Below are 72,089 nucleotides of genomic sequence, written 5' to 3'. Positions count from 1 at the left end.
ATTATTTTCAGGTTAATATATAGCTAAGTTTTTAGATACTTCTTCAGCAAAATCATTCTTTTTGTATGATTTATTCTAATTTAACTTTTTTTTTTTCCAGATTTTAGGTAAATTCAGTCATTCGCACTACACTGTATTAGTGCACAAAAAAAGCTGCTTTATATAAACTATCTGAATGCAATAGCATAATATAATTTTGACAATGTAATAATAAACAAAATATGTATGTTCTGTTTTGTCTTAAATAACGTGACATTTTTTATATTAATGATATCATTATTTAACTATTTAAAATATTTATAGAAGCTTTTACATTTAATTTTCTAATTTTATACTTATCCGTATTTTAAAATGCACTAATCGAGTGTAATGCAAGTAACCAAATTCGCTATTAGAAAGATTCTTACCAGCTCCATGTGTAGCAGGAACGTTACAATATGTATTCTCTGTTTTAGGATTCCACTGAATGTTGCTGTATATAATTTCTTTCTCCATTTCGTATGGAACATACTCATAAGTGGAGCCTACTGGCGGTTCTATGTTACTGTATACTGCGTTTCTGGTTGCCCTGCTCGCACGATCTTCCGCCACAGGTACCTGAGGTGCCGGCATGTTCCCTATATTAGAGTAATAATTCTTTTCGTCGTATCTGTACTTCGGTTCAAACTTCTCCTCTGGCTGACGAGTGTATAAATTGTCATTGTTCTGATAAATCTTTGACGCTTCCTTGCCATTCGCAGGTGTCATCTGTGAAAAGTCATTCTTTATATCCAGTGGGACGTACGGCGAGGGTGCGTTCATGTATAAATTTGAGGTCTTGTCGCTGGATGTATTATTAAGGACTGTGCTGTATGATGGCACAGGAGGAGTCTTTATGGTATAACTTTGCGGTATCTAAAACAGATAGGTAATTAATTAGGATTTTCGTGGATGGCTTCGTTGATTGAATATACAGGATCTCGTTACCATTTTTGCATCCGTATTTGGGGATGCATGCAAATAGGGAAACATTCTTATTAGTATATATGACAAGTAGAGACAGGTATGATTTATATTTGGGAGATTAGAATTCACCTGAGGTTGAGATTTTTTCGGCTTCGGCGGTACCGCAGGTCCGACCTTCTTGCCAGGCTTGACAGCACCCTTGGCCGCCTCATCGCCGATCTGCAAGCTTGAGATCTGCTGCTCTAAATTGCCCAGGTTCGCCATCCTTCTCTTTTTTTAGTGTCTCGGTCGAAGGGAAATGAACTTCCTATCAGAGATAGGTGTCTTTGTTTAACCTACAGAATAAACAAGAACATCTATTGTATAGGCCGCGGCCTAAGTGCACGGTGTAAACGTAGCCAATATAGCATAAAGAATTTAACATAAATAAAACATTTATACTTTGATTTAAATTCTTAAACTTCTGCGACGAGACAGGTTAAATTAATTTGAGATCTAGGGATCAATTCTATATCTTGAAACGAGGTATCTTGATAATTAAGTGAATGTGCTAAAATGTTCATAATTTTATTAGTTAACACCTATATTTGCTCACTTTTTAAATTTTCATCTTGTTTCAAGATATAGAATCGACTTTCGTCTGTATTAATTCGGTTTCTCCACGTCACTTTTATTGTCGATCTTACCTGACTGAGCCACCAGTCTCAGGAGGTTCGAACACGAACTGCAGTATGACTGGTGCGAGATGGCCTGTAAAAATTAAAAGGGAGTCATTCGGACTCGCGATCGAACTACAGCTTTGACTTTGACAGCAGGAACAGTCGCGTAATGGCAACGACCCTTGTACGAGTACTTCGAGCACGAAAGTACGCACTTTCTACACTCAAGAGAGAGAAAGAGAGAGGGGAAGGGAGAAAGAGAGAGAGAGGAGTATCCAGTCCAATGGTCTGTCGGGCTATCCTAGTCTAGAGAAAGAGGAGTAGGGAAGGTATGAAAGAGAAAAACCAGATGACACATGAGACTCTCGTGATTCATGAGACGTCGAAGGCTGTTATTGTCGCTTCAATTACACTTATCCTTTATCGAGGACAAACATATGATTCTACTGAAGGATATATATATATATACACGTACCTAGTTGATTCGTCGTCCTCGTCAATGATTCTCTGCATGGATCAGAAGAATAATCCTTTTTTTTCTTCAGACCCACCTTTCTCAGTGCATGAACGCGACTCACTGGGCCCCCCTTATCGGCGCGTGACGGAAGTCGCGTGTTATCTTTGTACCACACCCTCGGTGACCTGGGAGTCAGCTCGATAGATTCCGTCTCACAAGCAAAATGAATGCGCCGTCAATGATGGTTTCCTAGATTTCCATGACTTTCTTGAACTTTTTCGCGAAGTTCTTTCCCCGAGTATACATATATATGAGCCGTCCGGATGTTCACGAGTACCGCACAGAGTACCACGGAGGATGACAGCGGATACGCGCGATGACTATGTGCAGTATCTGCCTCCCGCGCCGGTGAGAGTTTGGACCAGTTGATCGGGCGGAGTAGGAGAGAGTGCGTGAGGTGGATGACGCATTCACGAGCATTGTCGTCGGGATTTTAAAGAGCAGGAACTAACAGGAATCAACTTCACGGTCCCTTGCAGCGTCAAGGTAACGACGACTAATATCCGCTCGAGATATAGTCTTATTATCTTCAACTTTATCTGCAACGTTGAGGTTGTCAGAAGTTATCTGCTGCTGAACAGATATATATAATATAATATTTATGATGATTACTAATAAATAAATCATTCATACACGTGTAGAACTTTTGACTTTTATAAATCTTCACTTATTCCGTTTAAAACTTACAAAAGAAAAAAATTTATGTACACACGTTTATATCTTCAATTTTAGTCATGTTTTTTATGTGAATTTATATTACTTCTTTTTATCTTTTTACTACGTTATTAAAGAATAATTTTTAATTTTTGACTCTTAATTTGTCTTTTTAGTTTCTTTTTATGTAAAAGAAAAAAACTTCAGAAGAACTTCCTAGATTAATATAGGTTTATCAGCTATATATGAAATATATAATCATTTGACACAACTCAAAAAACAAAGTTTTCTAGAAAATGAGTTTGAATGTTTTGAATCATTATATAAAATTTCGTAATATTAATTTTGAAAACCAATTTTGATGTAATAATTAATTATAGAAAAATATAAAATATATGTATTTTTTAAAGTATATATATTTTCTCTTTTTGTCTTTATGTTTTCATTTTTTTTTTTTTTCCAAATAACTAAACAAGTGACAATTTATTTTCAGTTCTTGTATATATAGCAAATGAGTAATATAATATGGAAATACTTTAAAGTCTAATTTCTATAATGTTACTCTTTATTGCTTCCTATTTCTTGCGTTTTTTTACAGCTTTTTGTCTCTTGCCTCTTTGCTTCTTATCTTGAGCTTCCTTTTCTAAGATAAAAGTTGACTATCTTCGAAAGAAACGAGAAATACTCGAAGCAATACGTGCGAAACAAGATTGTTGATAAAATGGTTGCAAATAAGAAAAAAGGGAAGAGACAAAAAGCGAAAAACAAATAACAAAAGTGTTAAGCTTATATGTCAGAAAAGTTATTTCAAGATACAATATATAATACAATGATAATTATTTTCCGTCAGTTGATATATTCCGAGTTTCATTCGAGATTTCCTTGTTTCCGGAATTACCGAGATGAATCACGATTTTTTATTATTGTTACAATGTCGTAAAGTCAAAAATTAAACATTAATCACACATGTAGATTTGCCCAGCAAATTAATGAGAACCAATAAAAATTAATGTAAATTATCAGAAATGAAAGAAGATTCTTTTATCATAAACGTCTTTATAAGAATGATTTCGATTTTAATTAATGTAATTCGCAATTATCTTGTCAAGTAACATCTATATTATTTTATTAAGCTGTCAACACAAAGAGAATTAATTTATTGTTTAACACAGAAGGATTAGAGAAATTATGAATAATAAATTACATATGAGTATCAAGTTTAAGTCAACTTGTTTTAATACAATTCTGATACCGGAGTTCAATTATTTTTACTAAACAGTTACAGCTGTTACTTTAAAACCGATTATTTAAATAGTTGTTTGATTAAACAATTACTAACAATACAGTGTAATAGTTTTGATCGATAAACAATTCTTAACAAGTAATGTTTTTTGTATATTTTTTTATATTTTTTAAAAAATTCTATTATTTTCTAATTTTTATAAATTAATATTATAAACATATTATTAAAAAATATTTAAATTTCTGATGTATTTGCATATTATTATATATACATATGATACAAATTTGCGTTATTCATAAAAAATTGCAATTTGAATATACATCAGAAATTTAAATATTCTTTTATAATATATTTTTAATTATCTGACAATTATAATAGCTCTTTAATCGAACAATTATAATGGTTAAACGTTTTATATCTAAACAGTGTCTTCAAAAAGCAAGTTACAAACGATTAGATAAGCATTGATTAAGTTGATTAAGATCTGAAACGTTATTATTGCTCTTGTAAAATTGTTAATTAACGAAAATAACCATTTCATCCGTTAATCATTATCCAAATTTGATATAACAGTATTACTGCACTTATAATTCTTAACGATTACTATTAGTAACAGATAACAAAATAACGATCATCATTATTAATTTGATGATCAATTAATTAGTTAATTAGAATTTCATCAAAGTATTATTCTAAAAGATCATTGTACTAATAAAAATTCTCATAAATTAACGTAAGTTCCATAGCCCTTAAATTCTCTCGCGCATTCTTTTAGAAAATTAGTGATAGCTAATTTGTAAAATTTACATAAAATCGACGTACTCTTTGTATATTTATCATTTGCTTCTTTCTGTCAGCCGCTTTTGCTGGTATTACACTTAAAAACTAACGATCATTATATAAGAGCTATGCTTACGCTTTAATTGCGGTCATTTGCATTTTGTATTTTATCTTTTCGCGAAAAACAACTAACAGAGTAAAAATAACAAGTTGTCGCGTATTATTATCGCGCATTACTGTTTTGTATATTATCGTATTACCTGTTGTGCTTGATGCTTAAACTTGATGAATGTAATAGTGTAATTTCTCTTGACTTTTTACACAAAAACAAAGAAGTAGACTAATAAAGCATACGCAACTGCATGCATACGTGTTATTATCACACCACTTAATTACTTTATCGCGATTAAAAGCTTCTATCACTTCATATAATACTTCGAAAAATCCACTCTTCTATTAATTGTGTAATATTTTCTTATCTTTAAAAATTTGTTCTTTTATAATAATTGTGTAATATTTTCCTATATATCTCTATGTGTGTGTGACAGGATAGGTAATCTAATTGAAAATATCTTCGTTATATTTTTTTTTAACTATACGTGATAACATATCTCAGCATTTTTATGAACTATTTTAGTTTTGGTGTCCAGCAGCAAAATAGACTAGAAAAATGAATTTATACTCATCTTCGCAGTATCTAATCGTGGAATACTAAAATATCGGTATAGATATCAAGTTACGTGGCAATTGTCAGGCAAAACATTATGTCTTCACGCTATCGAATAAAATGCACATTTTTCAACCGAACATCGCTCTTCGGAGAAGAACATCTCGATTTTTTTTCTTACTTCATATTTGCATTTTTTAATGAATATTTAAAAATAGTTCTTTTACTACTAATTGCTAGTAAAATTCCTAGGCAAAATGCGTTTCTAAAAGATATTGCAAAGTCTTTTCAGCTCATAAAGTATAAAAATAAAACAATAAATAAATAATTCTGATTATTAATAATCAATATACATGTGTTATGTTATGATAACGATCATATTCACAGAGTTCAAAATGTTTAATTAAATATTATACTTAATTATTTAGTTTATCTCTTTTAATTCAGTATAGATGAATTTATAGTGGAACACTCTTCATATACATATACTTTCTTAACTTTAGTTGTTATCGATATCGATACAAGAGTGAATTTTCTTTTTGTAAATCTTATAATTCTAAAAATCATGCCATAATTGCGATATTAATCTGATTTCTTTTGCAACTGCTTTATTACATATTCGTTTGGCATTATGTATTATGTATCACACTAGTACAATTCAACCGCTGACTGCATTTGTATATCGAATGTGGAATTTGCAATATACGATGCAGAATAATAATGCGTGCTACTTATATGCGCGAGAAGGACGTTTTGTAAAATAAAGAGAGCTAGATATGCGAAAGTGGATAAAAGGATGCGCGTGTTCCGCGCAATTTGATACGACACGTCGCGACATCGCCGATAAACTCGGGGATCTCCCAGGATCGTGTCACGGTCTCTTTTCGTGAACCAAGGCACGCGTGCAGACTTCTAGGCATTAGCAGAATGTTTGCCTTTTATAATGACTGATGTCACCCGCTGATGACGCGGTTCAAAGAACTTGGACCTCTCCTGTCGTAGACGAAGACTTTTCTGAATTGCACACTGCAGCGTAGTCAGAGTCATTAGAAGAACATTTGTTCAATCAGTTAGACAATGTTTTAAGAATATATTTTTATAAAATATTTAATTTTATAACATTTTTAATATAAGATCAATAATATTAAATAAATATTAAAAATATATTTTTGAAATGTTAATCTGTACTGATTGGGTAGCAATTGTACATATAGCTAGGACCGTATTCTCAAATTTTTCATGAATTATAAGGTCCTTCTTTTTTTTAGCTGAATTAATTCTTGCACGATGTATCTTTTCTGTTTTTCTTTTAACGTTGAAGAGAAAGAAAAAAGAAAAGATGATCTGTGTAAGGAATTCTATTTAAAAAATTAGCACTCTCACATGTTCCTTAGAGCGGAAATATAAAAAAGTGAAGATTTTTATTATTTCAAGTTATAATGAAGAAATTATTGATTTTTTACATTTTCATCCTTGGAAAGATGGATAGGAAGTTGCATTAAAAGCCGTTGTTTTTTCTTTTGTATCCTTTTGCATTTATTCCAATAACAAAATATATGAATACTTCAATCAAAGTATTTTCCCTCGGAAGCTATGACTTTTTGCCACTTTTCTGGCAGAAATTGAATTCCGCGACGAAAGAATGATCTGTCTTTTGAGTCAATCCATTCAGCAACTCAATTTTCGACTTCGCTATAATTACATGTAATTATAAAAGTGTGTATCTTCCAGAGCGTGTTGTATCGATCGAAACAGATGATAATCACTTGGTGCCAAATCCGGAGAATACGCTGGATGCGGGAGAAACCTCCCATTCGAGATCAGTGTTTATTTTACGGCTATAGCAACAACTATAGCCGGTATACACGACACCTTCCATGTCCCACCAAATACAGAGCATTGCTTTGTAACCGTAGATTTTGCTTTGGAGTCGATATTGATGGTTGGTCAGGATCAACCCATAATTTTTTGCGTTTCGGATTGTTGAAAAAGATCCATTTTTCATTACCGGTCACGATACACCACAAGAAATTCTTCTTGTTATGCTTTGCAAGCAAAGAAATTGAAATGTTTAAACATTGGCAATGGCATTTTTGGTCAATTCATGTGGCAGCCACTTTCCTTCTTTCTGAATCTTTCCAATAGCTTATAAACATCGTGAAATAGTTGCTTTATCGACTTCGAGTTATTCAGACAATTCTGTGAATGTTTGAGTTGAATTTTCTTCTAATAGAGCTTGCAGTTGTTCATCTTAGAACTTTTTTAGCTGACCTGTTCGTTGTTTGTCGTGAACAATCACCACTTTTAAATCGGCGAAACCAGTCTCTACATATTGTTTCCGATGGAGCAGATTCACTATAAGTTTATACGAGCATACGATTAGTTTCAGCTGTACTTTTTTTCAAAATAGTGTAGAAATACACGTCGGAAAAACAACTTATCATATAGGTCTGTTTTCTGTGGCTGTTTTCTAGTGTACACTTTTAGAATTTAAAGTGAGATAGGTATATGTTTGATATTTGTAGAAAGCGAGAAAGAGAGTTCTAGTTCAGTCTATAGTGCAGGAATAGAAAACAGACCACATGTTCCATTTTAATTCAGTCATAGAAAAGCACATGTGTAAACAAGAATGACGTCTGTTGACTGAATTTTAGTGGAAAATGTTCATACTTCAAAATGACATAAGTAAAGCGAAGAGCACAGACTGTAGCATACGCAGAAACGTGAACAGGGGCTTTTAATGCAACTCCCTAATATATGTTATGTGATTCGTACTTAGATTATTATAAAAAAATATTTGTATTATTGTGTATATATATACATTATTTAAGTAAAATTTTAATTAAAGAGAAACAGTGCTTTTAAATAAATTAATATACTATCTTTATTATTTTAAACTCGAGAGAAATATATGTAAGTGGCTGTGCACTAGAAAGGCAGCATGCCTACTGCAATCATGGATTTTGTCTAATTGTCTAACGTTTTAAAAAGAGAATAATTGATCGATATTCAATACAAAAAATTATAACTTTGGAAAAGTCATAAGTTAAAATTGATATATACTTTACAACATTACTGTAATTAAAGTAAACGTTAAAAATTAATAAATAAGATAAAAATTATTAATTTTTTAACTATTAAAAAATAAAAAATTATCAACTTGCTAACCTTTTTACTTTTATAACTAACTGTTAATTAACCAATTACTATTTCGAAAATCTAATTAACATAGTCAACGATTGTAGTTCAACTAAAATAGAATTGTACGTGTTTGCTATAACAAATTTTTTAATATTTAATTCCTTAGGAGACTCCAAGTTCGATCTGATCTTTTATCCCATATGTGTTTACAAAAATTAATTTATCCAGATACTATATCTACTTTTTGATAAGATTGCTGTTGTTTAAATTAATCCGTTGAAGTTACTCTTCAAAGTCACGCTTTTGATTTCAACCAAGTTCCAGTTAACTTATTAGTTAAATTCAGTTAAATTCGCGAAAAACTTAATTGTGCTTTTTTATTACTGCACTGAACTGCACTAGAATTTTCCTTTTGTCAAATATCAAACATGCTTATTTCACTTTAGGTATAAGAAGTATGCATTATTACAAAGAAATTTAATCATAAAAAACATGTTTGTCAGTAAATAACACAAATTTTTTATCAATAATCTTGACGCACTTCGGAATTTTGCTTTACTACGTCCCTGGCAGTCCCCCACTCCAAGACCAAGAGCTCCAAGCTCCAACCTGCCACATTACGCGGCCAAGTTTGTAGCGTTCGACCGATTCGTTGCGCTGCTTCACTACTGCAGTCAACAGCTGTGAGCTGGATAGTGAAGTGACTGATTGGTGATTTTTCGCGGTACGCGTTTGATCGATCATCGATGACATCGATCCGGACGTGATCTTTGGCTGCCCAATCTCGTTGACTCGCGTGTTCCATTTTTCCAAAGTGAGTCAAAATACTCCGAAGAGAAATACTTTATTTTGTCCCAGGTCACCGACTTTCGGCACGACGATTCACGATCCAGAGATCTACTACAGATTTACCAGTTCCACCTGTGTTTTTTCTTTGTTTGTTGTAACGAAGGAGAGCTAGCCCCCCGGTGCTCCATTAAAATAGTTTCGTACGTCGCCGACGATTATCTAACATTTTCTCTTTTTTCTTCTTTCAGATATGTATGTTTTATCAGGATCATAGTCTTCCTTCGCTCGATTTCATCACTCCGATATCTAACTTTATGTTCTGCGTATAGAAAGTTCTGCTTTATAAGTGTCTTCTTTTTTAGTGTTTTATTAGTACACTATGCACAGTAGTTACGACGTGAAATCTAGTGACGATGTCACCACAGTACCGCATCAGCGTATGCAGGAGTCAGAGGCTGGAAAGCCCAACGAGAACACTTCGCTGTCTCCCAGCCACGATCAAACCTATTTCGCCGATGAAAGAGTGCAAGTACCAGAAACAGGACATGTAAGTCGATCCTTGTATCCTCTGTGTGCTATTCAGTAAGGTAGTAAGAAGGTGAAAAAGTATATGTACAATATAAAAGAGTGAGACGATAAGAATAACACAATTACACGATAGTAAAAGTATGAGTGTGGGACAGTAAAAATGTGCTAGTCACAAGCACTTAAAAACTTACTGTTAAAAAAATGTTAATTTTAACTTAAAGACATAGAAGTATAGTGGACTTTCTGAAATGTAGAAATGTTAAAATTACTATTTTTATGTAAATTTTAACATAATTTTATTTAATAACATTTTTATGTTAATTTTAACATTTTGTATCAGAAAGTCTACTATATGTCTTTAAATTAAAATTAACATTTTATTTACTAATGTAGTAAGATGATATATTATTTAAATTAGTAAATTTACATTAGTAAATAATATATCATCTTACTAGTGTATTTACTGTAGTTTATTATATCATCTTGTTAGTCAATCTTAGCAATTTGATATTGTTCTTGTTTTTAGCACCATAACTTTTAGCAAATTCGTTGGATGCACTTAGTGTACATTGAAACAATCGTATAAAAATTAATATAAACATGTATGTTTAATATAATATGCTAGATAGGCAACGCGATCTTTTTACTCCAGGGACAGCGAATTCCGGTACTTAACGAGTGTCGAGACGGTTCGGGCATAACAATGTAAAAACGGAATAAATCACGAAATTTTCGCGAAATTAGTATGTTTAACCGATTTCGTTAATAAACGATGAATAAAGAACAAAAAGGACAATATCAAGTTTCTAAATGCTTGACTAGCACATTCTCACCTCACATTCATACTTTTAAGCCTGATAAGGCACACAATTAAATAGTAGAGACAATATAGGAACAGGGAATTAAAAAAAATTGATTTCAACTTATCAAAAACAGTGTATGCCAGGTTTTTATAGTCTGAAATCTGTTTTATATATATATATATATCTATATTACTTATACTTTTCAATTGTACATTAGTCATTTTTATTATCCTATACTCTTTCCATCTTATGTTCTTATCGTTTCACTCCTATCGTGTATTTACTGTCTCACATTCTTACACTTTATTATGCTGTTGGATAAAATATGTATGTATTTTATAATTCAAAGTATTTGTATTTTACTTTTACTAGATTAGATTAGTGTATGGCAGTTTTAATATGCATCAATGTGCAGTAATGCGTTCAAAATTAATCTCTCAAGGACTGTAATTCTTATTTGCAGACAGGTTTTAGTTTTAGAAAACTATGGGCTTTCACGGGACCTGGGTTTTTAATGTCCATAGCTTATTTGGATCCTGGCAACATAGAATCGGATCTACAATCCGGAGTGGTAGCAAGATACAAGGTACACCTGCTGGAATGAAAACAAATGTTACTGCAATCAGTTTTATTAATTTTACTATTATATTAATTTTCGATTATCTTTTTTTTTGGTAATGATAATCCTTGTTGATGTCTTTGCTTTCAGTTATTATGGGTACTATTAAGCGCTACTATCTTAGGTCTCGTTATGCAAAGACTCAGTGCGCGCCTCGGCGTAGTAACCGGTTTACATCTGGCAGAGATGTGTTTCAGACAATACAAAAAAGTACCTAGACTTATTTTATGGTTAATGATTGAAATAGCAATTATTGGTAGTGATATGCAAGAGGTAATAGGAACGGCTATTGCCCTTTACCTCTTATCTAATACAGCGTAAGTGCTTGATACGATTGTTAAATATTTATTTATACACGTAAGCTAACGCATACAAAACATTCTTCGGAATATCTGGAACATTCAAAATCAGACATTGAATCTCTACTTGAGAAAATAATTCTAACTAAATACAAAATATCTGGGGAATAAAAAATGATATATAAAAATACTTTATATACTATAGAAGAACATATTATAATCCGCGTAATATACGTATGTATATTTACAGATTATGTTTACTTAAGTTGCAAATATTATTAAACAGTTTATTTTCATGTATTTATGTTATTTTTCTTTGATTATCTTTATTTCTTTCTTTTTCTGTTACTATGAATTAATTTATAATCAATTAATGCATATAAATATACAGAAGATTTGTGATAAGAAAAGTTGCATTTCAGGATTCCTATATGGGGTGGTGTTCTTATCACAGTAATTGATACATTCACATTTTTATTTTTGGATAAATATGGATTGAGAAAATTGGAATTTTTCTTCGGTTTTCTCATCTCGATCATGGCAATTACCTTTGGTTACGAGGTAGACTTATTTCAAAATATCTCGATTGTAGTTCTCATGTAAATCCCACATTATGTTACAATGGCTTTCGTTTCAGTACGTAGTTGCCGCACCTTCTCAAATAGATGTTATAAGAGGTATGTTTGTTCCATGGTACAATGGAATGAATTACGATAACAAAGTATTGCTCCAAGCTGTAGGAATCGTCGGCGCAGTCATTATGCCGCATAATTTGTACCTTCACAGTGCCTTAGTCAAAGTAAGAATAATAAACACATGCGCGACTGATTCCTTAACGTACATGGTATTAAGATTTCTAAGATAAACTTCAAGAGATGATAAATTTCTCAAAAAGAATAAATTCCTTTATTATTTTGAAATGAAAGAATTTTTATTAAAGAATCTGTGTCCTCCCCGACACATTTTTAAGGAGCTGCGCGTCCTTCGGATTAGTTGTGAGATACACAATTAATCACGCGGTAACATTTTTACAGCGTTTTGCTTTTTTTATCGTCAAAAAAATTTTGCAAAAAGAAAATCAAAGAACATGAACTAATATTGTTAGTTGTCACGCGTGACTGGACGCCTAGCTCCTTAAAAATGCGTCATTAAAAATGTCAGAGGACACAGGTTTTTTAACAAAGATTTTTTGAGATCTACTATCTCCCGAACTTATCCTAAAAATCCGGAAACCCTTTTTGTATATAAATGTAAACATAATGTTATTTATTTGTTTAGTCTAGAGATATTGATAGAAGACAGCCTGCAAAGATCAAAGATGCTAACATGTATTACTTCATTGAAGCATGCATTGCACTATTTGTTTCATTTCTAATCAACGTGTTTGTCGTGGCTGTATTTGCTCATGGTCTCTATAATAAAACGAATAACGATGTTGTAAGTACAATTATTGAAACTAATTGTGATTTCAAATGAAAAAATAGTTGAATTATTTTTCTGTTTTATGTTACAGTATAAAGTTTGCGAAGCAAATAATTATACACTCGGTACAAAGACTTTTCAGGTAAGCGTTTTTAAGTTTTTTATATTGATTCTTTTCACAGCAGAAACTACTGTTTCTCAGCCAATTCTTTAATAAAAGAAAAAAAGAAGGTTTTAAGTATATTCTTTTCTCTAAACTACAGCAAAACAATGCGACGTTTGAAGCTGATCTTTACAAAGGAGGAATCTTTCTCGGTTGCTCCTTCGGCGCAGTTGCAATGTACATATGGGCTGTTGGTATTTTAGCCGCCGGTCAATCATCTACTATGACGGGTACTTATGCTGGTCAATTTGCAATGGAAGGATTTTTGAATCTGCAGTGGGCACGATGGAAGCGAGTCCTGTTTACTCGAACAATCGCCATAGTTCCTACGTTTTTGGTAGCATTTTTGGCTGACATGAACAATTTGAGTGGCATGAACGACATTTTAAATGCTACAATGAGTTTACAATTACCATTTGCCACTTTACCAACAATTGCTTTCACAAGCAGTGCTCAAATTATGGGTGAATTTCGAAATGGAATGTACGTAGCTTTGTGTTTTAATTTTCAATGTTTTTAATATATTGAAAGTTGTCTTTCTTCTTTACGTCTGTATTGTATTTATATTGCAGACTGAATAAAATCGTGGCAACTGCTTTGTCAGTTCTAGTAATAACGATAAATATATATTTTGTGATACAAACTGTTCAAGAAGACCTACCTCATCATTGGGCCATATATTTAGCTATGTGTATATATGCGATTTTGTATCTTATTTTTTGCGCTTATTTAGCCATACACATGGCTGTGAGCATGGGTGCAACTTCCCTCGGTAATAACTGGGTATGTACATTTTTTCTTGTTTGTATATTGCGCACGTGTGCTATTTATATTTGGACATTAAATTACTATAATTTTTCTTTTCAATATTTTAATACTTATTAATACATCTCATTTTTTATAAAATGCAATCGTTAAGTTATTATTCCATTTATTAATTTTTTATTTTAGTTGGTTACTAAATATATCGGCACGCCCGTAAGTCCAACACTTGGTATATCAAATCCTGCAGTTTATGCCAGGTAAGAATTTTAGCTATATAATTTATCGCATTTGTGACTAAATCCAATATACGTATATATAATTTCGCCGAACATTAATCACTTGTCTATCTTTATGGCAAAATGTTTTAACATAAAATAATTAGAACTGTAATTTTGCATGTAGTATTACATGCAAAATATTTGATATAACCGAGATTAATTTTGTATGTAAAAGTATTGTGATTTTGTACGAGGGCAAATCAATAAATACCCGTGTTTGAAGACAGGCAGCTTGCTAATGTAAGTTAACACATTACCATCGTGTACTACAATCTGTCAAATGATGCCATACAAAATTTCAGGGTTGATTTATGTGATGGTTTGATTTGACAAGTTTGATTTGAGATTATTCTATTAGAAGAAGAAGAAGATAAGTTTGATAGTTTTTTTTTAGTGTTTTTTGATACAATGGAAAAAGAGCAATATCGATCCATGATTCGCTTTTTATTTTTGGATGGAAAAACATGCTTAGAAATAAAAACGAAGTTGGATGCTGTCTACGGGAACTCTTCACCATTTATGAAAACCATCAGATATTGGTTCAATGAATTCAAACGTGATTGTTCATCCGTTTTTGATGAGGAACACCCAGACCGCCCGGTAGTTATTGTTACTGAGGAAATCATTAAAAAGGTCCACGATATGATTGCGGCTGATCGCCGAACAAAAATGTGTAAAGTAGCAGAGGCTGTCGTACGAAATGGCATTCAATATTTTGTATGGTAACTTAGGAATAAAAAAGCCCAATGGGTACCCCGCAATTGCTTACGGTGGACAATAAGCGAATGTAGCTATCAATTTTGGGAGCAGTGTTGAAGTTATTGAAGCGCAATCCGCAGGAGTTTTTGCGTCGAGTAGTAATCATTGATGAAATATGGATTCGTCACTATAACATCGGAGATCAAGGAACAGTCAACACAGTGGACTTCATCTGATAAACGTGCTCCGAAGAAAAGCCAAAATGGTCCCATCGGCTGGAAAGGTGATGGCCACTGTTTTTTGGAATACGCAAGGCGTGACCTTTATCGATTAATTATTTGGAGAAGGGAAAGATTATCACGGGACAGTATTATGCTGATTTATTGGGCCGATTCGATGTTGAATTGAAAAAAAAAACAACCCCATTTGGCGAAAAAAAGTGTTGTTTCACGACAATGCCCTGGCTCACTCCGCAGCCGTCACAGCCAAATTGATCGAATTACGCTATAAATTGCTGCCGTATCCATCGTACTCTCCGGATTTGGCCCCATACGACTTCTTCCTGTTTCGCAACTTTCGAAACTTTCTATTTTCGAAAAAAAATGGCTCAGTAGAAAGAGATTCACGTCGAACGAGGAGATCATCGCCGAAATAGAGGCCTATATCACAGAGTTCGACATTCGTATTTTTCGGAGAGGTTAAAAAAAATAGCAGAGCGTTGGGAAAAATTATATCCTCCTAAAAGGAGATTACATTGAAAAAAAATTTTGTGAAAAACTTGCGTCTTCATTATTAACACGGATTTCAATGATTTGCTCTCGTATATACCTCTTTTGTGCGCTGTATGCTTTCATGTGAATTGTATAAATAAAATTATAATGAGACTCATTATAATAATGAGACTCAATAAATAAAAACAATAGAAATTAAATAGGCTACGAATCTAAGCTGGATGTGAAATGCTATTTAATATAAATAAAATGTAAAATACAAAAATTAGAAACGTTTCTACCCTTATCGGGCCATCTCAGTGTAAACACTGTAAATAACATTTAAACATATAAAGTACAGTTACATATAAGAACTAGATTTTTTTGACAACTAATATAGAGAAATAGGTCAATAAGCCACACACACACACACACACACACACACACACACACACACACACACACACACACACACACACACACACACACACACACACACACACACACACACACACACACACACACACACACACACACAATAAATTAAATTAAAAATTAAAAACTTTTTAAATTAAAGATTTTAATAAATTCTTTTGCACATAAAGTTAAAAATAAAAAGTTTGATAGAATCTTTTAATTAAAATTGCGCTAGAAAGGTAAATTTTAATTAAGATTCTATCAAACTTTTTATTTTTAATTTTATGTACAAATAACATTAAAAAGAGCGAAGTAAGAGTCAAATTACAATTAAAAACCTAAATTTCTTTGATAATTTATTCTAATATATTGCGAAGAATTTCACGTAATTTTGTTGTGTCGTCCCGGCCCCCACTAATGGACTCGTCAGTAAGACATCATAGTGGGAGCCTGCCTCAGACGTCTGAAGGAATCTTAGATCGAGGTTCTATATGAAAGAGAGGATTTCGCGTATCTCGAATACATGCGAGAATTGGCGCGAGTCTCTTCCTTGGACCTCTGATGGCCGAGTTACCACAATATTAAATAGCATATCTCACATTCTAGCTTAGACTCGTAATCTATTTAATTTATATTGTGTACAAATAAAAATTTTTTATGTAGCTTGAAATGTATTTTGTAAAATGTGACTTTATGTGAATAAAATGAATTTTTGTATCGTGACGTCCGCGTTAAATTTGTTATGAAAATGAGATCGTATACTAAGCGCAAACAACAGATACATGAAATATCTCTCTCAACTTGCTTTTAATTAAAATAGAAGTGCTTAAAGTTTGAAAGATAAATGCATTTATGGACTGCTTGAATATATTGTTCATTTCTTATAACAACGATACATCTTAAAAAATAATGTTTTTCAGAAAAGAAGTTGAAATACGTTGAATCATTATTATTTTGTAATAACAATTTTAAGATACAATTTTAGTGTAATAACAGAAAAATTAAAAATATAATTTTTGTATCGTGTCGTTGTTGTAACAGATGATCATATGTTTTTCTGAGATTTACAATTGGAGAAAAAAATATGGTGAATGGAGAAATGATTGAAAATGCAAATTTACTTCAAGATGTTAGAGTAATACAATTTTGTGTGCTAAATTAAGATAAATGGCTGCTAAAGATGAATAAATCGATTCGTGACTCATAATTTCTGCATTTCATTTGTCTAAAGATAATTGACTTCCTGTTATCTACTAATAATAGAATGCGTTTGAATACTCACACGCGTCTAATTAGACAAATTATGACTCGGTATGTCAAGTGCTTTTACTATAAGGTATTTTTATCACATTTTTCGAGACTTCTATTATACAGTACGTTTTATATATTGACTATTATTCTAATTAATCATAAAAAATAATAAGAAGGCTCAATATGTATAAAACAATATAAAAATATAAATAAGGGCGTAGAGCCAAATTAATTTAACGAATTATTTTAATTCATATATTAATACAAATTCAAACGTTTCGACTCCGATCGGGTCATTTTCAATGATACAATTATTTTACTTAAAATTAAATTAACATTATATTTATACAATCTTCATATTGTTGAAATTCATGGATTCAGTGCATTAAATTTGAACATTCATATTTATATGTGTTTTATCTTTGATCCTGATAAAAAGTATAAATTTACATATGGACAGATCACAAATTTTTATTTTATTTTTGACAAGGTATATATGACTTTTATATTTGTATTAGATTTTAATATTTTTGACAGGGTTAATAAGACATTTAGTATTTGAATTTTTAAACAATGTTAATTTTTATACTTTTTATCAGGATCAAAGATAAAACACATACAAATATGAATGTTCAAATTTAATGCACTGAATCCATGAATTTCAACACTATGGAGATTGTAAAAATATAATGTTAATTTAATTTTAAGTAAAATAATTGTATTATTGAAAATGACCCGATCGGAGTCGAAACGTCTGAATTTGTATTAATATATGAATTAAAATAATTCGTTAAATTAATTTGGCTCTACGCCCTATTTATATTTTTATATTGTTATATACTAATTAATCATGTTTATTAATTATTTGTATTAAAATATTAATTCTAATCAATGCATGTGCTTTAAAATTTTAAGCATACAATATTAATATTTTTATTTTTACGTTACACTATGTGTACTCGTAGAGACTCGTTTTGTAACAATAATTTAAGCTGAACCTTTAAGAGTTCTTGAATATAAGCTTATTTACTTTTTAATTAATTTATTGATTTAATCTGTGATTATTATATATATATATATATAATTTAGTATATATATATATATATATTTGTATGTCGAATTTGTATAAATGATCTTTAAGTAGAGAGAACTATATATACAAATATTTTAAAAAATATCATAAGCTACTTTTGTACATGCTTATGATACAGAGTTCTATTCATTCATAGTTTTCACAATACGTCGGAAACCTCGTTAAACACTTAGTTGGAGTAATGCAATTGAATGTATGAGACAATACGATGAGACAATGTATTACACAAACACATGAAAACAATGTTGCATTGGAAAGGTGCTTATATCATCTCTCGTGATGTCAGCATAAAGCCCTATGGTATGTGTATGATTACTGAAAGATATATTTTTATAATAAATGTAATAGTGCTTTTACCATAAAGTTTGCTTCGTCATCGTTATTATATGATATGTATCGTTGATGCTCCCATCCTTCCACTACTGTCAGTCCTTTTTGTTTCTTCATTTGTTTCTTGTTTCTAAAAATAAATTTATGTATGACGAGCACAATTAACCAAAACTATTTTTATTGCATGCATATTTCTAACAAACAAAAGTCTAAAAATGAATTTATACAAGGCTGACGTTTCGTAACAAAGGTAAGAATGTACGCCGAAATTCATGCTGTTGCCGCGATTTGATTTATTGTTTGATATCTATTTTAAGATGCGGGCAATATCTTGAAATATGTTAAATATTAAATATATTACAGAACAAATCCAGCGTTTACTATTCAAGAAAACGGTAGTTTTTCATCTATATCAGAATGATAATATCTTAACAAGAATATCAACATGGAATATGTAGTAAACAGTTATATGCTACGAGGATGACGAAGACAAGTCTGTTTATAATTGCACAATTAAATAAGAGGTAATGTTTAGTTCTTGATGCATCGCACTCATTCCATCGTTAAAGTTGTTAATATTGCAATTTTAACATTGCAATTCGTTAACATTGTAATTTTTTCATTATATGATAGAATAATTAAAATTAATTAATTTATATTGATAGAAGACAAATATACTTTGTTCAACAAGAAATTTACCAGCCTTTGCATATAAAAGCAATATAAAGTGTGCAAAGTGGACATGTTAAGATTATTTTATCCAGCATATAAAGAAGGATTGAAATGGATTAAAATAGATTCAGATTTTCAGAAATACGGATTCATGAATATTAAAATGAATCCTTTTCAAATGCATTCCTGAATGCATTTTTATTCATTTATAGGAATTGCACAGAGCATATATGTATACCTTTCAATCTAAAAATAACGTTAGCTTTTTCAGTGCATCGTGAATATTGTTCAAAATTTTGAATAGGAAACGCAGTTTTTCAATCCAATTACATCCAGTTGAATCTAATCGAATCCAATTGAGAATAAAAAAGTTTTCGCTGCTTAAAATATGTATTTGAATAGACAAAATGTCCAATCCATTTTAATCCATTCTCATTTGCTGGAGTTTTCTAAGCCTGGACTTTTTTTACGTGTACAGGATATACGTAAAAATCCCCACTTTATTCGTTTTATCACCTCCTATGCGTAAAGGATGGTAAATCTCTTAAATAAAGTATATATGTATATTGACAATATTACGTATTTGGTAAACAATATATTGTAACCAAATATTTAATAACTTAATAAGTATTTTATATGTACAATATCTTTAAAAAAATGTTGTAATATGTATTTACATTTGCTTTGTAAATTATATATATATACATATATTAAAATTATGTTATATTGAAATAAAATGCAATTTTGTAACAATTTTAACTTTCATGCATAATTATCTAGTTGTACATAATATACAAAAGAATGTAGATACTATTTCGAATGGAGAATTAATTTTTATTAATTTGCATATAAAATAAAATATCCGCAATTTTTTCAAAAGCAACAAATATGATAAAAATTTTCCGTCGTTACATATCACACTGTTGTTTTAAGTATCACAAAAATATTCTTAATGAGATACGCACGTTACATATTTTCACTTATTCATAAGTACTAAATAAGTCGAGACGCGCAGTAGGTTATTTATGACATTGTCATTAAACTAAATTGTAAGATGGCCAATTTTAAAAGAGGAATATGTTTCGTGTATTTTAACTTTTAGCCCGCAATTGTATAAATCACAATTCATAAAATTCCAATTAGCATTATACATATATCAAAATTAGAAAAAGGTATATTTTTACAAACATACTACGTCATAATTTGTACGATCACTGACAATGAGAGATGACTAAATTTCTGTAAATAAAATTTGTTTTCGGGCAGTGTTTTGCATTAGCTATTTCTCTTTTAAAAATTATTATGTCATATTGTACGAAGCTCACAAAAAGTTTAACCTCGATACATCATGACTAGACAATCACTGCAATATCACATGTAACAAACAATTGTAACAGTAGTTTAGTTGTGTAGCTATTCTATGAAGTAAAAGTTCTTGTTTCTCATAAAATTTTGTCGCAAAATTTACTTATTCTATATTTAGCAATATGCCGAATTAATTACATTGAACATTTATTATCCAAGATATATGCTTATTTTCAAGTTTGATAATTTAAGGCGTTATTATAAATAGCAATACGTATATTTTATAAAAGTATTTGATTACTTGTCTCTTTAAAATAAGGTAGTCTCATAAAATAAAATTTTATAAAATTTTTTGATATTGATTTGTCTATTCGAATTTACTGTTTCTTAAAATAGAGTGACATATATTATAAATTGTTATTATCACGATGATTGTGGACTTTGATCTTGCTCAATTTCAAATAAATTAGATCTAAGAATCAGCAAACCAAAATTTCTGAATGCTGTGATTTTTACGTAGATACATTTTTGAAAATCTTTTCTTGAAAATAAGCTAAAATTTAAAATATTATGCTTATAATATAGGCAATAATATATCATAATATAAATAATATAATAAATTGTACATATCAAATAATACGTATTTGTATGTAATATATAGATATATATATACATATATATATATATGATTGACAAGGAAATACAGTTCCTATTTAAAACAGTAAAAGTATCCTCACGAAAAGTAAAAAAAAATTAATCATCAAATGATGTCATTTATTATAAGAGCTTTTTTTGAATAAAACCGAATAAAACATACGGATAAAAATTATTTACAATTTAAGCAATCAAATATGTATGTCAAATATGATTTGTCTAAAATTTTAAAATTGTAAAAAAAACGCTTAATTTTATTATGGGCATTAATAACCAACGATTAACCTATTTTTAATACCATATCAATTATGCTAGTCAAATATCCGTTACATGGCATCGTTATAGCCATTGTATGCTAAGCGAAAATAATACTGTCTGTGTTCTCTTTTATATCGCCAATATATAAAGACGATTATTATTAGGACCAATAAAACTAGCATTAATATGGACGATGATAAAATTGCTGAAACAAATAAAAAATGCTAATTGAAATTTGTGATGAGCAATCTAAATAATTACATGTAAAATATCATTAAATAACATTGCATATACAGGGTATCTCACAAATATCGCATTTTTTAAAGAAAGTATTTTTGAAATAATTTTATAAAAAAAATCTTAATAGAAAAATATATAAGTCGTACAAAATATAAGTCCTATAAGATTATATAAGATTTAGTATTTAAATATTGTCGTATAAAATGTTTTTACGTAAAACACAATGTTATAACAGACACAAAATTATTAATTAATTTCACGTAAAAAGTAATTTATCGATATTGCCACAAAAATGTTTACCATATGAGACAAATGAACATAGTTGCGAATTTATTTTGACAGCTGATATATATCGTATAATATCTTGTTATTGATATTTTATAAAATTGATATTTTACTATTCCGATATTAATTATGCATATTAATTATACACATGTGTGTATAATTAAAAATGTACAAATCGATTTCAGAAACAGAAACAACTTTCTGAAAAACATTGCATGTTAAGGGAGTCCTCGTGGTATTTTCATCACTAGTCATGTCTAAGCGCGCGAAATATCAGCTCTGTGATTAGCGAAATTTAATTGCGATTAATTTAAAAACTATTATAGCTTCGATATTTTTATATTAAGATTCTCGTCATCAAATTATCTCAAAATATGTCCTTAAAAAAAATACGGTAGTGTGAGACACCTGTATATGTAAATATATACACATTAGAAAAAATTTAGATAAATATTATTGCGATATGTCAAATCCGATAATTACCAATGATATCGCTAGAACTTATCTCATTTCGACCTATTTGACATTCTCTTTTCCAATCCTCAGGTACAACGTCTTTCGTCAAATTAATAAATTCATTTAAAGGGCATAACGTATCACAGCCCGGTAATGTCATAAGTATTGGTTCCTCCGTTGTATTTTTATAAGAAACCTAATGGATAAAGAAAGGATAAATATTAAAATAAAAAAAATTGAATAAAATATTTTGCATATGAATTAAATAAAATACTTTACTGTCACAAAATATTGATTTTTTGAATTTATCCTTAATTCGATAAGAACCGTAGCAGCGTAAGGTGGAAGATGCGGCTCGAATACATTCAAAGTCATAAGTATATTGCCTATAGTCTCATCATGAGCACTGTACATCCATATCTTTCTATCAGGTTGTAAGGTATGTTGTGCTTTCTTGACCATGTGATCTATCATTTCTCCAAGCAGTGGACCTAACGTTTTAAAATTGAATCGACTATATAATTGAAAATATTTAAGCATCTTTGAAAGTGTACAAAATAATATATTAAGATATCAATAAAAATATTACATACAAAAAAATTAACATTAAAATATATAAATATAAATATAATTATTAATAAATGATCGATATTAATTATACCTGCTTTTAATCTTTTAAGTATCTTGTTGTAAACCTCTATCATGAAACTAAATGTAGCAAGAGGTTTCATCTTCTCTGGAAACACCGATTTCGTCCACTGCGGTAGAGTTTTGTTATACAATGTCTGTAACAATAAACCAAAGCTTTATCATGTTTCTCCAAGCCAATGAGGAAGTTATGATATATAATAGCATATACAATTAATAATATAGAACATCTCGACATACTTCAATATATAAATTATCGTATAGATGTTCAACTGCTCTAATAGAAGTTATGTTATCCCCGCTGTGCTCAGTTAAGTAAGCAAAGAGCTTCGCGTTTGCCTTTTTTATGTGTTCTATTTCCGGTGACGTTAAGAGCTTCTCCAACTCGTATTGGTATCGCGGGCAATATTTGCTCGCTTTCAACACGTAGTCTTCCAATGCCGGTATGGTGTGTACAGGGATCGGTATCCAATAGATGTTGTTATCCCATATTTCAGTCCTCACTGGTGGATAAAGACCTGCGAGATTCGCCTCGGCTGACATCAGGGTACGATCTACATCCGTACTTTGAATGTAAATATCATATGGTGTGTACATATCGCTTAAAAATCCGGAGTATCGTTTCCTTAACCAACGTCCGAGAAGTAGGTGTTGATGTTTCCCTATCTATATTTTCCAAATGTTAAACATTAGTAAACTTAACGTACAAGCTTTAAGAAATCAATATACAGTAAGAAAAGTAATTCTTAAAATTGATTTAATATGTACTAATATTTTTATATCAATAACGTTTTTTTCTCGTGTCTGCATATGTATAATCTGTTTAAAACTTGTATAATCTATTTTCATCGATTTCTTCATACAGAATGCCAACCTGGTCATTTGACAGAACAATTTACAGTATTGTAATTTAAATACTTCAGATATGTTTATGTATGATAAGATAAGATAATCAAGAACATGCAAAGAAACGTATCTATTGGAAGAAAAATATATTCTCGATGCATATAATTGTTTACATTTATTAATTATAATTATCTTACATTTGTCAATTGTCCAAATGGAACTGGCCATAACGATTCATTCTTATAAGGATCGTTTGCATGAGGTGCAATAGGAGTCCTATCTCCATGCCTGTATAACTGCAAGCAAAAATGAGTTCCATTATGTTCCCACAATAAGTTTATGAGTCATCAGACGTCAAGACAAAAAATAAAAACGTCTCTAAAATTTTGCATAGGTATTTTACAAACGACGTAAAAATTCAAGACATATAATATATATTGAAATAATAACGATATAAAGCAATATTGATATAAAACAATATTAAGTAAAAATTAACCGAGAAATATTGAACACAATAAGCAAAAAAACTATATTCAATCAAGGTGGATCTTGACACAATATTTTGGTATAAATGTTACAATTTGTAGTTTATCCAAAGCAAATTGTATATTGGATTATTTGTCAGTCTTGAAATACAATTTTAAACCGAAGAGCTGATGAATTACACAATATCTCAAATTAAATTGACAAAATAAGAAGAAAACGATAAGAACGAGTTGGCACTCGTTTTGGCAAATGTTAGACAACGGAAACGTTAAAGCCGAGCAAAAAGGTGAAAAAGCGTGATCTAAATTCACTTACGACATTCGCGAAGACGATCGTGCCCAGGTCGAGGTCGCCGGTGCCGGAGCAGCTGGTGGCGAGGACGCTCGTGAGTACAAAGAGCAGCATTCCGGTGTCCATGCCGCGTGCGGACTTCGGCTCGACGTTGACGCGAATTCGCGAGCAAACGGCGGCTGCACGTGTCGACTACACGTGACCGTGCGGATGAGTCGAAGGTGGTCAGCTAAAATCTACGAATGTTCCTGTGCCGCATACACATTTTCGACGCGTGGTGCCGATACCGAACAGCTACCTATACATACGTACATTCGCAAAATGCGCACAACTTCACACACATTCGAATACAAAAGGATCCCATTGCCGGGACTGTCGGGTTGTCCCCCACCTGCCCCCACCTAAAATCTTCCCCCACCGTCCGAATCTTCCGCTTCCCATCCGCTCCAATGTCCACTCTCTCGCTCTTTATGTTCCTACTATGATGTAGTAGTAGAAATACGTGGCGTATTATTCTCCCTCTTTGTCATCCCTTCACTTTCTCCAGTCTCTCTTGTGCACGGTCACGTGGTCAAGTGCAACGGGAAGAGGGATAGAGACGGGAGAAGTGTAGTTGACAAGAAAACAGCTGTTCCAAAATAGAGGAGTGTAGGGGAGTCCTATTATGTAAACATTGTAAACGAGCCATGCAGCAAGTTGCACCGCCGGTTGTTGTACAGCGGGTTCTTGCAACGAGAAGCGCGAGTTGCATTCCGACCTTCGTGAAGCACGGTTCTCTTTGCTGGCACTTGACATTGAGCGCATGTATAGCGTGAATGAATCACCGATAATTATTCGACAAACATAAAACTCGAAGACCTCTTTTAGACTTGAAAAAAAATCTATAGACTTTAAATGATTCCTATTTTTAACGTTTTGAAACATACAGCGTTAGAACGTAAAATAGCTTTAGTAAATTTAAAGAGACAAGTATTTGAATGAATTTGAAAATATCTCGTCATATATATAGATTCTAATTTTTTCAAATATTTTTAACATTTCTTTGCATACTGATATAAATAATAATTTTAATAAATTTCAAGAGATATTTGAATAAAGAGATTTTATAAAGATCTCTTCATTAGATCCTAATTTTTTCAAGCATTTTTAATATTCTTATACATATTAATGTAAATGGCATAAACAAATTTGAAAAATAAAGGTTATGAGTCAACGCGAGATGTATACTGTTAATTAATATTAAAATTTAATAACATAATTTTAAATACAAACGTTTCAACCTACATTAGATCATCTTCAGTGTAGTTAATAAATTTAAATAAAAATACAAATAGAGTCACATTGTGTACCATATAAACATCTATACATGATTGTTTTATAATCTTTTAACATAATCGATAAGTTTAAAGCTACTTAACTTTAATTTTTGTATTTTTATTTAAATTTATTAACTACACTGAAGATGACCTAATGTCGGTTGAAATGTTTGTATTTAAAATTATATTATTAAATTTTAATATTAGCAATATACATCTTGCGTTGACTCATAGCCTCTATTTTTCAAATTTGTTTTTAAATTATTGTGTCCAAATATACCGATTTTGTAAATGACATAGTTTTATAATACTCCAATAGTCAAGTACACAACACAAGCTTAAGCTCGGTTTCGCGATTAATTAATTTTTATTTAATCAAGGTTTAACTATTCTTCATCTCTTTCCAATTCTAGAATTGAAAAGAGATGAAGAGTAAGTTGAACCGCAAGTTGTGAAACCGCGCGGATCATGTTTTTCTCCATTTTTTTTTTTCGATAAAGTTATGTCTTTAAATTCTTCACATATTTCTTGATATTAAAATGAATTCGATTGTATATCGTTCTGAAATTATTTCAGAACGCTGTACAATTGAATTCATTTTGACATCAGCAGAAAATATGAGAAATACACAAATATATACTCCATCAAAAGAAACATCATTAATCTTACATTATTAGAAAAAAAAATACCCAGAGAAAGCGAAGACGTGATGCTCAATACATTAGTTCTCTGTGAAAAGTTATCTAAGTTTTATTCTATTTATTTTCTTGCAGCTTTGCATCTAAGAAAGTGTTCTTGCTGATTCACCTTGTGTACACGTCTACATGACTTGCTATTCATCAAGAGCTAGGAATAGTACTTTAGCTATACTTTCTACTTTGTTCCTTTTCTACTTTCTCCCCTCCATGGAAAAAATGTGGCTAAAAGGGAACGGGCGCTCTCACTGTATCAACAATGGCGAGCGAATTTAGTTGTAAAATATTTTACTAGCGAGAAAAGAAATGTATATAAGTGTGAGACAAATTTTAGTTGATAATTAAAAATTTGTATATTTTCACGTTGCACATATGTACATAAAATTTATCGCAATTTATTCAGTATGTATAAATGTCCCTTTGAAATTGGAATTATAATCCATATTAATTGTAATTAATATTTATCATTGTTGTCGCGCAATGTCGATAGTTATACACTTTAAAAGTTTTTTCTTTTTTTTTTTTTCTTAAAAACCCACATAATTTACACGTAAAACTGACTATTGCACACTGTCGCATGTACAAAAAGATTTACTTTCTCTGTATGAATATATTACAATCTATACGACTACAGAGCTAAATATATTACATACAATCCACCTTAAAAAACATTTTAATATAGAACTATACCTTTATAAGTTTTATACAGATTGTCCCGGAAGTCACGAACCTCTTTCTAAAATATAAACATTGAAATATAGACACGAGGAATAAAATAATTCATATATCTATGTATTATTTCGCACATTTTTAAATATGCTGTAAAACATCGTACATCTATGTAGTGTACATAAAAACATCATAGATATCTTCATTATAAAACAATACAAACATGAATATACAAAAGAACACAAATTGTGTACCTTTTTATATATATTTTAGGATAGTTTGTATCGTTTTATAAAAATGCGTAAAAAACAAAGTATTATAAGTTATATATATCTGTTACTTAACATAACTACACAAGTTCCTTCAATTGAACTTTCGCTGTGAATCAATCGACCGTTATTCAGTGGTGAATTTACAGTCAAGAGAAAGTGCAACTTCCGAAACAGACCGCATATGCAAAAATATACAGAGATTGATCTAGTCATTTTTATCACAATTCACGTTTACTAATGTAATCGTAGATTGCATTAGGACAGCTTTGTCTCTATAAAGAATATATATATATAACTAAACAAAAAAATCTGTGTGTACGTTTACTATAACTCAATATTAATAACCCAAACAGTGGGAAATGTGTTCTCAGCGTAGGAATGATAGTCGTGACATCACAGTCTTCGTTGGCGATAACGCTGCATAAAGTTGATCAGTAAGTGAGCAACAAATGGCCATAAGATTAGTAAAACAAACAAACGCGGAGGGCATTCTTGCAATGGCCACCATTTTGCATACTTTCGTCTAACAGTGTGCTCCTAAAATAAATAAATGACGAGAAATAATTCTCATTCTGTTATTTCAAAAAGATCCAAGGTATTATTTTTCTTGTTAAAATTAAATATAACTAAATAATAAATATGTTACGTACTGTTGGTGGCGCCAGTGCTTGCAGGGCTTGCCCTTCCAAACCTCGTACTCTAGCCGTTATGCGATCTAAATCTCTTTGTAGATGCTGCATAGTTGTCGCGATTTGATTCATGAATTCTGCATTAACCTTATTGTCATCTTTCTTCGTTCTCTGTCTACCTCTCTCTCTATGGTTCTCCGATATCGTTTCCACGTGACCATTAGTATTACTGTATCCATTAGTTAATTCAGTGTTTTCTTTTATAACATTTTCTGTACTTGAATGATCAATTCCGTTCTTTGCTGTGGTTTGTACCTTTTGAGAAGCAATAGTGGATTTAAGTGCATCTTTTTGCGCTCTCTCCGGCGCTGACTGCAATAAAATTCAATTATTTGTAAAATAGAATGATTGACGTAATCTGAAATGTAATGTTAATGTCATACTTCAACAGTATCTATAAATTCCTCTTCTTCGCCATCAGTATCCTGTGGTAGCGGACTTGCAGTACGGCTGCTGGTCGGGCTAGTTTCCAAACTGCTCGTTATATGCCGAGAAGCATTCATTACTCTGTGAGGTGATGTTTCTCTCGACACTAAATAATAAAATGAGAAAAATAGCTTTATACAAAAGAAAATATTTTTCGATATATATTATGCTTAAAGAACTTGAAATATACTGTTATCATATTACGATATATGATAACATTGATAATTCTGATAGAAATTTGTTTCTTTATAAGTGATCTAATAAATATCTTAAATATTTTTTTAATATCTTCGATTTAAATTTTTAGTAAACATGTTTATCTAAATAAAAATTATTTTAGCTTATTTCTTGATATATTCGATTCAAAATATATGTCCGTGATTAAAAACGATATAGAAATACCGGTAATATACCAGTAATACATCAGTATTTTTCGATATTATGTAAAAATCAAAGTAAAACCAATTAGTGTAAACCGGTGATGGTATTGGCATCCGGTATGACATATACTGCCGGTATAATTTTTCGAAAATACCGGTATTATACCGGTATTACTACTATTATAGAATATCTTGTAACCTACTTTCACACAAATTTGTTTACATCTAAAGTATTTGTAGGCCTTGCAAATGTTATTTGTATAAAATATTACTAAAAGTTAAAATTAACCTAATGGTGAACCAGACAATGGTGATCCCGGTTGGGAGCGCATACGCTCCAGTACTGGTCCCACGAGCAATTCCAAATCTTCAGCTGGTACACTTTCATAAAAGGAATCCAAACTGCCGAGAAACGTTGCCACATTATCTGTGTAAGACATTGTCTCGACAATCTGCAATATGATGATGATTCTCCTTTAATACATTCGTCTTGCGTGAGCTTTTAGTCTACAATCATACTTACTTTCTTCAGTTCCTCCACATAATTATTCATGGCTTCTATACGGCTCATATTTCCAAGACGTGTCCATGCATCCCATTTCGCTTTCTTCACTACCTCCCAAAATGCGGGTTTAGATTGTTGGCAGGGTCCTTCAGTCGCTTGTTTGTAATACGAATAAAAACGCAGCATAATCTCATGACTGGGCTGATACGCTCCTGTAAAACGTTATTTATTAAAATTATAAAATATTCCTCATTAGTCTTATTATTCTAATTAAATTAGATATTAAATGTTACAACACATTACAGCATCCAAATATGTATGTTTTTTAAATGATTAACCGAGTATTAAATGGAGACACAATGATGATGTTTTTACTTCTATCTCCTTGACCTCTTAGCCAAACAGTTAAAGAGTATTCTCTTAGGCATGACAAAATAGATAAATGATATGATAATTTATACATCATCACATGACATAATTCTGTACAATAGAATTCTATTTATATATATCTGCGTTTTATTTATACAAATAGATTCGTACTCAGTTCCAAATATACAAATTCATAGAGTTTGTTTCTTCTAGTGTTCTTTATAGTTTTCCTCTTCTATGTGAAAAGAAAAAAAAGAATCGTGCAAAAAGTTCAGTTAAAAAGAATAAACTTATAGCTAAATTTTTAATTATCTGAACTATGGAGCGCATACTAAGTAATAGTAAATTAATTAATAATAATAATTATAAAAACTCTCAATATTGAAATAATTATATAAGTAATTATTAAAACATAAAAATTTAATTCTTCATATACAAAAATATATATTTACTTTAAAATACATAAGTTTATTAGATAATAATAAATATTAGAATGGTGAAAAATTTTGATTGTATTTTCTATGGAATTCATGATCTTCGAAATTAATGTTAATAGAAAATAACTGTTATAGTAATTATTGTGAAAGCTTATTATCTTAGCTAGCAATGCCTTATTAAGGTATCTTCAACAAAATTCAAATGCATGTATTTATATGAAATTCGCAATTCTTATATTGTGTATAATGTACACTTCACCGTTGCACTGCAATTAAGTCTATATGTTTTTTGCCAATAAGCAAGTTCATAGTACAAGAGTGTAAAGCTTAAGTATCAAGAGATTATGCATAATTACAAGTTTTAATTTTATATTTTATATATTGCCAGTGACCTGGAAATAAATAATTAACGTTAAATAATACGCGCTCTTGTTAACAAAATTTCATAACTGCTGGTGCAATATAAGTTATTTTTTTGTGATCAGTGAAGAGGAACATTCTAGTTTTAACCACTAAGCGTATCTTGCACTGTTAGAAAGTAAAGTGGGGACTGGGGAGTAATACAGTCACTTAGCTCTATATGAAGTGACTGGAAAGTATACTTACAATATAAAACATCAAGGCTAAATAGTAAAAAAATGCACATTATGTATATAGATATAAATGATACAAAATCAATATTATTACTATATTGAAAATAATAATAGAAACATTTTGATTAAAAAACGATTATTCATTATTTAATGTCAGGTCCTAATAAAAAACTTTCATAAAAAAAATAATCATTATTTAATTCTTCTGCAAAGAAAAAAATTGTTATTTCCTTTTCTTAGAAAGACTAAATAATAATAACCAGGAATACAAATTAGAAAACTTGTCTCTTTTTTGGCTTAATTATCAAATGTGAAGGTCATTTGTGTCTACAACGTAGAGAATATCGAAATGTGTGCCATCCATAGACCAGAGTCAGACATGGAGGCTCCTTCCGTACAGTGAGCGAGCATTCGGAAAATTTTTTGTCCTAATATCACTCTCGACACCGCGAATAAGAAATTGACTTGAGAACATTCACTTTCCTCGAACATCATTAGATCTTGCCAATTTCTCCGCACGGTAGCGCGTAACGATGCATGTAAAATCTTCGTGTTTGTTTCCGTATAATAGAAACACCTGCGATAATGAAAAAAACTAGAAATTTAAAGACCCATGTCGTATGATTTTTACTGTCATTGCTTGAATATATTTTCAGATTTAAAAGAAATTATATAAAATATCCGAATTGTCCAGAAAATTTATATAAATAAAATATATATATATATCATATGTATATAATAATCTTGCAGTCGGGTTTCTCGGCGCTTCTAAATACGCAAAAAAACTACTTATTATCGGCTTTTCATCGTGACCAAGTAAATGAGCGATTCTCGCGCGAGGAAGATAAATATCGACAGTGGACTTTAGTCAACACGTAGTAAAGTTATATGAAGGAAGAGAGGCGAGAAAGGGAAAGAAATCAACAAGCGTGGAAAGCAAAAAACGATTGTACTGTGATATCTGCCGCGTTCTCAGGCGAACGCAACAGCGGATGCGAGTGTGTAAGAGGTAAAATGTTTCAGAGTGTATACACGCAAAGGAAAAATTCACTTTCGAGATACGCATCCGCGCTCTTGAGGCGCGTCGTAACTCGCCATGCCAATGCGATGATAACGTAGGTATGATTATCGTACCATTTTTCGGCAAACTCCTGATCACGTTCACGGCAGCATTAAACTTCTCCTCCGTCGTCATGTTTCCTGGACGGATGAGCAACGGTGTCCTTTTATTTTATCTCTCTTTCCCTTGGTATTCTATTCCTTTTTAGGACACGACGTGGCTCCCTCGGCTACGTCGGTTGTACCTTCTGGTAATAAAAAGGAAAGGGAGGAAAAGCACTCCGGGACCGATCGACGCAGCACAAGCGTGGCGTACCTAGCCAACGACTGGCGACTACTAACTGTTACGACGACTCGTCCTCCGTCGAGAAGCGGACTGGCCTGGCCACAATGCAAACCGCGAGGGACTGCTGAGCCGACTGCCGTTGTTGATGTCTGTCGGGATGTTGATCATCCGGGCGGGTCACGCGATGGCTGCGATGACGATGACTGGCTGTACTGACGATGACTGACAGATTGTTGCTATGGATTACCATACGGTTTGACGATTGGCGGCCGTTCGGGGTAATATTCGCGGGCATGCGCAAGCCTGAGTTGTCCAAGGAATAATCTCAAGCAGCTATAAATTATTAATACAAATTAATTTTGATAATTCTCTCAACTAATTCTTTGATATTAATTCCTATTAAACTAGTTTTCGTGCCTTATCTTGTCACAAACAGACGACACAAATTTTCCTTTTAATTCTTGACGAAACCCCATCAATCTCTCATTAATCTGCTGTTTAAAGGACTCTACTGTTTAACCTTTAGAAAGCAGGAGAGGGAGAGGGGGAGGAGCTTTTTTTTAAAATCCTACAGTTTTTCTTGGGTACTTGTTATAATTCATCATACATACGTTTTCTTTGCCTTAAAGTGTATGATAATATTTTAGCACTAATAGAGCAGTTTTCTTTCCTTAAAGTTAATTGATAGAAAATCTACAAATAAAATTATATGATTATATTAATTGTTGCAGCTTTCTTATTTAGCTGGTCCACTGTTTTTAACTTATTGTAAACAAACGTTGCATAATTATTAATACAAATTAACTTCCAAACTTCTCTCAATTGTTTAAAATCAATCTTTAACAAATAAAATTAAATAATTTATTAATTGTGACTGCTTTCTTAGAGTAGATATTAACATCTTTTCATTTAGCTAGTATTTTGTTTTAATTTATTGTAAACTAACATTATCTAAAAAAAAATTCTTAACAGATAAATGATTATATTAATCACAGCTTTATCAGAATGGACATTAACATCTTCTTATTTATCTAATTTTCTGTTTTAGCTTATCGTAGGTAAGCATTATATAAATGAGAAATAATTCTTAACAAATAAAATTATATTATTATTGATTGTCAGTATTGTCATTACTTTGTTGGAAAATAGACAGTAACATCTTTTCATTTATTATTAGTATTTTAGCTTGTTGCAAACAATAAATATTATGTAAATTACGAATAAATTTTAATAAATAAAATCAAATAATTAATAATTATCATAGCTTTCTCATAGCAGACATTATAAGATCTTTCATTTCGCTGGTATTCTTTTTTTGCATATCACACAGGTAAACATTATATAAATTAAACATAATCTGTAACAAATAAAATTAAATAATTATTTTGTCACATTTTTATGTGACAGAATGACACCATTAACTTAAATTCTTCTTATTTATCTAGTATTATACCTGAATTCATCACCTAAACCTAAACTGAAAATAATCCCTGACAAATAAATTTTCACAATTATTATCACTCGGAGTAGATTGGCAGATTTCTACCGTTTAATTAATTCCGTATCTTAGCTTGTTATCGCGTAGATACCATATGTTGATGTCGCTATAATTATATGAATGTAAAATTGCACAATTATCGCATCTAGGCACCTGTCGAACTATCAGATCCACGATGATACGCTACGCTGGTCGACATCGGAGAAAGAGGCAACAATTCCGCAATTCCGTCCCGACTTTTCAGAAATTCAACTGTCGCACGCGAATTCACTCGAGCGAGCGTAATTGCGAAGCGTAACGAGCTTCGATCGATTCGCTATCTACGTTCGAAGAAATCTAACAAATACTCTGTACGGTGTAATTTGTAAATTATCCGTTTGAAAGAGTTAAATGCTAACCAAATTTGTCGACTTCTTGCTATTGCTTTTCCTTCTCTGTCCAGGAACTAATCGGCGTCCACACAGCTCCGGATCGCGTGACTATGTATCATAATTTATCTATAACAGACGAAATTGGAGAAATTTAAACGCGAAGTCGCTGGCGGCAATTGCCAGGCGGCGCATTGATAATTCGGCGAAAGATGCATTTGTTCCGTTTGCACTTTCTACACTTTATTACTGCAAGGCTTACAAATTAGCTGCGCAGATACGATATTAAATAGAAAGAAAGGAAAAACAAAAGATAAAAATATTCAGTAAAGAGTGAAAAAAAAAATGTAAAAATTTACCTTCCCTTTAAATTTTTACTATCTTTCGTTTTTTTCTCTACAACGTTCAACCGTTATACAGACGGTCTGTTCTGTTTAGCTAAACCATCGACGAGATATACCTATTTGATGATATATTATTTGTTGAATGGCTCAAACTTGCATTTTCCTCTTTTTCTCTCTCCATACTAGAGAAAAAAAGAGAAAAACAAACGATGCATGAAAAGAAGATATGAACAGACCATTACACTGACAGAACTCACAAGTGCAGAAAGCGCAAAAGTACACCGTCAAGAAATGTACCAGTAAACCCGTATGATTCATGGTGGAAGTCTTCCACCATGGTATGGTTCATGCCGATATTGCCGATCGAAGAGGAGAAGACGAGGAGACGAGGAGAAACAAGTTGTTGAATCAGATCGTATCCTTGCATACTGTATTTCTCAATAAAGTTTTTGAATCACGTTACATTTCAGTCATTGGGAATCTATTGACATATATCTTTTGTGTCAAGCAGGCTTTGTTAAGTTCAAGGATGACTTCATTCGGTCGCGGTCGGGGATGGTCCAGTCAAAACCAGAGTCAGGACAAGGATCAGGGGCTACGTAGACCAGGAGGAAGCACGTCCAGTAATAACAAGGTGCTGAAGGATATAATAGAAAAGATAACTTTATACAATGAGAATGAGGACAGTTTAATCGAGGATATCATGAAGCTGTTGATTATTGTAATCAAAGAGGATAATCTGAGGTATTACGAGTTGGAGTTTCCCTTTGGGAAGCAACACAGGATGCTTACCATTTGGTGACAAAAATTGGCACAAGTGTTGTTCTATTGCTGATTGTTTTTTTTTAGGAGACACGGTGCTTTCTACTTATTTTAATTTCTAACAAGATTAACTTGATTCAACTTACCGTTTGTTTTTCTAATTCTTACAACTAAAAAAATTATGTAAAATTATTTGGAGTAAAAAAGTTGAATTAAAATTAAAGTTAATCTATATTGATGCAAATAAGAATTAGTGACATAAATCAACACAAACATCATTCTGTCTTGAGATTCAATGACTAACAAAGATTCAATGATACTTGTGTTTACTTGTGTCACTAGACAGAAAGCATCTATAATCAATTCAAACATTGTTTTATTTTTCTTGACATTGAGGATATTGAAAGTTTTCTATATCCTGATTAAATTATACTTTTAAATCTAAAGAAATAATCCTACTTCAGTGAAAAAAAACTTCTAGCAATTGTAAAATAAACATTCTGCCGAATGTGGCCAATGAATAACAAAAATAGCATAACATTTAACAATCTCTACAAGGAAAACAGTCTTTATTACTCACTAAAATTTCTAGAAAGATAAAACAATGTTTGTATTGAATTATGTCACTGAATGGAAAGTGCCAAAGGAAAGATGAATCATGCAAGAAATTCAGCTGAAAAGAACAGACTTCTTATAGTCAGATGTTGGAAAGAAAAAGATGAAAGACAGTAAAGAGAAGATGTAAATATTTAGGTTTACTCTCTTTGCAGCTGAACTTTTTTTCCTCTCTTTAGCAATCATTCCAACACAAAGTCGTAAATTTTAGATCTGTATGCGACTCTCTTTGGAAGCAGGCTATATACCACTCCTTGACCACAAAAATAGCAATAATATTCAGCAGTGTCCCGATTATTCGATTAGAAGATAATAATGAAAATTCTATACGAAGCCTCTTCTTGCGTTTCCTTCAGGATAATTATATATGTAGGTATTTTTTATTTTTAATCTCCTATTTTACATTATGCTATATTGATATTGTTCTTTTAGCTAAACAAAAAGATAGAGCAGAGGATCAAAGAGCATTTGCCAATAAAGCTTTACTTCATGCAGATGTTTACTATCACATGAAATTGTCCAATGGAAATAGATTGAAAGTATTGGCTGAACCCTTAATTCAATATATGGAAGATCTGCTGCAAGATAATCCTAAGGATAATATTTATTTCGTCATGAAACAGGTAAGGTTTTGAATGTACATGAAGTGACATTCAATATGAATAAAACTCCAATAATTTTTGAAGATAATAATCTTCATTTATTTATAAAAGTGTGATTTTATGATTAAGAAGAAATCTCGTTTTTTTAGATACTTAGATCTGGTAAAGATCTTTATGCAGTATGCCCAAATGGATTAGAGAATTTAATAATGACAATCAGGCAATTGATAATAGATGAAAACTTCCCGAAGCTCAGTCCCGAAAACTATGCGGCATTATTACTAATCGTAGAGTTAGCCAATAACGACTATGAAATTAAAGACACACGGTTAATAAATTTTTATTTCTCAAATATCAAGTCTCTCTCTTTTGAGTCTCCATCTTCTCAAAAACAATTAAAAATGATCGTAACGACAAAGACTGAAAATGGTAATAACTTACATTATAACAACTTACATATAAATATATTACGTGAATAATATCTCCGCTACTATCGTAAATCGAGCAATTTTTTGGTGTTCTAGATAATCAATTGTGGGAAGTTGAGAATAATCAACAAATTGTAAAAGAAGAAGTAAAAAATGATGTTCCTGAACATGGCAATTATGCAAAAAATACTAACGTCCCAAGAGCGATACGCGGCTCAGGTGCACTGGATAAGCCAAAAAAAGGAACTGATATTAATGCAAAATCAAATTCATTGAAGACAACTCTACCGAGAGAAAGAAACAAGGCTTGGGGTCACGATGATAGATTTCATGAACATTATGAATAAATATTTATCTTGTATAAGGTGAATATTCATTCATCATAATTTTAATTTAGCTAAAATAACAAAATTAACTTCTATTTGACTAACTGTTTACAGGCATTTCTATGCAGTAATGGCAGTTATAAAACTTTTTTTATATTGTAATTGGCACAGAAAATAAATATAGTTATGGAAAAAGATTTATAGAATGATCATGGATGTACGTATACACGACATACATATATATTATCATGATTGAAATCAAAACACAAGAAAAACGTACTAGGTTTTTTTCTTCAACAGATAAGAAAGCAGTTCTATTTTGTATTATTTTAGTGTCAAAAAATTACTGACATGCTGTAATGGGCTATTATTATGTACTTTTTTATCCTCTATTCAGAAAACTGTTTCCGAAATGTGTTTTATGTGAGATTATTTTTATGAAGACATCACACGCGCGCGCGCACACACACACACACACACACACATTTACAACACCACAAAATACAAATTTGAATAAGCAGTTTATTTATGAACATATATATATCACTTAGACATTCAGCAATATTGTCTTATAATTTACATAAAGTAGGATTACTTATTATTATTATAGAATAAAATATTTTTTACTTCATATTTAATAATTTTGGTATTATGACATTTTAGGAATGTTTTGTACATAATTTTAATTATTTTTTTATCATCAAATTGTAAAAAAATGCAGTATATAATAATATGTACAATAATTTATAATACTACATATGCAAATAAAGTATCCTATGATTCCATAGCTCAAGTCAGGCCTTAACCTCTCTCAGTAAGGATTTCTATACAAATAAAAAGATAACACAAAACTTTATTTATAAAAGTGTGATGCTATGAATATTAAGAAATTTTGTTTTTAGATACTTAGATCTGGTAAAGATTTCTATGCACATCCAAAGGGCTTGATAATGATAATTGTGCAACTGCTGGTAAAAGAGATTAATAAATATTATTCAAATAATTAAATTATAAGTAAAATAAAGTAAATTATTCAAATAATTCTAAAAATTGATTAACTTATTGTTAGTCACTCAGAACTGGCCAATAACTATGAAATTAATCGGAAATGAGTTATCATATCATTGTGCAACTATTCAGTATTCCATATAACCATTGTCCATTATTCAACATTGTCCATTCAACCCCAATTCTTTAAGCAGATTAAAATTTGTCAGTTGAGAGATCGAATCCAAGACCTGTCAATTATGACTCAACCATTCTTATAGCGTTTTCTCTTGGCTGCACCAGTGTAAGATGATTGCACCAGTTCATCTTTTTTCCTTTTCCCTTCTCCTGAAGAGAAAAGGAAGAAAGATGAACTAGTGCAAAAGTTAAGCTGAGTGTTGCACTGGTGCAGCCAAGAGAAAACGCTATTAATTACGTGGAGTAACGCAACATCCTGAGTAATTTTATCATTATTTATTCGAAATTTTTACCTAAAACTCGGCCAGATTTTATGATTATTCCAAATACAAAGAATAAATAGGCTAATGAGAGTAAACTCGCTGTTATCAATGCGAAATCACAAAAAACAATATATATTCGTTAACAATCAAAAAATGTCATATATAAAATACTAGTAAAAGGTACTAAAAATTCAACTGCATGTACAAATCTATATAAATCTTGAATTCTAAAATATTATAAAATTTCTTATTTTATAATTTTCAAAAAAATATCAAGCTTTTTAGTATAAGATTTTATCAAAATGGAATGAATCTTTGAAATCTTAGATATATTTCAGAGAGAATTTACTCTCACTCATATATGAAGAAATCTATAATAGTTATAGATTTTCTGAACACTTCTGAAAAATGCTCCAATTTGTATTTAAAAATCGGATAAATTATTAAAAAATTTACAAAAATATTCAGAAATTATGAAAAATTCTGAAATTTAAATAAAAATTATATGAAAAATTAAAAAAAAAAATTGTAACACCAGGGGAAATTATCTTTGGAGTTTTAATTTTGTTTGTATTTATTTTTTGAAAATACAAGGCCCAAATTCCAATCTCTCCGAGTTCCCTTTTACATGTCGGAGTTGACACATGCGCAGAAAATCCCACTTTCTGGGGTGGGGGGGGAACACGGCTGTCGAGAATTCGAGATTCGATCTCGTGGGCACATGCCGCAACAAGACCTGTGCGACGTCAACAGAGACGCAAGTTCAAACGGTCGGAGAGTCGCGATCCTTGATCGTGTCACGTTACGAGTCACGTGCGAACATCGTCGTCATAGATCGCATTTTCGTGACAAATGGTAAGTATTGCTGAGTATCGTTCGATTTACCTTCCGTCTCCGCACAAATCTATTGACGAATTCATACGGCCGTTTCGCATGGCGCGCACTTCACCAACGCGTTGATTAAATCAGCAAGGCAAATACGACTCGACGCTATGTTTGTAATTAGCCGAGTATTACAAACGTTATTATCTTGGTGGATATGCAAACTCGTTACCCGTTTCTAATTCCCCGCAAATATTTGCTTTCTGTTACAGCTTACTAAGAAAACAACATATCGAGCGACGCACATAGTCTTTTAACGAACATTCGAGAAAGAACACCTTTGTAAACGGCGTTGTAAATTATCACTGGAAAAGAAAACATTGAATAACATTGAATTTCAACGATCTCGCTAGGAATTTACCTGAGAGAAGAGCTTGTAAGATTAAAAGAAGACAGTTTTTTTTTTTATCTTACCTTGCACATCTCTCAAACCATATTCGCACTTGTTTATAAATTACATTAACAGATTGATAATTAATGCGATTGATGTGAGATAACATGTAGTTTCAGTGTATGGGACACGTTGTCTAACATAAATACATGAAACAGGTATTTGTTTTATCAATGAGACCGGATCTGTCATGTCTTACACTGAACTGGAACATGGTTACCAAGTAAGTTCTCTTTGTAGTAGTCTTTAGATAAGATTAGATGTTCTGCTTGATCTAACGAAATTTTTTCCTTTACAGGGTCTCAGGAATGCAAGCAGACCAATGTTCTATATAGGAGATATAAATACAGTGCAGCCATCTGTTATTCCTTCAATCTATCGGTCGTCGAAAAGAGTAAGTTTGGGATCATTTTACTGTTGATGAAATATATGAGGCTTGAGAGTTGATTCTATATCTTGAAACAAAGTAAAAATTATAAAAGTAAACGAATTTATTAGAATATTTATAATTTTATTGGTCAATATTTAGTAAATTTGCTCATTTTTGTAATTTTTACTTTGTTTCAAGATACAGAATCAGTTTCTTGTTTTCTATAACTGAACTAGCGTATGCTGTTGGAACTTAAAATTAAACAGCTATATGTTTGATACTTGATGAAAATTTGTTGAAAATAAAAAAAAGCATTGTCTAGTACAGAAATAAAAAACAGACCTATGATTGCAAGTGTCTGTAATATTGCATGAAGCACAGTTTAAAATCTATCCTTCAGCTTCCTAACCAGAGCACATATGTGTATATAAAGTTTTTTAAATATAAAATGAGTATTCTCTATTTTTGTTATATATTATATAAATAATTTTCTAGATCTTGCATTTAGTTAATTGTATGCATGAATCTGATCTTTATCTGATGAGGTATCACAGACATAGGGAAGAGAGAGAGAGAAGAGAGTAACGTGACACGAACAGAGCCATATGTCTCTGTCACAATCGATTGTTATCCAAGAAATAGATTGATTTGAGATTAGTAGAATAATAACGTTATTTTACTTCTATTTTTTTTATCTTGTGTTTATGTTATAAAAATGACAAATGTACATACTGTAAAGCAACTGTGTAGGAAAACAGCATACATTAGTCGGAGGTTAGAAATCTATATATGTATATATATGTATATTTTTATATATATATATTAAAAATATATGTGATACATGTAAATATTTTTGTACACATTTAAAAAATTATACATTATCTATATTCTCTTACTACATACTTGCCCTTTACAAATAGAAATATATGCCAACAGTTATATAAACAGCTGCTAAGTAAACGTTGATGAAACTTTTGTTGGTTGGTTAATCACTAGTACCTACATAGTCAAGAGATATATACCTTATTACGTAATATCAACTTTTAAAGAATTAAATCTATCATTGCAAGCATTTGCGATAAATATTAATAAATATTTCTATGCAGTGAAGTGTATGAATACAATCAGTTTGAGAAGAGGCTAAATTCGTTGTTTTTCCATGATGTTTGGTCAGACAGGAATTTATCTCATCATAAGACACGTTATTCGAGCACGAATGGTATGCACGTGATACACCAGTTTAAATTTTCTATTGATGCATGTGCAACGCAAACAGTTATCCCGTTTGTTTCGTAAAAATATTGTACATTGGTTAATATTTATCATCAATTATAGCAGTGCTAATATTGACTGAATTATAAATTATTTCTAACTATGCTTAATAACATTATGGCAACTGCCTGCGAATTTCATTCAGAAAGTATTCGCTACTTGTTATTTTAACAGTGTGTGAACGTAGTTTAAATAGACAAATATTATGCACATATAGAGTTTATATAGTATATGGTATATATTATTAAAGTCTAAATTAATTTAATGCTATTCTCATATCATTTGAAGGTGTATGAACATGCTGCCAAGAGTATACTTCAGTCCTAAATTATAGTGATAATGTTCAAGTGACAGTGACTTGAAAATTGAAGTGATATAAATTTTTCTTTATCTTTCTATTATGATACGTTAACTGTAATCATACTTTGAATGATCGATATTGGAACATTATCAATTAAATCATTACTTATTATCAGAACAGAAGACGTCAAAATTTATGGAGTTTTTAATTTTTGAAGATATGTAACAATGAATTTTATTTCCAAGGTAAAAACGTGTGTGTATATGTGTATAACTGAAGAAATATGTATTATAATACTCTAATAAAAATGTGCTTAAAGATTAATTAACTCCATTATAGAAATAGCAATCATAAAAATAATAAAGATTTATCGATTGAATGTAGTAGGAATATAGTTTTCTGTGATAACTTATCAGGTATTATTAATCATATAAAATTTGCTAATACAAGAACTTGTTATATTCATCTATTTGAATTATTATAAATCATAGGAAATGAAGATAGATTCCACTATATTTCTTTAGCTTGCAATAATCTTTTTCTTCTTTCTTTTATCACATTATCTCACTTCTTTTTCTAAATCTTTCATTGCAGTGATTAACAAACACTCGTCCTTTGGTTTTGCTTGTTGCTGCATGACTGGTATTGCATTCATTCGTTGATTCTGGATTGTAGTGAGATAGTAATGGTAAAGCGAAATAAACAGAAATAGGTGAAAATATAAACGTGTAGGTGAATGAAAAATTCATACTAAATCACAAATAAAAATATATATAGCGTGAATTTTCATTTTTAAATTTACATATTTCACGCTTTGTTGCTTGATATGTATTATGTACCTTTCTATGTAGGCAATAACATATGCGATCGACGTATAACTTACTTATCAAAAGATCAAACTAAAGAGTATAATGAGTAATCTTACAAGAGTTCGCGATGAAAATTGTCCTGCTGACGACAAGCCTAGATTTCTATCCTGCCTAAAGGCATACTGGGTGAGCACTATTTAGCTTGAAGATTTTACAATCTTCATCACTGCTTGTTATATAGCGGAGTTTAGAAATCATGTTCATTTTTAGAAACTATATAAAAGTATCAGGCTATGACGTTCTGCTACTTGATCTATCACTGACTTTTCAAAAGAAAAAAATGAGTGTGTGGTAGTGAATTTAATTTTATATTGTATATGTATAAATTTTATTGAAGTGTTTATTAAAATTATTTTGTTTATAGTACTGCATTATCAAGATATGATTTGCAAATACGCCATGTATTTTTTTTTTTTGTTACTTATTGTTTATTTTGTTTTCTAGCCTGAATTATCAGAAGGCAACCAAGATGATGCTTACATGGGCGGGAGTGATGTGGAAGGAGAAGGAAAGCAAGTTCTGGTTGGAATATGTGCAATGGCAAAGAAGTCGCAGAGTAAACCGATGAAAGAGATTTTGACAAGGCTCGAGGAATTTGAATATATAAAAATTGTCGTTTTTCCAGAAGAAGTGATTTTAAAGGTAATATATATTTACGCTGTGAAACTATATTGTATTTCTGTGCCACAAAATCTATATCTTTTATATTTGCTCATTTATAGGAACCTGTAGAAAATTGGCCTGTAGTTGACTGTTTAATAAGTTTTCATAGTAAAGGTTTCCCTCTTGATAAGGCTATAAATTATGCAAATTTACGTAAACCGTTTATCATCAATCATCTGCCAATGCAGTACGATATCCAGGTATATAAGTCTTTAATATCAGAATATTAATATATTTTTCTATTACATATATTCTCTATATATACATTAATACAAATTGCTATAGGACCGAAGGAGAGTTTATGCTATATTGGAGAGCGAAGGTATCGAAATTCCACGGTATGCTGTTCTCGACAGAGATTCACCAGATCCGAAACGTGAGTGACAAAATTTATTTGCATTGTTTGTAAATATATTGTAAATATTTAATCCTTTGCGATTCGATTTTGAAATCAAATAGTTATGATGTATTCAAATAAATTAAAAACACTCATCTGTGTCACTTATAGGTTTTGCTCTCTAGGAATGGCATCATTAAATAATTTTTTTTTTTACTGATTCTGTTAAAAAATATTTTATGTGAGTGAAAAATCTATTGATATCTACCTATCCTCCATCAATATATCTACATATATGTATAACTTTTTTTTGGCAATTATAAATACTATTACTATAACTATAAATATTACTATTACTATAAATATTATTAGAAGATCACAATTCGTATTTTTTATAAATACTATATTTTAGTGTTCCACGCTACATACATTTTCATCTTACTTTTAAATGTAACTAATCTACACAGATCCCGAATTAATCTGAAATTTTTATCCTGAATTTAATTTTAAAGTAAACACGGTAGATATGTGAAATTCGTCCTTAAAAGTTAATCTCTACATAGAGAATACAAACTGCATTTCAGAGCACGAATTGGTGGAGTCAGAGGATCATGTGGAGGTAAACGGTATTACTTTTAACAAACCATTTGTGGAAAAACCAGTATCCGCTGAAGATCATAATATTTATATTTACTATCCTACTTCTGCTGGAGGAGGAAGTCAGAGATTATTTAGAAAGGTACATATATGTATATATATGTGTATAAAAGTTATATACATACATATAATTTTTCCTGAAGTCAGTATGTGATTTCTTGTACAGATTTAGAAAGCGAGTATTGTTTTCCTAAGTGAAAAAAATTAAGAACGATTATTTATGATAATGTTTGTTCATTACACAGATAGGTAGTCGTAGTAGCGTATATTCTCCAGAATCTCGCGTTCGCAAGAGTGGTTCTTATATCTATGAAGATTTTATGCCTACCGATGGCACCGACGTTAAAGTCTATACCGTGGGACCTGATTACGCTCATGCCGAGGCGAGGAAGAGCCCTGCTCTCGATGGCAAAGTTGAGAGAGATTCGGAGGGCAAAGAAATTCGTTATCCGGTGATATTAAACAATGCTGAGAAATTAATTAGTAGGAAGGTATGTTTGGCCTTCAAACAAACAGTATGCGGTTTCGATTTATTAAGGTATGTAATTGTACATTTTCATGTAATGCAACCAGTATGATAAGAAAAATTGAACCTACTTTTTCGATAATTCTTTTTATGAACAGTGATATATCGCATTCGTTAAAAAGATGCGTTTTTTATGTAAAATCTATTTTAAGTTTGTCTGTACAACATCATTAAGACATGATACATTACGTGTCAACGTATTATAATTACCGACGTGGTTATCAATGTTATTTTAGAACGCATATCATATTACACATTCAATAGCTTTGATTTCTGTTGCGACACTGACTTCAGTCAGAAAAGAGATATTGACACGAGCATGTATCGCGAGTTACATAAGTGGCCAAAAGTCAAGTAAGTACAATTAATATAAAATGATTTTGGTTACAGAGCAAACGGCCAGTCATTTGTGTGCGATGTGAATGGATTTAGTTTTGTAAAGAACTCGAACAAGTATTACGATGACTGTGCCAAGATTTTGGGAAATATGATACTTAGGGAACTGGCTCCCACGTTGCATATTCCGTGGAGCGTTCCATTTCAATTAGACGATCCTCCTATCGTGCCAACTACGTTTGGTAAAATGTTAGTCTAACCGCAGTGATAATTAAACTATATTCAATTGCGTTTTTAATACTGCAGCATGTTTTTCAATCATTACTAATTCGATATTTATCTAGGATGGAATTACGCTGTGTTGTAGCAGTTATTAGACACGGTGATAGAACCCCAAAACAGAAGATGAAAGTAGAAGTGCGTCATCCTAAGTGAGTAACCAAGATTTTATGTTTTCTTATCCAAAAATATCATAAGTTAAAATATATATAATGTCTCACAGATTTTTTGAGATATTTGCAAAGTACGATGGTTATAAGCACGGTCATGTCAAACTAAAGCGCCCTAAGCAGCTACAAGAGATTCTCGATACAGCGCGTAGTCTATTAGCGGAAATACAACATCGTGCGGCGGGTCCCGAGTTGGAAGAAAAACAAGGGAAATTGGAGCAACTTAAAAGTGTCTTAGAAATGTATGTAACAATAAGCAAAATAGTGTAGTACTTTAATGAATTAATGAAACATATGATTATTATTACACAATGATTAATATTACACAATTGAGTAAGACAACCAAATTTGTAATAAAATTGTTGACTCTACGTCGTAGGTACGGACATTTCTCTGGCATAAATCGCAAAGTCCAATTAAAGTATCAACCGCGAGGACGGCCGCGGGGAAGTTCTTCCGACGACGGTAGTGGTCTTGGTATGCTTCCTTTGTTTTTTCACTATTTTACATAAAATATATATATATATATATATATATATATACGATATGTATTTTTAAGGATATAATGAATATATTTATATTTATATAGGTCCATAGTCAGAACACGATATTAGGACACATTTACCATATAATTCATGTTACCTCTATTATAGAATTTTAGAAATAAAATCGCGTATTTTTATCGATAAAAACACTCAGGGGTTATAATATACAGGGTGTTTCCTCTAACTCGACCATCTAAAATATCTCCGTTGTTTTTGATGATATATAATATATTTAATAGATACACATTTTATAGAAAATTATGTATATGAAGAAATACGCGTACTTCTTCACTTTTTCTCTTTTAGATCGATTAGGAGAACCATCTCTCGTTTTGATATTGAAGTGGGGCGGAGAACTGACGCCGGCTGGACGTATTCAGGCGGAAGAATTAGGACGCATATTCCGCTGCATGTACCCCGGTGGTCAAGGTAGACACCTTAGTGGTTCGTATCTTATGTTCATATGCTTGCCATGCTCGCTTTTAAGTTTCTACACAGTATCGAAAATCGTTTCTATAATAATTTTCCTCTATTAGCTAAACCTGATCTGGGTTTACCTGTGATATATATGAAGTATAATCTGAAAGCCTGCAGGCTTTCGGTATGAATTATTGTATCTTGAGAATGCTATATTGTACAAGTTGTTGAACGGCTTAAAAAGATTGGCGTATTGATATTGAATCGTATTTTCACGTAATTTACATCACTCTCTTGTATAAGAAATGTAAAAGCTATTTAAGAGTAATATCAAATTTGTGCGAAAGTAATTGCCAGTGTAGCAACTACTGTGGCACTAACAACCATATTGGCAATCATATCTAATCGGTAGTTAATAGTGAGATGTAGTAATATTACACTTTCGAGAGTCATATATAGGATAATTTATCTCAAATGTTATTTCAGAGGAAGAATCAGAGATGTTACCAAATCACGGTAACCTTTTATTTACGATCCACGCTTATTCCATAGTTCTCTGTAGATTGTATTGCTGTCTTTAGAAATAGCGATGTTACGGTCGACGGCGCTAACAGTAAGAGTACACTTGCACACTTTGTATCTCTTTATTTGAACGAGTTCTCGAGTTGCCACTTGACTTATAAATAAGCCGTTGTCGGCAATTAGAGAATAGCATGATTTTAGCATACATCACACTTACCTCTCGCCACACGCTTTTTCTATGCTAATGTATGTTTCCGTTAGTTTTGTTTTTAACGGCACTACAATACGTTAAATATAATTTTTATATATAAGATGTGCACGTATTTTTTGTACAATATGTGTTCTTCGAAAAGTAATTTTCTTTTAAAATACCAACAGAGGAGTTTTAAGGTAACTCTAAAACATTTAGAGACATGAAAAACTTCTTGCAGTACCTTTCATGTTATATTACAACGTTAATTAAAATAATATAATTAATTCCGATTAATATATCTTTACAATATCACGATGTCCCAACAATGATCTCGATACTAGAGCGTAGGTCATCTCAATAACTTTTTTTTTTTTTTTGAGTAATCTCTAAATTGTTCCGTTGTTGTGTTCGATGATAATGATAGCTGTGACAGGAGGAATCCCGTCCGGTATGTTGATATTATTCCCCCTTGTGTAAACGTAGGTGAATATGCAGGTGCGCAAGGATTGGGTTTGTTACGCTTACACTCCACGTTTCGCCACGACTTGAAGATCTATGCTAGCGATGAGGGACGCGTTCAAATGACTGCGGCGGCTTTTGCGAAGGGATTACTTGCACTGGAGGGAGAGCTGACTCCTATTTTAGTGCAGATGGTGAAAAGCGCGAATACTAATGGTCTTCTGGATAACGACTGCGATAGTAGCAAATATCAAAATATGTGAGTAGATCTTCACTAAACGCCTGAATTGTTTTCTGCATGATACATGATGTTTATAATTATAGGGTAAAAACGCGCTTGCACGAGCTGCTACAACAGGATAGAGAATTTACACGGGAGGATCGAGAACAGATCAATCCGGGAAATGCGCTCAGCATCAATGCCGCTTTAGATTTTGTCAAAAATCCGGTCCGATGTTGCCAACACGTTCACACTCTCATTCAAAAACTCCTAGACATCGTGCGAATCAAAAAGGAAGATCCAAAGACAAAGGATACAATACTCTATCATGGTGAAACATGGGAACTGATGGGACGTCGCTGGGGAAAGATAGAAAAAGATTTTTGCACGAAAAACAAACGTTTCGACATATCTAAAATTCCTGATATTTACGATTGTATAAAATACGATCTACAACACAATAATCATACATTGCAATTCGAACACGCTGAAGAATTGTATACGTACGCTAAATCTCTAGCGGATATAGTAATCCCTCAGGTATAATTTATTTTGACCATAAAGTCTCTATATTAATATTTTTTCTATCTGTAAATTTTATTATATAATTAATGCGCAGGAATACGGTTTAACGGTACAAGAGAAAATGACTATTGGTCAAGGTATATGTACGCCTTTATTGAAAAAAATACGGGCTGATCTACAACGAAATATCGAGGAATCTGAGGAGACTGTAAATAGACTTAATCCTAGGTATGACAATTAAGTCTTGTTTTTAAAGAATTTTTTTCTTTAACAGTTTAAGACTTTTTTTGACAACTATACAATCATTGTTAATGATCTATAGATATTCCCATGGTGTCTCGAGTCCAGGACGCCATGTACGTACGAGACTGTATTTCACAAGTGAGAGCCATGTACATTCCTTGCTAACCGTGTTGCGTTATGGTGATTTACTCGATGTAAGTAACAGTGTCTATATTATAGTTAGAAGAAATAATTTTCTGTCTTGTTTTCTAATGTCTTACATATCGATTTGCAGGTGGTGAAAGACGAACAATGGCGACGTGCGATGGAATACGTCAGTATGGTTTCCGAGTTGAACTACATGTCACAAATTGTTGTAATGTTGTACGAGGATCCGACCAAAGATCCATGCAGTGAGGAACGTTTTCATGTCGAATTGCATTTCAGTCCTGGTGTTAATTGTTGCGTGCAGAAAAATCTGCCACCTGGTCCTGGATTTAGACCACACTCACGCAATGAGAGCAGTCATAATGTGGTAAGATTTTAATTTATTTGTATAATACGCTATCTTAATACAAATTAATGAATTATTTATTTCTTTTAAGGGGGAGAGTGGTGGTTCTGGTCAAGATACTAGTTCACAATGTAGCACTCGGATAGAGGAGGAAGATGCGGAATTGGGTATTATCGAAGACGATTTAATAAATCCCATAGCGCAAGCAGTAAATACAGTTTATCTATTAATTTTTGACAAGTATTATTTTGTTCTTAATCGTTTAAATAGAGTACAATAGACAAAAATTTGTTTTCAGGATACACCCCCACCATTAATGGAAACAGACACTATGGACTCTATGCTAGACAGTCCGACGACCAGTCGTGGGATCGATATGATGGATTTAGATCCGAATATGATGGACGAACCGTATGATAGCGGATTTTTGCAGGGTTCGGCACCGATTCCGATCAGGTTTACTATTAACTTATATGCAATTTGCATTAAATATTTTTTTATATATACGTTCATCATCCTGATAAAATAATATGTCAAAAATAAGAGTTTTATTTAATGTTACGGTATGTACAGCGCTAGAACTGTGGCCGGCCACGAAGCTGCTAGACTTGGCAGTCAATTGGCAGCAAGTCAGCGACAACGCCGAAGCAAGGAAGCAGGGAACATTGTGGAACCACGTGCGCGAAGCTACGATCATCAACGGCAAGAAAAGCCCGAAAAAGGTAAGTGCGCCTTAATGTGCAAGTTGTCCATATCGGTGAGCAGATTTAGTGCAGTAAGTGTGAAGGATGTCGCTGATAAACGAGCGATATTTGGTCAAGATGTAATATTAACAGTCTATACTTGCTGTATATGGTACATAATGCGTGTATACGCATACATACACACGAATATACGAAATGTGTATGTAAGACGTTTACAGTATCCTTAACACGTTTAATGGTTTGTGCATGATTATAATTATTGATTATTGGTCTTCTTTATATATTCGTATACCACCTTAATGGCAGTTATCGATATTTATAGTATGCTACATATGAATGCCGTATCCTCCCTTCCAAATTATATAATAGATTCACTCCATGAAATTATATTTTATCACGATAAATCCTATTTTCCTTGTATATGTAGTTATTAACGAAAAATATATCGAAGTTTAAACCGTGTTTGGTATTCAACGTTTTAATTTAATGAATCAATGATTCGATTATTGTGAAATTTTTACAGTATTTGTAATTAGAAATTTTATGATATTTTTATAAAAGATTAATATTACTTGTCTCTAAATTTTGAGGTAAAATCGTGTTTTAAATTTGTAGACGTTTCTTGTTACAAGAGTCTAAATAAGAGCAGAGATTTAAATTTATAATTTTTACGAAATATGTGTCGCATGGATCGATTATACAATATAATAACAACAGTATTGTGTAAAGATATCTTCGTTTTCTCTTCAAAAAAGATAGCTTTGCAAAAATACGCATAAATATATAATAACGTTTTATATATGTTATGTGTTATGTTAACGAAGACCTCGAGATATTAGAGCTTTTAGAGGCTAATTACTGGCAATTGAATTGATGGTGGAATGTCGCCACAATGCTCCCTTCTGTGTTCTACTGTTCTCTTTTTGTAGCTGCGGACAAGCTGCAGTATCAGAGCTTGGACGCGGTCAACAAAGAAGGTATGTTTTTAGCGGCTACCAATTTGTTATAAAATTTGTCGCATGGATCGATTATACAATATAATAACAACAGTATTGTGTAAAGATATCTTCGTTTTCTCTTCAAAAAAGATAGCTTTGCAAAAATACGCATAAATATATAATAACGTTTTATATATGTTATGTGTTATGTTAACGAAGACCTCGAGATATTAGAGCTTTTAGAGGCTAATTACTGGCAATTGAATTGATGGTGGAATGTCGCCACAATGCTCCCTTCTGTGTTCTACTGTTCTCTTTTTGTAGCTGCGGACAAGCTGCAGTATCAGAGCTTGGACGCGGTCAACAAAGAAGGTATGTTTTTACCGGCTACCAATTTGTTATAAAATGATTTTTCAAAGTAATGTACACGTAAACTTTCAGATGATACTTTACGTATCCTTATTTATTTCATACTCGAGTAGATCCGTTCCATATATACATTTTTTTTCTTTAAATATAAAATGTTTTTTTTTCCTATAGAAACTCTTATGCATATGTTACAATGAAATAATTCTGTCAACTATTGCATAATTATGCTGTGATAAAATTTCCTATCAAACGTAGCACAATTCTTATTCTCATATAATGCAGATAATTCAGCGAATTTTTAATTTTTTGTTGCAATTAATGTGCATAGTTGTTGGATCGATGTCAGTATCCGGAATGCGCTTATGCACATCATCGGTATTACAAAATGTTGATTAAAGTGTAACTGCCAATTCTCACATCCTACACCTTATACCTCGTAGCTATAGCTATAGTTTCGTATCTCTAGTATAGTCTCATCCCTTTCTCAGTAAATTAATCTTGTATATTTTGCCCGAGTTAATTTTTCACGATACGTTGCGAGTTGTAATCTACATTTGTTGATTTCGTTATTTTTCCTTTAATCAATTCTATAAACCGCACGTATACTGTATAAACAAGATGAAGGATTCGTATCGTTTTTTCTTTTATTTTTGTTAATGGCTGGATCTCTAGAACACCGGACGAGGTGCGAAACACGATCTGGTTCATCTATCCGGATAGGGCGATCTATCCGGAAAAGTTTAATGTGTCTTGTTTCATGTAGTACAGCCGAGAGATGTGTATTTTGCCAATGCCAGGGTAGGAAGCGGTGATTCCAGTTGAAATAACTCTTTGCTCAGCGATAGTTGTGCGCGTGGAAGCCAACTAATCAAGTATCGGCAACTATTTGGGCCACACACGCACTGTAGTGTGGTCCATTTAGCTGCCCACCCGAACCCTCGATCCTAAGATCATCTCCACGAAACTCATACATCTTCATTACCATCGAGTCTTCCTTTTTGGAGTTCTAAGTGTATTCGTTATACGTTCATCGTATAAGTTCATCCAAATTGTCATTGAATTTCATATCATCGATTTTTTCAAACAATACTTGTCAAAGCTCATCGAATATTCACAGCTTCTTTTTTTTGTATTCGCGTTTCATGTTGATTTGTTGTTATCGTCATGTTCATCTTTCACTGCCGCCACTTTCATTGATCGCCAAATTTATTACCTTTGAATAAGTAATTCACAAAACATAACATCATCACCTCGTTCCTCTTCTTCGTTCATGTATAAAATTCACAACGATAGTCAAAAAGAAAAAGGGACTCTGATCAAACGAAGCATCATATCTTTCCATTATATCATCACGATTGTATACTAATGCTATTTGAGCTTCGGTATTCTAACAAACTTCAATGTACGAGGCTGTCTATGTATGTAAAAAGTCGTGTGGTATGGTTGGCTTACTGGTTGCATGGCTATCGTGTGTCACGGTTGTTGTATGGTGTGCGTACTCGTGAATCCGACATACTCTCACTAAACTATCCGCAGTGGGTGGAAGGTATACTCTATCCTTAACTTACTTTATTTTTCCCTTAACGAATCTTTAAACGCCGAAACAATTAAAATGTAATATTTGTAATTCTTTCAAGCGTCAATATAGTTCGTTTAATTTAGATTCAAAAATTTTTTTTTATTATACACGAGATTATTCAAAAATTATTTTCTATATACAATATTTATAGATATTTTATACATATAATAGTACATTATTTATTTATAGTGTACTACATATATATTGTATAAAAATGTAAATGCAGTATTTATAACAGATTTTTAAATCTTTACGGTAACGATTCTTATTATATATATTACAGAGATTTTGATATATGAGATTATATATATATATATATATATAATTTTGGAATTATTCATAATCTCTGTAACACGTACCGTAACTGAAACACGTAACTAAAACAAAGTATGTCACGAGATACTTAATAAAGTGACAATATTTTTTATCCCCGTATCAGACTAGACATTGTGATCAAGATTGAATTTTATTAATCAAAACTAAGTTTACTAAATTTACAAAGATTCGTTTTTTCCAGTTCTTTAGCAAATTTTTTAATCGGCTCTTTCTCTCTTTTGTTTTCTTTTCTCTCTTCCTCTCACTACACCGTCATTCCAAATGCTGCACCGTACCCTGCCTGCCGTCCCCTTCTGATAACGCTATCACATCTGGATCTATTGCCTGCGCATCTTGCACTCTTCTCACGCACCGCATCGCATCGCAATGCACCGCTACGCAACGCAACTCGCTATCAGCCGCGGGGCCAACTCCGGAGGAATCTCGCGACGAGGAATGCACGTGGAAACCGATGACGTTGCTGCAGTCGCATAGCTCGCCGGAGCTACCGGTTTCGCCGGACGAGAGCTTCGCTTCTTCGTGCTCGCTTCGCAATGCTCGCAACGATAGGCAACTATCCGCCAACCCTTGCTCGTTGCCCGATCCGTCATTCACGCCCGCCAGCAACCTGCCGGAGCGGCGGACTGTCACCGGGTATCGTGGCCGCGGCAGAAAGTATGAACGATCGCGCTCTGAAGTGACCTTGCTCTCATCCGTCGAACTCTGCGGTGAGTTCAAGGGTAACGACAAACTTCATGCGGATTAACGGAGAAATCGTCGCATATCGGAGTAGCGTGCGAAAGAATCTGCACTGAGAAAAATGTTTAGTTGAAAATGAATAAACCAGAAAATTTTCAATTTTCGATATCAATTGGAATTCCAGTTGTCATCATATTAGAATTTAGTAGATTTAATCAAGTAATTCTAATTTGTCCATTTTCAACTAGAATTTTTTAATTAATCATGAAACATTTCTCTCAATATGATCTAATCCTAGTATCAATGTCAATGAGACTTTTTTTAGCCCAAACACCACACTACAGCAACAATACATTATAGCATATTATAGTATATCCACCCAATTTGATTGCTTATAATTTCATAAAAATGAACTTACTGTAAAAAAAATGTTTCTCAATCGAAACACCATACATTAAATATACCGAAAAAATGTATGGTATTTTTATTAATAAAACAATTATAAGCAATGAGAAAGTATTGGAAAAAGAAAGCTGTATGTGCCAAAGAAAGCGAAAAAGTTTATAAGAGTTAGTAATATAAAGAAGTAAATATTGTATAATATAACGTACGTTATATATTATACAACATCCGATGACAGTCGAGATTAACATTATTTTTAAATCACTCAATAAATAACGTTTTATGCTGTCCTTTCGTTGATGATTTCTCTTACGAACTCTTATTGGCATTGACACACAAGTTGGACACGACTGAGTTATTTCTTCCACGCGCTACTCTGAAGTTTCTGTGACCTCAATATCAGATGCTGGAAATCTCGATTCACGAGATCAATACAAAATTGATTCTACGTGAATTGCCACATTATTTTCCCGTATTCCAGATTTGACAAAATTATGTCAGATAAAGAAGTTATTTAACGAATCAAAGGAGACCAAAATTATAAAAGAAAGGGAAATAGTCAAGAAACTATTTACTACAACATAAGTATTACAACAAATTAGAGTTGGGCATTCACAAAGTTTAATTCTTTATTCGTTATAATATTTTGCTGATTTGTTCTATTAGCTTGATATTCTTTTTCTCGAAGGAAGACCAACACCAGTTTTTGTTTTCTAATATGGATTATTCCCACTAATCGAGATTTGATTCGAGTTCTAATCTTCTATTTCTTTTTAACTTATTTTTAGAAAGAGATAGCGAATTAATCGATAATTAGTGTAATAATTAATATTTGTGGGAATAGTCCTATGCTCACCGATTCGCTTTGCTCGTTATCGCTCTGTTGTCTCTTTCTGATTATTAATGTTCCTCTTTTCACCTTGAAACGCGAACACAAATTCAAGCACGGGCACGAGCACGAGCACGAGTACGAGTATGTCGTGATAGAATTTAAAGCCTCACAATCGATCTCTGCCGGCTTTTAATAAAGACATGCCATTTGTATACATATAACAAATATTCACCGTTATCACTACCATCAATCCATGAGACTACTCATCATCACTGTCCGGAGTATCTATCAGCGTCTTGAGTCCATCCAGACATCCCATGTCCAAGCCTCATTCCCTTTCTCCACCCCTAGACACACGATCGCGGATCATTCAACCTGATCCTACCTGCACAGCAAGGCGCCACCGTCACAGTATCTCCGGACAGATGAGTTATTTCAAGCTGCTGGGCTACAATGTCAGCAAGAAGCTCACTGGCTCAGCCAACAGTCTCTTCAGTACCGCCGTAATAAGCGGTTCCTCGAGCGCTCCGAATCTGAAAGACATGGTACCACCTCATGCGTCTGCGGTTGCTGGTAAAGCAATCTTTAGATTATTATATTTAATTAACATATAATAATATAAATAACTAACGCTCAGTAGTTTTATGCTTAATATAAAATTAGGAAGATAATTTAAGATTTCGGAGTCACAAACTCCGTAACTCCCGAATAATATAAATCTAAACAAATATAAATTAATGCCAATGTGAGCCAACAGTAGTTGTTCGTATGAATTGTAGGTAACTTTATTAGAAATTATACGATAATATAAATAAACGTTTCGATCTTTCGTTTAGGTCCTCATCAGTATTAGGACCTAAACGAAAGGTCGAAACGTTTATTTATATTATTGTATAATTTCTAATAAAATTATCTACAATTCACACGAACAACTAGTATTGACTTACATTGGCATTAATTTATATTTATTTAGATTTAATCTCTTGAGCCTATATTATTAATAGAATTGTTGAATAATATGAAATCTATGAAATGCATTAAATCTTATCCGAATTTGAATTGTCTTATCCGAATAGTTTATCATTCAATATGAATAATCTGAAATCAATCAGATATACAATAGTAGAAATTCTGAAACTCGGTATTTTATCAACAATTTAGCTGATAAAATAAAAAAAACCGGATAAAAGAGAAAATAAAATAATGAAATATGATTTCTAATTGATGCGTTTATTTTATAGCGATAGAAGGTTTTGGCGGGGTGCCTCCCATCAGACCTTTGGAAACTCTACATAACGCGTTGTCGCTACGTCAACTAGATTGCTTTTTGGAGATGATGACCACGGCGCCGTTGTATAGGACTCCGGCCTCGTCGCCGCCTAAGTCGTCGCCGGCCGGATCGACGCACGAATCGCTTAATCCACCTCTCGTCCATGCCGGGATTAGTCGCGAGTACCACTCTTCCGACACGGAAGCTGTCAGGTACCGTAAGAAATTACATAAAACATGCCCGTGAGTATTTAGTTCTTTCCTCTGCACCAATCCCCTGTATTTTGAGTAAGAGAACGTTCCTAAACTTATTCCGATGAGTGTTATATTTTACTATACGTCTCTTTTTGTTTAAATAATTGTTTGATTATATTTACATATATCGTTTTATAATGTAGTTACTAAAAATTCTAGTATGCGAGCTATGATTGTTTGATATTTAATGCATTATCACGTTACCACTATGCATAGGTATATTATGCCGACACCGATACAGTATAAGCCTCTTGGTGAAGCAGAAACGTGTGATACTAGGAATCTACCATCACCTACCAGCCCGAACAGTGCGTATCTATCCTATCTAACTGTAGTAGTAATATCAATTTCACTTAAATAATCTTTTATGTATCGTGCAGGTACAGGATGGAGTAGTGAGCCACAATCTTTTCTATCCTCCGAGCCATCGTCACCAGCACCAACATCGACAGGCGAATGCAGCATGTCTATAAGCTTAATAAGCAACGAAAGGTAAGTCTTGAAACTTTATAAATTTGATCTATTTCTATTTTTGTATTTTTTTCTCTTTTTATGTGTGGAATTTATGTGATTAATTAACTACTAATTTAGTTACTTACATTTCCTAAATTTACTAAATACATCACTTTGTGATTTTATCTTTGTTGGTTAATTTAGATTTTACATATCTCTCTAATATCTTACTACGTTGTACGTTGAATGTAGTAGTATTAGAAAAATAACACCTCTCCCTTCACAGTGCTCAACTCTTTATCGCGCCGAAATTCTCCCCGACCTCCTGCCTGGATGTAGACTTTAACGAATTTTGTATTCGTCTTGATCAAGAGAATCGAGAAAGTCGCGGAAGCGTCTCATATACGGATTATTACAGCAACGAAGATGGTCAGATACGTAAAATAACACAAATACCGCAAACGATACAATCAAGTGCCAGCGGCGCACAGACGAAGCAGCTCGTATGTGGCGATGATGTTCCCTGCGATAATATCGATGAAGACGAGGACCACACGTTGACTTTAAAACAGAGCGAGGAACAAAAGAAACAAGACGTTCAATCGATATTCGAGCAGAGAGATGACATTAATCCTTCTGCTACGAAACTAAGCGGCAGCTATATATATATATATATATATAAATATTTATCACAGCATTATTTGTTTACTATAGTTTCCTGGTGGAGAGCATGGATATATCGCACGGTGATGTTCGAATTAAGGATACTGACAACGCCAGTACTTCCGACAAAATGAAACTCTCTACCTCTCAGAAATCCGACACTAAGAGTACTGGTAAATCCATTGCGGAAAAGGCAAAGAAGGATTCCAAAAAGTGCGGTGGCTCGCACATCAATTCTCAGAAGCGAAAGAACTTTTCTCGTTCGCAGAGCGTCACGACGCCAAAGCCAGTTGCACCGAAACCTGATACGACTTTCAGTTACTCGAGGCAAAGTTCGTTCTCGACGATGTCGGACGCAGATCTGGAAAACTGGAAATTAAGCACGGATCCGACACATTCCTTGAAAACGAGCCAGCAAGAGGAACCTTTACTCACTGTAGCCAGTAGTCTCACGGATAGCTCTAACGTCACCGTGGGCTTTGATGTTAAAGAAGAAGAAAAGAAATAGATATTCAAACGCAAATTAATTTACTTACTTTGATATTTTTTCCGACACACACGTGATATTAGATCTATTCTTATAACGTAGCGTTTTACACTAGTAGAATTTTAGAAAGGATAGTTTCTTAGACGACAAAAGTATTAAAATGCAGCAAGTATTAATTAAACAGGGCTGAACAGTCATTTTGATGTTTCGTAGCATTATTCATTAAGGCTGATAAAAGTATACAACCAGGACCAGTCACTTAGAGAGAGTTATAATAGCGAAACTTTTAAACCCCATCTCCTTCCAATCTTTATAGCGATATATCTTATAGTTATATAAATGAAATATTAAATCAAAGACGATATATTCTTGTTTTAGCTCGAGAAATATCTCTAGAAAGCGATTAATGTTTCTAAATCGCTTTGTAACTTAAAAATATTATATTTTATCAATACAAATAGATTAAAATTATGATAATTTATCACTTTAAATAAAGTAGCAGTTTAACTTAGAATGTATGAAATTTTTTATAAAAAGATCAATTGAATTACTCGACTGATAATAGTGAGAAAGAAAAATTAATTTTTTTACTTACATATCACATTATCATATCGCGTTTTATTTTTTAATTTTAATTTAACATATTTACATTATTTGTAAAAATCCATTTTTTTTTAAATAAAAAATTTTTAATCAAGGGAATAGATCGATGATACATTTTTAATCGTTTATCATTTTTTAAAATTCTTAAATAAGATTTTGCACAGTAATACTGTCTAGGATCATCGCTGTTGACTGTGAATCGTAATTACATAGAAGATTACCTCTTTTCTAAAGAGATTACTGCAGATGTACAAACGCTATGTAGATGAACATAGCTATTACGTGTGCTTCAATTAAATATAAGGATGACTAAATAGAAGAAGAGAAAAAAGTATATATTACAAAAGAGGCATTTTAGATAGGCTTAGATAGCAAAACGTGTCTCAGCAAAATTGCACAAATTGCTTATGATGCTGGCAATTTGCCGTAGATTTATCTTCAACGATTTCGAATATACCGATATTGTAGCAACATGCAGGCAACAATATGTATATAAAAAAACGAATGTAAAGTGTTCCTAAGCGTTTCGTTCATAATTTTTAATTTCCAATAAACGGATTATAACTCAACACCAACCGAGTTGACTCTCATTTGCCTGTTCTTAGGAACACTTTACATTCGTTTTTTTAAAGAAGAGAGTCCGTAAGAAAATTACATTTTATTGAATATGTATATACATGTACATTTTACTAATAGTTTAACGATAAAATAGCTACATCAATGTTAACTTGTGTTGCCGGCAATATAACAGTATTGTGCTGCATATTACTATGGCAACATGACAGCAATAGTATGAACTTTGATGATAACGATTTTAAAGTTACCAATAAATATAGACTCGTTGCAATTTTGATAGCAACACATACAATACTTAACAACACATACTTAGCAAGCAACATGCCAGCATCAAGACAGACACGTTGCTATCTTGAGAAATGTAAAAATTTATATTTACTAGATTTTGTTCTTCTCTTTAAGATATACTGTAATAGTTTTTTAAATCAATAGCCATATTTTCTTGAAGTTACCGAATGTACGAGACTGAAAATGTATACATGCGCTAACTAACGATGTTGACAATGACAACGAAAATCTTAAATATCTTATTGTGTGACTGCATGTGTAATTGAAGATATTACGTTTCTCACGTGTTTTTTTATGTATAGTAGTAAGTACTGGAGAGGAAGTGTTTATCCGAGCCAAAGAAAATGTCCTGGTTAAGGTAATATTACGCTTGAAATTGTATGAAGAAATATCCCGATTGTGAACACTTGACATGCAACTTTTGATATTGTAAACCAGTACTGAGAATACGTAATAGATATTAACCGTAGATTAACTGTATTTGTAAAATAGTAAACAGCGTGCTCATAAAAATATCAAAATATATATAAGTATATATCTATGTTACAAATGTTTGAATAAAACAATCTAAAATGAAACTTATTTGTTGAGATATTATTTTTCATAATATATATTTTTCTTATAATTCTTAAGTTAATAATTAAAGATGTATCAGCTGTTTAGTCTCTGCAAAAAGTTTAAAATTAAGTATTTATTAATATTTATATTTTTGATATTTATACTATTCATATAAAAATAAATATAAATACGTAACAATTGTATGAATATTACACCTTGTAATTTATTTAACAAAATATTTTTATTGTTTATTTCTTGCATTTTTATTTTTATTATTATAATGTTATAACTTCAAAAATGATGACAAATTTCAATTTTATACAATAAAAAATAATAGCTGACTGACGTATCCTTAAACCACACGAGAATGGTTCCAAAGAAAGCCTGCTAAATTCTCTTTTTTTCTTTTGCATAAAAGTAACGTTACAGGAACAACTCGGCAACTGATTTTACGGCGATTGTTTTTGATAATCCTTCCTGTCTATAATTGGCTCTACGTCAAATCGATGGCATAGAGTCAATTTGTGATTTCAACGGACACGTGCGCGCTTTTTCCATCCTTTCGAGGGACAGCCAACATATTGTTTGCGAGCAAGAGAGCAGTTTGAGGGGTGCGCTCCATCCCTGAATCAATTAAATAGATATTAGCCGTGTCACTTGACGCGGCTAAGAGAGCGAGAGACCGACCCTTACAACGAGCGCGTATAAACATCGCGCGTTTCCGCGTGTCAAATCGGATCTCGTGTTTATGCTCCCCCAGGGTGACTTCGACGAGGGGTGGGGAGGTGGTTGCATAAAGTTATTAGTTATTCCCCGACGCATCCCCTCGCTTTGCGACATTTCCGCATCCCAGAAACGCTCTAATTACGTCGCGTGAGTGGCGTATGATTTATTCCTCCGCTACGTTTTTTCATCCCCGAAACTCCCTATATTCTCGCCTCCCAATAGCACGACAAATCGTTTTCCGATTTTCGTTTAGAGATAGATTTATCGCTTAAATAGTCGAAATTTATCTTTATGCAAAATTATTTTGTTTGTGCATTAAAAATAATATATATTAGGAATATATATATTAGAAGTATTTTAAGAAATCTATATATTTCAAAATATTTGGTAAATGTCAATTAGAAACCTAATAGCATTCATTGATTCTCCAAAACTTTTGGAATGGATTTCTATAGAATAAAATTTCTCCGCCCTCTTAAAGATTGAAAAGTCATTCTTTTTTCAAGCCTAGTTTAATTTACATTGTAACATTTATAATAAAATTCTACTCCAAAGAATTTAAAAAATATACTTATAGAGTTTAATATCGTTTTAATCAATTTCTTCTAAAAATCAAAGAAAATTAATCTATAATATTTTTTACAAATATATATGTATCTCTTCATTTCTATATTTTAAAATTATTTATATTTATATAGTTGTATCTTTTTTAAAAATTCTAAGAATATTTACTGAACACATTTGACAACAGGACCGATACTTTGTAATTATAGGTGTATTCTTCCTTAGATCGCGACAAAATCGTATACCAATTAATTACAAGTTTGAAGCGCGAAAAAATGTCATGCGTGAACGTAATATCATTCGAAATATTTGATAAACGGTATGCGTTAGAATTGTAGGCGCAAGTAGAGAACGACGTGGATGTTTAATACAACCCTCTGCCGTAATACGAACTATATACATAACTGCAAGCTGACGCCCCGGATCGATGTTCTGAGCGTCGGCGCCGGTAAGCTCCAGCTCTTTCTGCCGTCATTTTCTAGAGCAACCGACATGATACGTTATGAAATCAAACGTAAAATTAAATTTTACTTGCATATTCTGCGAAAGAGAAATAGGTCAACCTTGGAAAGAATCGGCAAGAATTCATATTGAGAGAAATTAACCCTTGAAAATTTTTTATTCTCAAAACTTATAGATTAAAACTCGACATTAAACACCCTATTATTAAAATCTGTACATTATTTTTTTTTAATTAAAATTGATAAATTCTTATTATTTAATGTTCCCACATTTTTATTATAATTTTCACAAAGAATGTCTTAAATATTTATTACAAAATCGTTTTGGAATTGAGGTTTTGACAGAGAGTTATTGCTTTCCAGTTCAAATTATGTTATATATCGCCTTAAAATTTCGATATTATTATATCGTTTATGTTAAATATCATTATTGTTCGCTTTTTTAAGTTCATTTTGCAAAAAAATAAATTACTAATTTCTTAGTCACACAACTTATCTTTATCTTATTAATTTCAATCATTATGTTTATGATAGATCATAAATATTTATTATATCTGATATATTTAATTATACCTGATGTAAATATAAAAAATGTATTAAAATTAACATAATTGCAATGTATCTTATTTGAGAAGCAATTCTGCGTACTAAATTTTTCTGAAATTCCATATGGATCCGTAGCACCCTGCATTACACAGTGCATTACTAAAATGGGGCGATTCCAGCCGAATTCACTGGAATAAACGGAGCGAGCCACGTAAATGCCATCCTCCGGATTTCGCACGTGTTCATCTGATCCGATTTTGATGCGCCGCTAACAATGCACCGACCCTGTTGTATCGTCGCCCGCAACAGGGTCACGCCTCTGAGCGAAATTACAGGATTTCGTCACGGACCTTTCTAGACTTTCTTGACGCTTATTATGTGGATTCGTCGCGGAAATCCCTCGAGCAGTTGTCACGAGAGAGTGATCTAACGCGAGAAACCCCAGTGTAGAAAAAACAGATTTAATCAATCATTTAATATCTCTCGTAAAGCAAGAGATATGTTACTAATTAACATTTAACAGTAGATTTAAAAACATATATTTAAATAAATTTATATTAAATAAAAATATATATTAAATGTTAAACAAATTAATTTAATGTTACGTATATATTAAATCAATTTAAAAATAGTAATCTGCCTATTTTGTATATTTTACATTTAATTAGAATAATAATAATAGAAATAATGCGTAATATTTGGTGAGTTTTATTATTAAAATAAGTATTAAAAACTATCAAAAAAATGTGATAGAAATTTTCAGAAACTTTTAATTTTAAGAAACTTTTATAAATAATACATAATAATACACATGGGTATTATTATTTGTTAAAGTGTATCTATTATTCGTTAAAGTTGGAAGTTCAAAGTTCCTAAAAATTTCAATCCCATTTTTTTCTGATAATTTAATAATTTAATATACACATATTGGAGCTATAAGTACATACAACTTCAAAGCAGCAGTTAAAAATGAAATAAAATGTTCACAACTTATACAAAATAGCGCCAAGCATACCTTTTGCAAAGAGCATTGTAATAAAAACGTTTTTAGAAAAATTTATTATATACATTTGTTATTTTATATATTATACATATTATTTAAAGAATTCTTTCATATGTATTTAATAAAATATACATTTTTAAATCTAATTTGTATTTCATTTATCATTAAATATCGATTAATGATCGGTGCATGACATATTAGAGAATATTAACTTTGATCGCGTTATAATTAATTGTTGATCTGTTACAAATATAATGGTTCAAATTAATATAATCGATATACGCGTAAATAAAATTTTCAACATAAATATTTCAAGTTTATTTATAAATTGCAAAAAGTTTACGTAAAGTACATATACATATAGATTATGAGCCAGAATTATTCGGAAATTCTTAATCGAAATCTTCAACAAGTTTGTATATTAGCTCGTAACTTAATATGACATTTTATCAATGCAATATCAATGTAAACTGTAAATTGAAATCAACCGCTCAAGAATTAAGATAAGGCAACTCCTTCATTTCTTTATATAATTCCTCTCTACAAATTCTCATGATATCTCAAATAACAATTTCTTTTATAAAAAGATAAGAAAGACAAAAAGTCCAGAAAAATATAGATATTGAATACAAATAATTGGTTTATTTATTACAAACTATAAATTTAATACGAAACCAATACAAATCTATAAGAGGCGGATAAGATGCGATAAAACTTTTTAAACGTTCTTTTTTCTTTTGCTCACCTATATGTTATTTAACTTATACTCGTGCATACAGTAAGCTTCTTTAAGTGATGTTTCAATACCGGTTTCGCCATTTACCGAGATGCTCATTAATCGATAATCCCGGCGATTACACACAAATTAAAAACAAAATATATAATTCTTATTGACCTTGTATTAAATTTATAGTCCACATAATGTGTCTTTATTTATCAGACTGGTAGCTCAATTTTCTCGTCGTTTGGTTTCCATCGCGTCCATCTTACAATCTTTCGGTCGATACACGAGATCAGCTCTTGTGGTACCGGTAGGCTGCGTCACGGTAAGCACCGCCCAACGGGGTTACGAGGGGTACGAGGGAGCCCCAATGTCGTGTCTGCGTCGCGGCGCACGCGTCTTGTAATGAACGCGCATTCGGGGATTGTAAAGGGGGCTATTATCCCCCGGGGTGTTCGCAAAATTTTCGGAAATACGTTATCCCAGCAGAAGGTTCTCAGAAGAACGGGACACTCAGCTCCGAAACGTCGCAGGACGTTATCAAATTGTCGTCGCGCGCGAAAAATCCCTCTTTTTTTTAAATTTTTTTTCATCCTCTGCGAGTGAGTGAATTAAACACACTGGTGGTATCCGCTCGTCATTGGATAGGAAGCGGGATATGAGCTACACCGAACCGCTGTGGGAGATTAATGGAAATCAAACACCAGTGAGTCCGAGGATGAGCTCTGCAAGACGCGATTCATTTACAGTTTTGTCTTCGATATTAGTGATAAAAAATGAAGGCGGAGAAGGCGATGACTATCGCGATAGCAGCACGTTTTAGCTGGCGATTTATCTTTAATTGAAGTTTAAATTAAAAAATGTTCCTAAGCATTTTTGTTACTGAGTTATCGTGGGTTAATTAAAAGGAGCATTTTGACTTTGATTGCTCATAATTCCACTAAAAATCATTATATCGCGATTAAAAAGTAAATTTTTAAAACTAAAACTTCGCTTTATTGAATAGTAACTGCTAATTCTTTTTTTTTAATACAAGATACATAAATTTGAGCTAAAAAGTACAACATTATTTTCCTTCCAACTCAAAATCTTATATAAAATATAAAAAATCATCATTTGCGCTAATTAGAGCCAGGTGATTCGTACATATCTTCAAAAATGAAATAAAAATGTTAAATTATAGCCACGATCTAGCAGAATATAATTAATTAAACCAATTGATTAATTCTCCGCCTATAATCTTTTTTGGCACGAACAAAATTTCATTCTCAAGTTTCACTTTCATTTTTGCGCAAATTTTAATTTTCCTTAAATAAAGGTTTTAACATTTAAGTTACCAAATTATTTGATAATGTAATAGAAATGTTGTAACAAAGATGAAAAATAATTATAACTTAATTCTAAACTTTTTTGGAAGTCTATAACAATAAAAAAGCTTTGGTTGGATAAAAAATATTCAGATTGCAGATAGAAGGTTGATGTTAATCAAAGTTTGGTCAAAGTAGCTCATGTAAGACCAGTGTGTACATTCATAATTTTTATGTATTTAAGGCAGTCTTAAGTACAGTCTTAAATCTGATATCTTAAAGAGCCGTGTTAATATCTTAAAACATTACTTGAGACAAATTTAAAATAAAAATACGGATTTATGAAATTAGTATATTTATTATTATAAAAAATATTTATTTAAAATCAATATAATTCTATTAAACACGGTTTACATATGCTTTCGAGATTCTCATGTAGTTGGCGCTATCCAAATCAACTGATTTTCTCAAACAAAATCTGTATTCGCGTAACAGGTAATCGCGGCGGAGATGTCGCAGTACGTTGGTGGTGAGATCGCCAGCTATCCAATGTGGGACAGTTCCGTTTTGTACCAGACACAGCCACCTGCTCATCCGCACGTGAACGAGCACGGATTGTACAGACAGCCCTGTGCGCTATTGCACCAGAGGTAATTCATTCCATGAAGAATTGTCCACAAAGTAAAGCCAAAAGGTAATGGGACATCTGAAAGATTTATTAATTCTAATACAAGTTTTGTTATCATTCTCCTGGTCTTCACGAACATCAGTGTACTTAACATCAAACGGTTCAACAAGTTTTCAAAGTTCATTCTGGAAAAGACTTGTCTGGCGAAGTCATTTCTGTTCTAAAAAAAATGATCACAAATTTGTGTAAGAATTAATTTCTCTTTTTTTACTTTCCAAAAGTCCCTTTACTTTTTAACTTTCCTCTGCATATTCAAGTAGAATAATATAATTCCTTATGTACTCTAAATTAATAAACGCACATAAGAAGTCTTTAATAGTTAATATCAATTATCATACTGCAACACATTATGTGGTAAAGTATATAAAATTTTGAAATGTGTGTCTAGTCGTTATACACCGAACGGCCGTTCGCCAAACTTGCCGTCGTCAACGACGAAAAAACCAAGACGTCGAGTAGCAACGGTATCTCAGAGGAGAGCCGCGAATATCAGAGAGAGACGCAGGATGTTCAATTTGAATGAAGCCTTCGACAAACTCCGCAGAAAAGTACGTATTTTTAATAATTAAATATTTAATAAATATTAAATTTAAACATTTCTCTCAGTTATTAAATATTATTAAATTAATATTAATTTTTATTGTACATCAAAATTAACTCTTTAAAGTAATTGTAACATACAATATTCACGAGACAGGCGAATAGTTTGTCTAAAATAAATAAAATAATACATTAAATTAAAATATATAAAATTGTATCTTTTTGAAAATTGTATCTATTATATAATATATTTGCTTCAAATAAAATAAGCTAATAACTTAAAAATTAATTAGAAAAATCCACAAAAATTATTAAAGTTTTATGACAGAATTATTTAAAAAAAATCATTTTTAAGGCAAATGATTCACCCTTCTTGGAACTTGGAAGTCAAAAGGTTAAGAAGTTATAATACAAAATATCCGATAAAGTTTTTCTCTCAATTATCTTCAGAGAAACCTCTCATTTTTAATTCTTTAACCTAATTATTTTTCATATTTAGGTACCAACGTTTGCCTATGAGAAAAGGCTCTCGAGAATTGAAACGCTGCGCTTGGCGATCACATACATCGCCTTCATGGGGGAGTTACTCGGTATCGAGCCAAGTAGTCCGAAAACGGAATACATACCACGAGAGTACTACTTGCCGAATTGAACTCTTCCCTTTTTCCACAATTAATGAGCGCTCATGCGTCGATCCGAGGCGATATCCTATATCGACGAAAAACTTCTAATCGATGAGAAACCAGTCTTCCATTATTAATTAGTATTATAGCATTAAGTCTCGAAGTGTAATTTAACGTCCATACATGACATTCATATGGTCTTCGATAATATAATATTAACCAATTCTTCTCTTGGTCCATTAATTTTTTCGATACTATATCACTTTTCGAGTTGTTCAGAAACCACTAGTACGAAAGAAATGTAAAAATAATAGCTACATATATATAAAATCCTATAAATTTTTGAACATCTCTCGAAATATTTGTCTAGTATCGAAAGGATTAAATTTTCTGTCAATCAAACTTTTTTCTTTATTACGCTGACAATAATCCTGCAACGCTTTATCGTCTCAATTACGTGATGAATCTCGTACAATTGAAGGGAGTGATTGCAATATTAAGGAATAAAATTAAACTTCCCTGTCTTTTATTCTTCGCAAATACACGCTGTACATTCATAAGATTGGCGTTGGATTGCAATGGAAAAAAGGAACGTTTTTTGACTTGGATTGGGTTAGCAATGTTGAAAAAGTTAATCGGCGAATGATCGGAATCTCGTACATATCGAAATTGTAAAATTAAGAAATTATACTTTTTGCGATATTAGTGGGAATATGTTCATCGGGACCCGAAATTGCCTTTGTCGTAATGCAACCCTGTCTTATATCATTGCAATTTCTGATTTCAATAATATATAGTTGCTGAATATATGTAAACTATATGTCGCTGTTGTGCGAATTGCGAAAATAATAACTAAGTGTCAAAATAAGTTAAAATAAAACTTTATGTAATACATTATATCCTGGTATTTTGAATTTACTTTCGCATGGATTTTGAAAATTATTTGAAATGTTTATCAGTTAAATCTCTTTACAATTTTAAAATCATACATTTTTATATGGAAAAAGACTAATTTTTGTGAACTGCATTACAGTATTCCATTCGACATCAAAATAAGATTAATATTATAATTTCGCACTCACAATGTAACTCTCTCTTTTATTGAACTTTATTATAATATTTATTATATATTGTTAAGATCGAATTAAATTAAATTAATATCCGCTCAAATAAATTTTTCAAATTAAACTTAATAAACCTCCTAGGTCAAGAACAAATTGAGCCATACTAGTTATTAGATATATATATAAATCTATTATAATAATAACACCGGTATACGAAAAAGTTTCGACTTTACAAAGTCCTCAACAGCCGCAACCAAATTGTCAGCACTTCTAATAAATTAATTTAGTATATTGCGAAGAATATCACAAGTTGGCGTTTCGTCCCGGTTTCCACTACTGGACTCATCAGTAAGTTATTGTAATGGAAACCTACCTTAGACGCCGGTGTAAGTTATTGAATCGAGATTTTATATAAAGCGATATATATGCGTATTTCAGCACTTGCGAGAATTTTGCAAATATCGATAGACCTCTGATAGCGAGTCGACGTAGTAATATTCTTCGCAGTATTTTAAGTAATGTTCCCTCTCCCCCTAACTAACGCGTCGAACAATCATCGGTCTTAAAACGCAAATCTATCTGAAAAGTCCCCCCAAATTGCGCGCCGAACTACAGTCGGTCTTGAAACGCAGCTCTAATAATTTGAAATAACGTCCCCTTAATTATTTTTCCCACGCATTGTTAGACCAGCGTACAGCGGCTGTTGAGGACTTTGTAAAGTCGAAATTTTTCCTGTCATACTGATGTTATTATTATAATAGATTTATATATATATATATCTAACAACTAGTATGGCTCAATTTGTTCTTGACCTGGGAGGTTTATTAAGTTAAGATCGAAATTATAACAATTGATATTGTTGCTCTTCTTTGTGTCGAAAGGATTGTACCTATATATGAGTATTTTTCAGATTTTCATACGTCTCAAATATATACCATGACTATGTATTTAAAAATACGTTTAAAAATAAAAAATTCATAAACAAATTTACTTAACATATACATATGTATCGTGAGTATTCAATTGTTCAACTTTTCATCCCTTACATGAATAATAAAATTTACTCTAATGGCAATACGCGACTGAAGGAAACGAACTACACGGTACAAAGAGGAACTCTACACGTGCATCGCTCGATAGTGGTTCGTTGTGTTATCGGTGGAACCTACACGTTGTCGCAACGTTATGAAGAAACCTGCGCGAGATAAAGCATTCGGTTTACTTGGTGTCGGTATCTAGCAAGTATATCCCTTCTTATCGACCCTGCGTTGACAGAACGACACAATCTCGCGAGATCAAAAGACCGACGATACTATAGGACGTGGTCGCGCGCTATAAGGGGATAAAGGGTTGACCGAGAGGAACCGGTGGCCACCCAAGAAGACGGTCTCCTTTCTCTCTGTGCCGAGCCGGCCGTTTAACAGGACCTCCTTTGATCTTTCCTTTTTTTCCCTCATTCGATTTTTTTTTTCTTTTTCCTTGTTCTCTTAAGGTTGCCGCTGAGAGATCGCTCGCTTACGAGAGAGGGAGAGGAGACAGAATGGAGATGTCCTCCGTGCTCGAACGATCCAAGTGAGCTTGTTAGGCTGACGTCTCAATTTTAACGCTCTCGATCGGGAGTCGAGAAGTTGCGGGGATTCGAAGGCGAAGAGAGATACACGGTGAGAGAAAGAGAAAGAGAAAAAGATACCGAGGGTGGGCCCCGCATGCGTGGCGGCGTTCGCATAAGCGCCAGAACGGGCCACACGCATTCACCTTTCGCGTATATGTATATGAGCGAAATATGTACCATGTATTTACACAAGTATATACGTGCATATACATGGCGAAAGCACGCATTCTAGATGCCGCGTTCGGAATAAAGACAAGTCCCGAGAAGACAAGAAGATAAAGTACACGCAGGGCAGAGCGGGGAGCGGTGAAATAACGCGGGCTAAAAGGGCTCTCTGTTGGGTCGTGGAGGGAAGAACAGAGAGAGAGAGAGAGAGAGAGAGAGAGAGAGAGAGAGAGAGAGAGAGAGAGAGCAGAAGATGGGGCACACCGAGGGGACGGGAGGGAGAAAGACAACGTCGGGTGGCGTCGGGGGGTGAAACCCGCGGGGAAAAGAAGAAACGCGAAGATAGGAGCCTTGGCTCATAATAGGTGGAGAGGCCGGCGCCTCTCGTAGCATCACCACGTGGCATGCGGCCAACTACTGTCTCCTGATCAATATGCTTACGGCTACCTCGCCTCTCTTTCTATCCCTTTCCTCTCGTGGCGTCTCCCTTTTGCGCCTCTCCGTCGTGAGAGAGCAGTGGATCAGGCGTTTCGGTGACGCGATGCGATGCGTTATCCGGCGACACCGAGGTATCTGGTGTGTCGAAGGTAACCGAGGAACCGTGTCGCCGTCCTTCTACCACGGGATCCCTGCGATCCTGATGTGCAATCGTGCTGGGATCGACTTCCTACGCGACGTATCAGTATATCAGATAAAGGAGATGTGGCTTCTTTTCAATCTGAGAAGAAGTTTCTCAATTTTCTTTTTCAAAAATCTACTCTTGATAATCTTGCTTATAAAACTAGATTCGATAGATAAATAATAAAAATGTATTCTTGCTCTCTGAACTCTTTTGGGATGGAACCTCGTTCTAAAGAGTGAAAATTGAATCAGTCTTGAAAGAGAGTAGCTAAATTTTCAGTCTTTGAGAGTGAAACTTCACTCTTCAGAGTGACAATTCATTCTAAAAGTTTTGGAGAATGTGGTACCGCAGTTTCGTATCACAATCGATTGAAAAAATAAATACTGTATCTTTCGATTAAAATGTTCAAAACGTTTCGCATTCGCCGTAATAAGAACGTATTATCTATTATTTTAAACATCGCTAGACGATGTAACGAATAAATGTATTTTTCTGTTCCAAGAACAACTGAAACTATCGGAAGTCTGCACTGAAAAGAAAAAAAATACCGTTTATCTCTGAAGATCGTTCTTCGCAAAGTAGAGCAAATAGTCCGATTTTTCTCCATTCTCAAGCGGCAATTATAATCGGCGACGTTACAAATATGTGCGAGTGTGTCGTTTTTACGAAGAAAAGTAAAGATCTATGGCGATCCTTGCTCCCGAAGATTCCGAAATAAATGTCTCGTATGACCATCGCGTGGGTGGGACAAATTGGTCATCCGTTTCCACTCGGGCGTTATCTTATC

At 32.3% G+C, this 72,089-nt stretch overlaps 7 protein-coding genes across 14 annotated transcripts in view; 4 read left to right on the top strand and 3 right to left on the bottom strand.

Annotated features, from left to right (window-relative positions):
* The window catches only part of Zyx (lipoma-preferred partner zyxin), a 4,160-nt gene extending 1,669 nt beyond the window's left edge, over positions 1-2,491 (bottom strand). Inside the window, exons 1-4 of one of the 5 annotated variants that reach the window (XM_018544212.1) lie at positions 2,080-2,491; positions 1,632-1,695; positions 1,075-1,280; positions 408-894 (exon numbers count right to left, since the gene is read on the bottom strand). In XM_018544212.1, coding sequence (XP_018399714.1) covers positions 408-894; positions 1,075-1,209 — 622 coding nt within the window. In that variant the 5' untranslated portion in view covers positions 1,210-1,280; positions 1,632-1,695; positions 2,080-2,491. The other 4 variants (XM_018544214.1, XM_018544216.1, XM_018544213.1 and 1 more) reach the window with 4 other exon arrangements.
* Positions 2,492-9,357: 6,866 nt separating this feature from the next.
* Positions 9,358-19,325, top strand: Mvl (solute carrier family member malvolio). Its single transcript, XM_018544164.1, has 11 exons — positions 9,358-9,942; positions 11,190-11,312; positions 11,436-11,662; positions 12,067-12,205; positions 12,282-12,443; positions 12,923-13,081; positions 13,158-13,208; positions 13,330-13,712; positions 13,802-14,012; positions 14,181-14,251; positions 19,136-19,325. The coding sequence occupies exons 1-11, from the start codon at positions 9,775-9,777 to the stop codon at positions 19,191-19,193; spliced, it is 1,752 nt and encodes a 583-aa protein (XP_018399666.1). The 5' UTR covers positions 9,358-9,774; the 3' UTR covers positions 19,194-19,325.
* A 2,347-nt stretch (positions 19,326-21,672) lies between these two features.
* On the bottom strand, positions 21,673-25,239 carry LOC108777365 (prostatic acid phosphatase). The gene is made up of 7 exons (XM_018544232.1): positions 24,938-25,239; positions 24,334-24,432; positions 23,531-23,956; positions 23,304-23,427; positions 22,922-23,133; positions 22,670-22,838; positions 21,673-21,866 (listed from the first exon to the last, which is right to left on the bottom strand). Exons 1-7 carry the CDS (start codon positions 25,037-25,039, stop codon positions 21,730-21,732), a joined length of 1,269 nt encoding a protein of 422 aa, XP_018399734.1. The 5' UTR covers positions 25,040-25,239; the 3' UTR covers positions 21,673-21,729.
* A 2,638-nt stretch (positions 25,240-27,877) lies between these two features.
* Positions 27,878-34,583, bottom strand: LOC108777357 (acyl-CoA-binding domain-containing protein 5-B). The gene is made up of 8 exons (XM_018544223.1): positions 34,506-34,583; positions 32,666-32,942; positions 32,399-32,571; positions 29,884-30,077; positions 29,650-29,812; positions 28,938-29,086; positions 28,516-28,866; positions 27,878-28,402 (listed from the first exon to the last, which is right to left on the bottom strand). The coding sequence occupies exons 3-8, from the start codon at positions 32,457-32,459 to the stop codon at positions 28,259-28,261; spliced, it is 1,062 nt and encodes a 353-aa protein (XP_018399725.1). The 5' UTR covers positions 32,460-32,571; positions 32,666-32,942; positions 34,506-34,583; the 3' UTR covers positions 27,878-28,258.
* A 584-nt stretch (positions 34,584-35,167) lies between these two features.
* LOC108777428 (uncharacterized) lies at positions 35,168-38,045 on the top strand. Of its 4 annotated transcripts, none has more exons than XM_018544313.1 (6): positions 35,168-35,234; positions 35,331-35,563; positions 36,408-36,565; positions 36,629-36,819; positions 36,948-37,227; positions 37,323-38,045. In XM_018544313.1, exons 2-6 carry the CDS (start codon positions 35,349-35,351, stop codon positions 37,571-37,573), a joined length of 1,095 nt encoding a protein of 364 aa, XP_018399815.1. In that variant the 5' UTR covers positions 35,168-35,234; positions 35,331-35,348; the 3' UTR covers positions 37,574-38,045. The 4 variants fall into 4 exon arrangements, with proteins under 4 accessions (XP_018399815.1, XP_018399818.1, XP_018399817.1 ...); XM_018544316.1 differs by having other exon boundaries at positions 35,176-35,563; positions 37,323-37,591; positions 37,667-38,045; XM_018544315.1 differs by having other exon boundaries at positions 35,183-35,218.
* A 1,668-nt stretch (positions 38,046-39,713) lies between these two features.
* Positions 39,714-58,867, top strand: l(1)G0196 (inositol hexakisphosphate and diphosphoinositol-pentakisphosphate kinase). The gene is made up of 31 exons (XM_018544318.1): positions 39,714-39,855; positions 40,095-40,258; positions 40,387-40,496; positions 40,572-40,667; positions 43,530-43,727; positions 43,808-43,948; positions 44,034-44,124; positions 44,670-44,824; positions 44,988-45,280; positions 45,659-45,853; positions 45,949-46,035; positions 46,107-46,295; positions 46,433-46,518; positions 46,905-47,027; positions 47,502-47,531; positions 48,214-48,448; positions 48,514-48,949; positions 49,029-49,162; positions 49,257-49,371; positions 49,452-49,691; positions 49,762-49,878; positions 49,969-50,126; positions 50,244-50,392; positions 51,304-51,351; positions 53,995-54,303; positions 55,860-56,081; positions 56,750-57,020; positions 57,249-57,340; positions 57,413-57,524; positions 57,772-58,155; positions 58,194-58,867. The coding sequence occupies exons 3-31, from the start codon at positions 40,464-40,466 to the stop codon at positions 58,654-58,656; spliced, it is 5,202 nt and encodes a 1,733-aa protein (XP_018399820.1). The 5' UTR covers positions 39,714-39,855; positions 40,095-40,258; positions 40,387-40,463; the 3' UTR covers positions 58,657-58,867.
* A 6,401-nt stretch (positions 58,868-65,268) lies between these two features.
* LOC108777429 (48 related 3) lies at positions 65,269-67,910 on the top strand. The gene is made up of 4 exons (XM_018544317.1): positions 65,269-65,387; positions 66,484-66,638; positions 67,065-67,224; positions 67,716-67,910. The coding sequence occupies exons 1-4, from the start codon at positions 65,340-65,342 to the stop codon at positions 67,866-67,868; spliced, it is 516 nt and encodes a 171-aa protein (XP_018399819.1). The 5' UTR covers positions 65,269-65,339; the 3' UTR covers positions 67,869-67,910.
* The last annotated feature ends 4,179 nt before the right edge of the window (positions 67,911-72,089 follow it).

The sequence above is a fragment of the Cyphomyrmex costatus genome, unplaced genomic scaffold, assembly GCF_001594065.2.
Source record: "Cyphomyrmex costatus isolate MS0001 unplaced genomic scaffold, Ccosl1.0 scaffold43, whole genome shotgun sequence".
In the NCBI taxonomy this organism is placed as follows: domain Eukaryota; kingdom Metazoa; phylum Arthropoda; class Insecta; order Hymenoptera; family Formicidae; genus Cyphomyrmex; species Cyphomyrmex costatus.
Note: the sequence above shows the minus strand (reverse complement) of the source record. Positions and strands in the feature narration are given on the sequence as shown.

Coding starts and splice junctions, on each gene's coding strand:
- Mvl (XM_018544164.1), top strand. CDS start 9,775: ATGCACAGTAGTTACGACGTGAAATCTAGTGACGATGTCACCACAGTA. Junction 11,663..12,066: donor TACCTCTTATCTAATACAGC/GTAAGTGCTTGA, acceptor GTTGCATTTCAG/GATTCCTATATGGGGTGGTG. Junction 14,013..14,180: donor CTTCCCTCGGTAATAACTGG/GTATGTACATTT, acceptor TTTTTATTTTAG/TTGGTTACTAAATATATCGG.
- LOC108777365 (XM_018544232.1), bottom strand. CDS start 25,039: ATGGACACCGGAATGCTGCTCTTTGTACTCACGAGCGTCCTCGCCACC. Junction 23,134..23,303: donor ACTTAAAAGATTAAAAGCAG/GTATAATTAATA, acceptor TTAAAACGTTAG/GTCCACTGCTTGGAGAAATG. Junction 21,867..22,669: donor AAGTTCTAGCGATATCATTG/GTAATTATCGGA, acceptor TATTTGTTTCAG/CAATTTTATCATCGTCCATA.
- LOC108777357 (XM_018544223.1), bottom strand. CDS start 32,459: ATGACGACGGAGGAGAAGTTTAATGCTGCCGTGAACGTGATCAGGAGT. Junction 30,078..32,398: donor CAGGAGTTTGCCGAAAAATG/GTACGATAATCA, acceptor AACGTTTTACAG/GAGCGTATCAGCCCAGTCAT. Junction 28,403..28,515: donor AAGCACTGGCGCCACCAACA/GTACGTAACATA, acceptor TATTTATTTTAG/GAGCACACTGTTAGACGAAA.
- LOC108777428 (XM_018544313.1), top strand. CDS start 35,349: ATGACTTCATTCGGTCGCGGTCGGGGATGGTCCAGTCAAAACCAGAGT. Junction 35,564..36,407: donor ATCAAAGAGGATAATCTGAG/GTATTACGAGTT, acceptor CGTAAATTTTAG/ATCTGTATGCGACTCTCTTT. Junction 36,566..36,628: donor CCTTCAGGATAATTATATAT/GTAGGTATTTTT, acceptor TTGTTCTTTTAG/CTAAACAAAAAGATAGAGCA.
- LOC108777429 (XM_018544317.1), top strand. CDS start 65,340: ATGAGCTACACCGAACCGCTGTGGGAGATTAATGGAAATCAAACACCA. Junction 66,639..67,064: donor TGTGCGCTATTGCACCAGAG/GTAATTCATTCC, acceptor ATGTGTGTCTAG/TCGTTATACACCGAACGGCC. Junction 67,225..67,715: donor TCGACAAACTCCGCAGAAAA/GTACGTATTTTT, acceptor TTTCATATTTAG/GTACCAACGTTTGCCTATGA.